The 72,089-nt window shown below is 40.9% G+C and overlaps 2 protein-coding genes across 5 annotated transcripts; one reads left to right on the top strand and one right to left on the bottom strand.

Moving 5' to 3' along the window:
* Window positions 1–38,788: 38,788 nt before the first annotated feature.
* klhl22 (kelch-like family member 22) lies at window positions 38,789–58,439 on the top strand. 4 transcript variants are annotated; one of them, XM_077223693.1, is made up of 8 exons: window positions 38,811–38,959; window positions 39,537–39,809; window positions 40,970–41,447; window positions 43,381–43,790; window positions 52,759–52,951; window positions 54,304–54,537; window positions 55,658–56,018; window positions 56,285–57,094. In XM_077223693.1, the coding sequence occupies exons 2-7, from the start codon at window positions 39,601–39,603 to the stop codon at window positions 55,997–55,999; spliced, it is 1,866 nt and encodes a 621-aa protein (XP_077079808.1). In that variant the 5' UTR covers window positions 38,811–38,959; window positions 39,537–39,600; the 3' UTR covers window positions 56,000–56,018; window positions 56,285–57,094. The 4 variants fall into 4 exon arrangements, with proteins under 4 accessions (XP_077079807.1, XP_077079806.1, XP_077079808.1 ...); XM_077223692.1 differs by having other exon boundaries at window positions 38,789–38,959; window positions 39,601–39,809; window positions 55,658–58,439; XM_077223691.1 differs by having other exon boundaries at window positions 38,789–38,959; window positions 39,540–39,809; window positions 55,658–58,439.
* Window positions 58,440–61,247: 2,808 nt separating this feature from the next.
* Window positions 61,248–65,372, bottom strand: tbx16 (T-box transcription factor 16). Its single transcript, XM_077223705.1, has 9 exons — window positions 65,246–65,372; window positions 64,929–65,085; window positions 64,652–64,754; window positions 64,060–64,224; window positions 63,831–63,977; window positions 63,418–63,488; window positions 63,068–63,147; window positions 62,713–62,926; window positions 61,248–61,844 (listed from the first exon to the last, which is right to left on the bottom strand). Exons 1-9 carry the CDS (start codon window positions 65,259–65,261, stop codon window positions 61,379–61,381), a joined length of 1,419 nt encoding a protein of 472 aa, XP_077079820.1. The 5' UTR covers window positions 65,262–65,372; the 3' UTR covers window positions 61,248–61,378.
* Between the last annotated feature and the right edge of the window lie 6,717 nt (window positions 65,373–72,089).

Genomic DNA, 72,089 nt, shown 5'->3' with positions numbered 1-72,089 from the left:
CAACCCTAACAAAACCTCTGCCAATTATCTGACTTATCCTCGTAAACGAAGAATTTATTATCTTTATATAGACATGTGACGGGTAAGTCCAGGAAGCGATATTTTTTTGCACAGGATGGTAGGGGAAGACTCATTAATATTCATTAGGGAACTCACCCGTCACTGGGGGTCTGATGACCTACCCCTAACCCCGCCCCTAAACCTACCAGTCACTGGGGTTAAGACCAATCAGGCATGAGTTCCCTAATGAATATTCATGAGTCTTCCCCTACCATCATGTGAAAAAAAATATCGCCCACCGGAGCCTCGCTTTCGATTTCAAAATAACGGCTGCGTGGAATAAGCGTATAGTTTTGATTAAATATAAAAATTTGATCTAATATTAACCGGAATATTTAACACAAAAAAACATTTATTTAAAGTAAAAAGATTATATATAATTAAGACCAAATGCCATACTTAATGAAAATATTAGGCACAAGCCAAAATGTTACTTAATGTAGGTCAGTTTAATAATTATTTGGCTGTTTACAACTTCATTTCCCCAAAAACAAAAGCTAAGTTAGCTAAATATGAAAGTAGAAATTTTACCTAAGAAAATATTTTATTAGTCAATATTTAATTTAGTGTATTTACTATAAATAACGACAACTTTAAAAGACTGTTTATTGTGCTGTTTGTTTAAAATATGCATCATATTTTCTGTTATGCACTAGCAAAAAAACAACAACATAAAAAGTAATAAAACCCACAATAAGTTCGGCAGTCAGTAAAACGATCCAGTATTGTCCTCGAGCAAAAAATGCTATTTAAACCAAAAAAATTTTTTTTTATTTTTTTCTGTGTTATTTGCTTTTAGACAAACTGACCAAACCAGGTTTGAACCGGACAACAGGATTTTCGATTAGTACAATATAAAATGCACTTTAAAAAAATAAAATGGTGGTTTCACTTTATTGCGGTGGTCCCTTTAACACGTTCTGTTGACTATAAGTTGCATGTCTACTAACTCTCATTAGAGTCATTAATGAATGCTTTAGTTTTTTTCCTCATGCACAGGTAGTTTGGGGATGCTTGTTTCCTGCAGTTTTGTTCAGATGAGTGAAAGACAGGGAGATATGAGTGTGTGAGGCAGCAGATGTTGGGCGGATGCTGGTGTAGAAAACTCATTACCCTACGGGCCGGAGAAAATGATCATCCATCTGCAATTATTACAAGGCTGTTAAAATGCCTTTGGAATTCATAAGTTTAATGTCAAAAAATGAAAAATGGTTCTTGTCTCATCACCTTCAGTTATGAATCGCATGAATTATGTAGGCCTATAATGATAGAATATTTTCAATTCACATTTTCAAAGTATTACTGTATCGTGTAACAGTTGTTGAATATTATATGTTTAGCTATTATTATCTTACCATGCTCTTCCACCGTTAAAACTAAGAACACAGAACACGTTTTCCCATTGCACTGCGCTACTTTTCCATTGTTTTTCAATATAAACACACACTAGACAGAAGTGTTTGACTTTTGCAGCTTCTCATGCTTGACGTGCAGCTCTCAAGTTAAAGGAAGTTAAAAAAAAATGAAAAAAAAATGTCTCTATAGACTTTGCTTTTTTCCATTCCACTGACCTGCATCTCGCTATAAAGTCTTTTGGAAGCGGATATCTATGATGATTTTTCATATATTTAATATTACTTGAAATAGATGACTCTATGATCCCCTTCTTGGATTGTTATACTGGTTCTCCTACAATTGGCAACACATTAATGTTAATAATTCTCCTTGGGAAGTTTCATTTACATAGGCTAAAGATGATGTCAATTAGCCCTCTTTTGAGATTTAAAAATATTCTACGACTCATTGAATGCAATTATAAGAAATGTATAAAAACGTCCCTTATTCTGGAAAAAGTTATTTGCAGAATATAATGCTTTACTTTAAGAAAAATGTGTAAGTGGATCAAGACCAAACAATTGTCTTTTGAAAAAGTTTATGAAATATTTGTTTCATGTATCCCAATGTCTATTGGTTGTAGAATGTTTTTTGTTAGTTCATTGAAATTATAATTGTGTGAATGGCCCCTGAAGCGTCGCACTGGAATATGCATTGTTGCAGATTTACACAGAAACAGTTAAAAACGTGAGACGCACAACATTTAAGTGAGGTCTAGAGACCACGTTTTTTTAAAGTTGAACTTCTTTTAAAGGTAGGATAGGCTACTTTTGAAGATGCTAGCATAAGAGAGCTATGGCTTTGAAAGCATGAGATCCTTCCCTCTCTTCAAGGCGTCTCCAAATTAGGAGTATGGAAAATAGAGTGCAACTGACAAACACATCTGTAAATGCGCGTTTACTTTAAAAAAAACATTGAAAAGTAGAGTAGTGGAATGGAAACGTGTTCTGTGTGAACAGGCCTGCCTTCTTTTATATGATTGGCCATCTCAATCATTTGGACACTGAGGACACTGAGGCAGAGCAGCCTAAAAATATAACTTTTACAACTTTTTGTCATCCTAACAACAAACATGCATAATAAAGTGAAGCAGTGTAGCATCAAGAATATCAGGGGAAATTTTTTCAATTTCTACTTGATGTCTATGGTGGTTACAGCTCTGAATTATTAGGTCACAATTTGTGAGTTTTCTGACATATAATTGACATACTGTGAGTGTGTCTTCTCGAAAGATTGTCATTTTGAGTGGCATAGTGTAGAGTTAATATAATTGCCATCACTACTGGTTTTGTACCTGGTTAGAAGTAAGTGGAATTTCTAATGCAATTTCACTAAGAGCCTTTTCTCAGTTAAAGTTCCACTAAACCAGACTGGTTTCTGTCACCAGGAATCAGTGGTCACTGTGAAGCACACGCAAGCGATTGAGAACACAGCCAGGATGAGAGGTCAGGAGAGTGAGGTGACTCCTCACATCAGCTGGACTGGACGTCATGCACATCTGCTGTGTGTGTGTGTGTGTGTGTGTGTGTGTGTGTGTGTGTGTGTGTGTGTGTGTGTGTGTGTGTGTGTGTGTGTGTGTGTGTGTGTGTGTGTGTGTGTGTGTGTGTGTGTGTGTGTGTGTCTTGAGCTTGAGTTGAGGAGTGAACAGACCTTCCATTGCTCACATCAGTTCCTGAGAGCCTGAATCACTGCAGGAAATAAAGAACACTGCACATTCAAGCACGAAGGATTCTCAGTCTCAGCAGAGTGACAAATGGAGCCAAAAATGACTAATCATTCCAAAGAGAATTGCATAAAAAACTGTTTTGGAAGACATAAGAAAATATGTTGTTGAGGTTCATTTGTTCACTCTTATTTTCTTTGTTTACTAGCTGTTAAACTGCTTAGATAAAATGTATTGAAGTATATGAAGCATTTCAAATGCATATCTGTAGGGATTTAAAAGCAAAAAGAAACATTAAAAAGTTATGTTAAGATTACAACATATTATGCTATATGATATTTTACTCGACAGATCATTAGTTAGTGTACATGGGTGATATAATGGTTGGATCTAATATTTTTTCATCATACAGACACATTTTAAACATATTTTTTTACATTTATATAATGCTTTTCTTCCACACAAAGGGATATACACGTTTGTGTTTGGACTTCCCCTATGTTCATTGTGTTCAGTTTCTAGCCACTCCTCCTTCATTAATTCATTTGGTTTAGCTGTGTCTCGTTTCCCTGATCTGTTCTCTGTGTATTTAAGCCCTCTGTTTCTCCCTGCTCGTTGTCTTGCATTCATTTTATTGTTATCTGTGATTTGTGGTTGTATGGTTTCTAATCTAAGTTTTGAATTAAAGTATCGTATTGTATCTCATTCGTCATCCACTTGATCTGAACCACCTCACCCGTGACAGAATGCAAGACCAATAACAGTTTATTATTTGCTGTGTTTTCTTTTGTTTGTTTTTCTCCATGGACATTCCCGCTGTTGCCCTGCCTGGAGAAGAAGGACCGCCGAGCTGCCGGCTCCGCCCTGGTCCCCCGAGCTGCCAGCTTCGCCCTGGTCCCCCTGAGCTGCCGGAACCCCCTTGCCTTACTGAACCAGCGCCACCCTGGTGGGTCCCTGAACTGGCAGCACCTCCCTTGCTCCTTGTATCACCGGTATCACCTGGAGGCATCCTGTCCTACCTATGCCTCTCCTAGTTAGCCTCCAGGGTGCCCACACTCCCTGCCCTCTTGATTGTTTATGGCGTGAGGATGCGCATTCCAGGAGGGGGAGGTAATGATAAAGGTAAAGATGATCGCCGCCTCACCTCCTGAACCGTCTCCAAAGATGGCCGCCGTCACGCCAACCGAGCCCTCAGCTACTCAGGTCTCAACCACATCGGAGCCTCTCCCTGAGCCTGTCCCTGATCCTAAGCCCATAACTCCGCCCAAGAAAATTTTTTGGGGGGGCTATAGGTCCCTTGACATAGTGGCCAGGCCGGACTCCCACAGAAGGCCATGAAGGCCGACAAACCATGGCTGCCTGAAGTGCCGGCTCCGCCCTGGTCCCCCGAGCTGCCGGCTCCGCCCTGGTCCCCCAAGCTGCCGGCTCCGCCCTAGTCCCCCGAGCTTGCGGCTCCGCCCTGGTCCCCTGAGCTGCCGGCCCCGCCCTAGCCCCCCGAGCTGCTGGCTCCGCCCTGGTACCCCTGAGCTGCCGACTCCTCCCTGGCCCCCCGAGCTGCCGACTCCTCCCTGGCCCCCCGAGCTGCCGGCTCCGCCCTGGTCCCCCGAGCTGCCGACTCCTCCCTGGCCCCCCGAGCTGCCGGCTCCGCCCTGGCCCCCCGAGCTGCCGGCTCCGCCCTGGTCCCCCGAGCTGCCGGCTCCGCCCTGGTCCCCCGAGTTGCCGGCTCCGCCCAGGTCCCCCGAGCTGCCCGAACCCCCTTGCCTTTCTGAGGCGGTCATCTTTGCTGGAGACGAGGGCTTAGGCGTGGCGGCGGCCATCTTGGCCAAATACACTGGCATGGCTGACCTGTCTCAGGCTTGGCATGGCTGACCTGTCTCAGGCTTGGCAGGACTGACATGAAGAAGCCCTGGAAGAGCGGTCTCGGCGGGAAGAGACTCTGGGTCCCTGAACTGGCAGGCACCTCCCTTGCTCCCTGTATCACCAGTACCACTCTGGAGGCCCACACTCCCTCCCCTCTTGATTGTTTATGGCGTGAGGATGCGCCTTCCGGGAAGGGGAGGTAATGTCACGCTTCTGTTTGTGTTTGGACTTCCCCTATGTTCATTGCGTTCAGTTTCTAGCCACTCCTCGTTCATTAGTTCAATTGGTTTAGCTGTGTCTTGTTAGTTAGTATGGTTACTGTCATTAAGTTAATTTGCCCCTGCTGTGTCTCGTTTCCCTGCTCTTTTCTCTGTGTATTTAAGCCCTCTGTTTCTCCCTGTTCGTTGTCTTGCATTATTTATATTGTTATCAGTGATTTGTGGTTGTTTGGTTTCTAGTCTAAGTATTGAATTAAATTTCCTATAAAGGTAATTCTAAAAAAAAAATCTAAACGCATTACAAATGTTAGAAATGTATTGCTAAAACATATTACAAAGACTGTGAACTGTGAAGTACTGAATTGTGGAGTTAGACCGTTAAACAGTTTTTCACCATTGCTGTGTTCCGGATGATTTTTTGGGCGGGGCTAAAACGGGGTCTTGATGATGCACTGGAGCCACTGAGCTCCTGGACACGCCAATAATTGATGACGCACTGGAGCCACTGAGGCCGGCCGCTCCACTAACAATATAAATAGAGCACATTCACATCAGTTTACCGCTCAATCGCGATTTACCGTCAGTACTATTAGTTACTACAGCCTACAGTTTGCTAGCTAGCTATGCCTTCGTCACGGAAATGCATACTACCTGGATGCGATCCCGTACAAAACAGATCGGTGTCCTTATTTAAATTTCCGAAAAACGATCACATCAAGACGTGGTGGATTCATTTTGTGAAGAGCCAGCTTGATGGAGAGCTCAGGATCACTGCCAGAACCTGCCTCTGTAGTGTTTATTTTACACAGGATAGTTTTATAAACTTTCGTCGGATACAGCTGGGATTCACTGATAATCCGCTGTTACTGGTGAATGGGGCCGAACCGACTATCTCCCGCCTCGGCCTTCAACCTCCCGTCGCGCCGACAACTGGTGCCATCATCGACAGTACGTGCCCACCGATGAGTGTAAGTTGCCTTGTGTGCTTAACTGCTTATGTTATAATTATAGTAGGTAGTCCACAGTAACTCCATGGCAGCTTTCCCACGAGTGGGCGTGGTTTCAGCGCAGCCAGCGGACAGGACCCCAGTGTTTGAGAGCAGTGACTACTGCTAATTTTTTCTACTGCTCAAGATTTTGATAGCTTATTTTATGTACTTGCCGGCTTTTTTATCATTCAAATTTGGCTGGGTGGCTAATATCTCACTTTACTGTGGTGTAACAAACTCAGACCACATACTTAATTTTGACTTTACAGGGACTTTAAAGTATCCTATTGTATCTCATTCGTCATCCGCTTGATCTGTACCTCCTCACCCGTGATATACTGAGAGTTTAGGGGGACATTTTTAATTATCTTTTAATATGTATTATATTTAAATTCTATGTTATGTAAATGACACATTTAATTACAAGTTATAAGGTGTTACCTAATTGCTATAAGTTATAATTACTTGCCTAATAAATATAAAAAGCTACTTAAACAAAATTCTGTCCTAAAGTATCCTCGGTTTGAATGCCTTGAATAAACTGCATCCACTCTGATAAATGGATATGTTTGAAAACCATGAATACAAAACCTGAATTAGATAATAATGCTTTATCAAGATTACATTTCATTAGGAGAGTGAAAAGTAAATGCAACTCTCCCAGGATTAGATTTTCTCTCTACTTCTCTGTTTCCCTTTCTCTCTCTCCTTTTCCTCCTGTATCAATCTTAATTCTTCCCCTCTGCTTTTGGTAAGAGTCACTTGGTAATGCATGCACATGTCTTCTAAATTTTAAATCTTGTTCATCCTTCATCATAATCGTACATTTCTAATGCCCAGACCACCTAGATTTGAGCACATCAGAGCTGGAGTCAAATTTATTTATAAAGCACATTTAAAAACAACCAAGGCTGACCAAAGTGCCGTACAGAACAGAAAAAATAAAAATTATAAATAAAAATATAACTTGATTTAAAGCCTATAGGGATAAAAGTCAAGTCAAGTCAAGTCACCTTTATTTATATAACGCTTTTTACAATACAGATTGTATCAAAGCAGCTTCACAGTGATAACATGAAAATAATATAACAGAGTTTGTTTCTAAAAGAAAATTGTGTCAACGTCCACCTTAAGTAAGGCAGATCAATAATATTATTGAATATTAAATGTCCCCAACTAAGCAAGCCAAAAGCCAAGGCAACAGTGGCAAGGAACCAAAACTCCATCAGGTGACAGAATGGAGAAAAAAACCTTGGGAGAAAGGGAAATTCTGTTTTTATTCATTCTGCCTCATGTTGTTTTTTGTACTTGTAGGGTAGTGTGAACATTCTGCTAAATTTCTCCTTTTGTTACAGAAAGTTTTATTTCTCAGTAAACTATTTCTTTAAATCTGAAGATATTTTCCTTTTTGTTCAGTTTCTTGCAGATGTTTAATATAAAGCACAGAAAATGAGCTTTCACTCTCATAACAACAGGCATGAGAGGACAGATTAGGGTGAATGAGTCCATAGTGAATCACTTAGCTGTTCTGTTATCAGCGTGTTTTGTGTTTAATATTATCTTTCATTCTGTCTGTGTGTGTTTGTGTGTGTAATTGATTTATATACTTTATTACCTAGAAATCGGACTGTGGACCTTTTACGCTGGCACAACAAAATGCTTAATATGGATCTTTGAAAAAAAAAAGTGTAATAGTCTAATTTAATGCACACTTTAATAACTAATGCCCTTTTGACCACTGTTAAAAGCAGTAATTTAGAAGTGCATCTCAATGGCTTGACTAATTAATTTGCTCCAAATAATTTATTTAGTAATTAATGAAAATCAATGGAAGAAGAAATAAAATATTTACTCTATAAACATAACAATAGGCCTATTGGACTCAAACCTGTTTTTGTAATACCCTTTATTTGCACATCCATCATTCTATAGATGCATGTGAAAATTCAATACCTTCCACAACATGTAATGATTCATTTGTAGGTTTCAGGTTGCCATCATGGTAATGCACTGAAAAAAAATATGTCAGGAAGTTAAAAATTGTGGTACAATAACTGATTTTATTTAATACGACTGAATTAACCTGACTATATTAGATTATCACAATGAAAGGATATTTAATGGTAGAAATTGCGCCTTAAGTTAAACATGCACTCTGTATTTTTTTTCTTGTACTGTTTGTAGGATCTAGGCAGAATGGCAGTGGGAGGAGCAGGGCAGGGACCCAGAACACAGCCAGGACGATGTCCCACGGCACAGTCGAGCGAGGGAGGAGGCATGGTGGAGGTTTGGCTGATGACACCGGGGGATGACTGAAGGAGATGTAGCCGATGGCAGTGGAGCCCTGGGCGCAGACGAAGAGCCAGTGAGACCCGCGACACGATGGTCCTGGAGGCAGAGCCGCAGTGACGAGTGTCCGAGGTGAAGCCAGAGGGCCGAGGCGGAGCCGGAAATAAGACGTAGCCCAAGGGCTGGAGAGATGGAGCGCAGCGAAAGGCTTGTAAGTCCGTGACCCAGGCAGGGTGATATCTGACCGAGGGACGAGGGAACCTGGTTGCACTGCAAGGACAATAGCTCCTGGTGGACCCAAGGCTGAGCCGATAGGTCGATAGGCCGAGGTGGAGTGACGGGATCAGTGGCTGTGATCCTCTTTACTGGACGGAGCTGGAGACCTGAAGACCCGAGGTAAACCCACGACATGGAGTGGTGTCAGAGGAGGAGCCGAGGGACTGAAGGGAACCAGTGGAGGCGGGCTGAGAAACTGGCAGTTGTTTGAAGAGGCGGGAGAAGGAAGCTGGGCGAGAACTCTGGAGACACAAGAGACTGAAGCCTCCTTTTCACTGCATACGACAAACGACAGCTGTTGGACCAGAAGTCATTCATTTCCAATGGAGGGTAGTACGGGAGCTGCGTGGAGTTCTGATCATGTGCATATGCGGAATAACACCTGGTTAGACTTCTCGTCGGGCTCCGGCTCTGGGGGATGGTTGGCTCAGTCCATTCTTCTGGCACATTCATCACGGCAGGCTCGGGCTCCACTTCTGCGGTAGGCTCAGGCATTATGTCCATGGGGGTTGTGGCTGATGGTTGGCAGGGCTCTCGGATGACCACTGGAGGATTTGGGGCAAGGGTGACTGGAATGGGCACCGAGATTGTGGAGCAGGCTTACTCTCTTTCTTCTTTCACAGTGAGAGGAGAACCAGTTATCCACAACGCATACTTGATGAACTGGGGCAGGGAACATCTGGACTCACATGAGGAGGAGGAGGTGGTCATCCAACCCGCTCCAAAAATACATCTTGAACATGCTCTCATTCCAGTTTACCTGGTGGCACAGTTCTAGAAAGTCTTCAACAAAATCCTCCAGTGGCCATCACAGTCTTCACAGGACTTCTGTCATGACAACTCACAGAGTGATTGGCATGGTAATGGGTATGACAGTGTTGTATGTTTGGTCTTGGCGGAATAGATCTGCCACGCTGCTGCTTGTATTGCTGCTGCTGCGGCAGAGCAAGTACAGGACTTGCTGTTGCCAATACAAACACGACACGGTGCTGTCATGAATTACCCATAGCAGATCTATATAGGTGGAGCTGGGGATGGTGGAGGGTATCTGAAAGCGTGCTGCAATGCAAAGCAAATGCTACCCAAGTATTTGAAGGTTGAGCAGCGAGCTCATTGGCTACTGATACGGCAGGAACCAATCAGCTGCGCCCTATAGATAACGATGTGATTATGAATAGGTGAGCAAAATGACCTATTAACCTGCACCATCTAGAGTTTCATGCCGGAACTTTGTATTTATCAAATCCATTGCTAATCATTACTGAAGCGTGTGCTGTTTTCCTCCAAAATTATATCACTTTTTATAGGATAATGTCATTGAGGAACTGGCTTTTGTTAAAAAGATAGATGGAGACATGAATGTGTTTTTGCATAGTAAGAATGACCTATAGATTAACTGAAGTTCAGCTCACATTCCCATCTTCAATTCAACTGCATAGCCATTTGCCCCTGACCTCACTGTTGGATGGGTCACCTCTGCACTACATTACTGTTTCAGCCTCCAACAACTCACACAATTACCAACGAGAGCTCATCAAGGGCATTGGATGAAACGTGCAGGGGACACAACAACAACAACAACAACAAAACACAGTAAACAATGGTTGACAAAGAATAGCACTGAGTAATGGTCAGAGAAGATATTGAGCTATTGACCAAATATTTCCATCAACACATCACTTTATGAAAGAATATAACTAAAATCTTGAATTACTTCTTTTATTGGTTGAGAAACAGTGCTTCATTTGCTGTTAGCCGAATCAACAATGACTGGTATTTACCCCTGCCCTTCTGCCTACCCTGTCTTTCCTAATATAGCTTCTGAAATGCCTTGGCCTTTCTGGAAAAGAACTACAAAATGTTCCACCTAACCTCAAGTCCAAACTTTCAGCAGGAATGGCATAGATTGAGAGAGACTGAAAAGACCTCGGGTGACATGCCGTGACCAACAAAACCAAGCCAAAACCACCAACACTGGAAGATTGTGTTGCATAAAAATGACAGGTGGATGCTCATGTCTTATTATTTCACATCATACTCATTGCATTACAACTACAAAGGAAAAGATGAATTGGCAAGTTGAACACAGCAGTTTATATTTCAGCACTTATATTCTAATTTTGTCTTATCTTCATCAGCATATATTCAGTTTTGGATGCTGGTGTTCAACATGAAATCCAAAAGTTTAATTTTCTTCTAGACCAGAGATGTCACTACATCTCATCTCAACACTTTTATTTGCACAGCTATGGGTTTATTAATTTTGATCTCAATATCGGCATTTTATTCTAACTGAATAGTTTTATTACAGTTAAATGGTCTATATAATTTTATATGTTGGAAATTAAAAATGTTTATGTATATTTGAAAATAGGGGATTCTTGAAGACTGATTCAAGAGATTTGTGTGGTAGGCCAATCGATTGGATACTTTAATCTTGAATTCATATATAATTCAATAAATTATATAATTATATTAAATTCAAAATAATTTATATTAAATTGTCAAAATGCATATACTGACACTGAATATTTGACTTTGTTGTATTTTATATTTAATGACATTTTAAATAATTATAGATGTATTTTCCATAATCTGCAAAAATCAAACGACATTTGGAATGCAATTGCCCCCGGGGTTAATCTATAATTATTCCATTTATTTCCCTTGCCATATTGGTTTTTGACCCACGTAAATAGGACTTAAGTACATATTTATAGGTCATTTCATAATTACTTGTATTGTCTTGGAAATGTGGTTAAAGTGCACTGCCAAAATCATTTAAAATGTTAACTTTAAATGTAATATTAAATTACATATAACACACCACAGTTAAAATTATAATCAAGTACTTTACATGTGCTATAGTATGTTCATCACATTCAAGTAAGTGTACTTCTTTAAAGCATGACAAAAGATTATTAAAACATTAAAGTGTACTTTTAGGTAAAATTATTATTATCATTACAAAATGTTTTAAATTATTAAAATAACTATAACTCTTCCTGCAAGCAGAGACACATGGAAAATGGCATTCAGTCCTGTGATATACACAGCCAGTGACTTTGACAAAAATAATTTATCACAGCAGTTTTTGTGGTCGGCACAACTGTCCCTTCATGACTTATCCATAAGGTCGGGGGAAGGTGGAGAAAAACAGCATAAAGTCTTCGATTTATTATTGTGAAGGGCGAGAGTTATGTCTCTCTATGAATGTGCCCGAGGAGACAGAGAATTGAGCTCAGACAAGCGTTGGTTGTAGCCTTATAGGATTTTTCTCTGTGGCTGAGAATTGATCACGCAGCACTGCTTGGTGAGAGGCAGAGACAAAATTGCTCTTGTCAGGGTCAGGCAGCTGTCAAGACACCATCCAGACCTGATTAATAGAGTCGAGGGGTAAGCCGGCTCGCAGGGGTGCTCTCCGGAGAACCAGAACTGTGCTTAGAAAGCTGCACTGCTGCAGCTAAATTCGATAATGTCTGAAAAACAGATCAACAAGATCTGGCAACATTTCTGGGCAGTTACAACATGCTAAATTAGATGCTTTTCTGTGAGAACACAATCCATACCACCCAGTGAAGTATTTGATCAGACGAGCTACTGTAGAGCACAGGCTAATTCAGTTCTTGTGCAAACTCAAGCAGATCAATAGAAAGGTTAACGACGTTGAACACATTAAGAACCGAAGATAAGGTAAGGAGTCTCCATTAAGATGAAACACAATGAGATAATAAGCTTGGGTTGACTAGAAGAGCTTTAGACTAGGGATGTTCCTAAAGATGAATAAATACCTCATTCTGCAAAATAGAAAAATATATATTAGACTATTTTCCAAAAAGAATAAAGTGTTATTTTGAACACACGGGTAAGGTTAGGACAGGTTTGCTGGTATGGATAGGTTTAAGGGTGGGTTAAGGTGTAAGGGAAGGGTCACAGGAATGGTCAACACATTAAAGGGTATTGTAAGCAAAATAAAACATGTTTGAAATGTCTATGTTAATGTTTTAAACCTTCCTAGCTAGATTGCTTGATCGCACTTGCTTGATGTGCAAGAACCAATGAGGTTTGTTCTTGTGTGTCATACAAGTCAATTGAGCTTCCACTTACCATATTCATTGTGCACTACGTTGATCAGTGTTTATATGTGAATAAAACCCTAAATTAAATCTGTTCATCGTATAAAACGATCATGTCTCTTCAAATGTCACGGGTTGTTGCAGGCAAACAAACGAAGATGAAGAATAAAGTTCCAATACGAGTTTCACTAGTTCACACTTACAAATAAGTTAGATAGAATAAATGGTATGCATATTTGACATGCTGTCCAGCGAGAGGGCTCCGAGCTTGGATATTTGGCCCCAACCCAGAGCGATACCCCCATATTCCTGGTTAAGGGATGCTGACTAACTGTCGAGGAACATTGGTGCGTCAAATGAGTATATATATATATATATATATATATATATATAGGTCTCCAACTCAAGCTGATTGGATAGACATGTTGATTACTGATTGTCGACAGCTGGTTGGAATGATGTGATGATTGGATAAATTATTTGAATGTGCTCCTCCCGAACTTTGTTAATAAACATAATTTATTGCAACATGACATCATGACTTTGCGTAAACATACACGCCACTTTCAAGTCAAGTGGCGTGTTATCTATACGCATTTTGAGTTATCCGCGTGTATGTCCACGCCGAAATCTTTTGCGTGTATGTCTACGCCATTAAATGTCCGAGTGATTCCGCGTGTATGTGTACGCCGTTAAATGTCCGAGCGAAACGAAGCAAAATCTATATCTACATCTGTGGAGCGATATTTCTTTTCCTAGGATGGTAGGAGAACACTCATAAATGGTATTAACCCCAGTGACGGGTAGGTTTAGGGACGGGGTTGGGGTAGGTCATATATTTATATATACATAATACATTAATATAACGTTAAGTCAAAGGCGTTGATAAACACGCTGAAAAGCGGTTATGCGTGTTGATAGCACGCCAAAAATGGAAATACGAATTGGCGTGTCATACATACGCCATTTCATGAGATCAGTCTGTTTATTGAGAATAATACAAATAGCAGCCAGACAGGCAGGGCAAAACACACTAAATGCAACAGTGACCAGACAAACACTGAATGGAGCCAAAGGTGGGAGGACAGGTTGACATTGAGCGAAGAGATCAAAGGCCGGAGTAAACCTTTTGGGTGAGCTTACACTTTAAGACACTGGAACTCCACTTTGCTGGTTTGAATCGTACCTCACAAGAAGATCGTTCAAGGTTGCCCGGGGAGGAAAGATATCCAGAACACATCTGGCACCGGGGTACCCCAGGGATCAGTTAGTGGACCTCTCCTCTTCTCCACTCCGATCTAGCGCCTCCTCGAGAGGCTCTACTTCAGCTGGTGGCCAGGGTGATCTGAGGGTGACTGTGTGGAACAAAGCGCCGAACTATTTGTCCGTGCCCCACAACACCTTCACCAGTGTTGCAGTGGCGCTCCAGAGGAAGACGTGATGTCAATCGCAGCATCACAAGGCGGGTCTGATTCATCTGGAAGTGACGACTCGTCACAGCTGCCACCTTCGGGTGTGAATACGGCTGTGGCTCAGTCTGATCCAGAGATGACGGCCATGCTTTCCCGGGCGGCTGGACGATTGGTTTTTGGGTGCAGCTGCAGCTTCCCGTCCTCAGCCTGCCCCAATACCTTTCTTCCCGGACGTGCATGATGAAATCTCGAAGTCCTGGAAGACTCCCATGTCTTCCCGCGACCGATCGCTGGTTTCATCCGCCTTTCCTCCCTTCGATGGGGCAGCTGCCCGTGGGTACACTGGGCTCCCCCCGGTTGAGCGCTCTGTTGCAATGCAGCTGTGTCCTCAGAGTGCTTCTTCTCGCGTCGAGCCTAAGCACCCATCCAAAGCCTGTAGGTTCTCGTCTACCCTAGTGGCGAAGTCCTACAGAGCAGCGGGACAGGCTGCGCGCCGCCACCGACCTCGCCCTCCGGGCGACGAAGGTGACCGCACGCTCCCTGGGTCTGGTGATGTCCACAGCTGTGGTCCAGGAGAGACATCTATGGCTGAACCTGGCTGACATGCAGGACGCTGAGCGTTCCCGCCTGCTCGACACCCCCATGTCCCAGGCCGGCCTATTCGGCGGTGCGGTGGAGGATTTCGCCCAACAGTTCTCCACCGCCCAGAAACAGACTGAGGCCATTAAGCATATTCTGCCCCGACGGCCCGCTGCTGCCTCCACCCAGCCGACCAGGCAGAACCCTCAGTCTGTTCGCCGCCGAGGGCGCCCTCCTGCCGCGCCTGCCCCTCCCGCCCGGCCCATGTAGCAGCCTCCACCCGGGCCCGGTCGCGGAGGAAGCCGTAAGAAGGCCCCCAGCCCTCTCCAGCCCCGCCCCCCGCTAAACGCCGGGCCAAGCGGCGCTCCTGAGACGGGCTGCTCAGGGATGTTGAAAGTTACTTCACAGGAGATGGTAGCAGGACCACTCCTTCCCCCGGTGGAGGGCCGAGGGAGAATCTTTTGTTCTCCACTCCCCGCTGCTCACCCACGGGTGGGCAGCACCCTAATGTGGTTAAAGAAAGTAGTGACATTTCAATCCCTGAGCATACAGAGTTCTCGGACGACACGGTGCGCCGCCCCGAGCCATGCACCCCTCGTCCCCCTCTGCCGGTTGACATGCTGAACCGTTCCCTTCACAGGCTGCCGTTCAAGATGCTCACTGCCAAACGCATTTTGGAATGTGTGCGGCCCCAGGATTGGTTTGCAGCAATCGACCTGAAGGACGCCTACTTCCATGTCTCCATTCTCCCTCGACACAGACCGTTCCTACGGTTTGCTTTCGAGGGGCAGGCATACCAGTTCGCGGTTCTCCCTTTCGGGCTAGCCCTGTCTCCTCGCGTCTTCACGAAGGTCGTCGAGGCAGCCCTTGTTCCCCTTCGGGAACACGGGGTTTGCATCCTGAACTATATCAACGACTGGCTGATCCTAGCTCACTCTCGAGACCAGGTGTGCGAACACAGGGACCTAGTGCTCCAGCACCTAGCTCGTCCGGGCCTTTGGGTCAACCGGGAAAAGAGCAAACTTTGCCCCGTATAGAGGATCCCTTTTCTCGGTATGGATATCGACTCGGTCGCCATGTCCGCGCAGCTTACGAGCGAGCGCGCGCAGTCACTGCTGACTTGCCTGAGACAGTTCGAGGGCAAGAGTGCGGTTCCACTGAAACTTTTTCAGAGGCTCCTGGGGCATATGGCTTCTGCAGCCGCGGCAACGCCGCTCGGATTGCTTCATATGAGACCGCTTCAGCTTTGGCTTCGCGACCGAGTCCCGAGGTGGGCATGGCAACACGGCACCCTCCGAGTAACAGTTACTCCGACCTGCCGACAGGACCCCGACGCCTCTGGCATGTCAATTGCCTCGAGTTGCTGGCCGTACGTCTTGCTTTGCGCCGCTTCCGGGCCGTGCTCAAGAACCAACACGTACTAGTCCGTTCAGACAATATCGCCACTGTAGCGTACATCAACCATCAAGGTGGTCTACGCTCCCGCCGCTATGTGAATGCACTTTGGTGGTGGTCACTTTGGAGGTGGTCTACGATCTTTGGAGCCTCCACGTGTGGCTCCTGGACGGGACGAGGCAGGTTTGAGTACCCTACCACCAGCGGTGGCGGCTACCATCACTTCCGCTAGAGCGTCATCCACTAGACACGTCTATGCATTGAAGTGGAACCTCTTCGTCAACTGGTGCTCTTCTCACCGAGAAAACCCCCGGAGATGTTCGATTAGTGTCGTGCTTTCCTTCCTTCAAGATGGGTTGGAGCGAAGGCTGTCTCCCTCCACCCTGAGAGTCTATGTTGCCGCTATTGCTGCACACCATGACGTTGTCGAAGGTAAGTCTGTTGGGAAGCACGACCTGATCGTCAGGTTCCTGAGAGGAGCGAGGAGACTGAATCCTCCTCGCCCTCCTCTCGTTCCCTCTTGGGACCTCTCAGTGGTTCTATCTGCCCTGCAGAGTGCTCCCTTTGAGCCTTTGCAATCAGTGGAGCTTAAGTTCCTGTCTATGAAGACAGTGCTCCTGGCTGCATTGGCCTCCATCAAGAGGGTAGGGGACCTGCACGCATTCTCCATTGACGAAGCGTGCCTGGAATTCGGGCCGGCTTACTCTCACGTGATCCTGAGACCCCGGCTCGGATATGTGCCCAAGGTTCCTACCGCTCCCTTCCGGACCAGGTGGTGAACCTGCAAGCGCGCTGGAGGAGGCAGACCCAGCCTTGGCACTGCTCTGTCCAGTACGCGCTCTCCGCGCCTATGTAGACAGGACGCAGTGTTTCAGGACCTCAGACCAGCTCTTTGTCTGTTATGGTGGGAAGCTGAAGGGAAAGGCTCTCTCCAAGCAAAGGTTGTCTCACTGGATAGTGGACGCCATTGCCTTGGCATACCAGCAGCAAGGTCGACCGTGCCCCCTTGGTGTGACTGCCCACTCCACCCGGAGTGGGGCGTCCTCTTGGGCTCTAGCGCATGGCGCCTCGCTAACAGACATCTGCAGAGCTCCAGGCTGGGCGACACCTAACACATTCGCCAGATTCTACAATCTCCGAGTGGAGCCAGTGTCCGCTCATGTACTCGCTTCAACCAGCTAGTACTGGATCCGCTCAGGTGTCTTCGCTTGCTCGCCATTCCACTCCATGGACTGGATACGTGCGATATTCTCCTCAGGTGAGCTTCTCCGAAAGCCCTGAGTTCATCCAGCACTCCTGACGTCAGCGCCAGTGTCTATTGCCTGCGCGTCGGCTAGGTGCCTCCCGTGTGCATGGTCCCTCCTCTGAGCGACCCCCACATGTGTATTTCCACTGTAAGCCTCTCTGAGCATGTGTCTTTCCCTTGGCAAGCGACCTTGCCACCCCTGGGGTTGAAATATTCCACCTGCGGCTGGACACCCCAGTGTTCTCCATATGCATCCTCCGGGTCATATGTGTATTCTCTAAGTCCCCCACGTTGGGCTGGCAATATTTTGCATATTTCCTCTAAACTATGGGATATGCTCCCCAGCGTACCCTCGTATTCCTTAGCTAGATAGGAGTCCTCCGTCCGTGCCAATCTCACTACAAGGATCTCAGATTTACGCAGGGCACTGGAAGACAGCCGAGAAGGTGGCGTGATTAGACTGGTAACCCCATTCGTCGTCATCCGGCGTAACTCGGAGTGACAACAAAAGGGAACGTCTTGGTTACGTATGTAACCCTCGTTCCCTGAGTAAGGAACGGAGACGTTACGTCTGCCTGCCACTTTCCGTTGTACCGCGGGGATCGCCTGAGCTCAGTCTTGGCTCCTCAGCGAAGAAACATATCTGCATGTTGCCGGCTTCCTCGTTTTATACCCACGAGGTGGGGCGGAGTTACGCTATGCAAATTCTGCAGACCCATGGCATTTCTTTGCCATTGGCTCGTTTTGTAATACTCGAAGTTGATAGGCTTTCTAAGCGAAACCCCATTCGCCGTCATCCGACGTAACGTCTCCGTTCCCTACTCAGGGAACGAGGGTTACATACGTAACCGAGACGTTTTTCCTCTGAATGTCTTCAGTGAGTTCAACACTGACTGATCATGCTCGTTCGTGAGAAGCGCTGACAAAGCGACTGAATCAACTCCTTCTCAAGAAAAGAGATGCTCTGCACTGGGGAGAGCTTGCTCTTTACCCAGTTGACCTGAAGCCCCTATCCGACTAAGGTGTCTGAGCACCAGGTCCCTATATACACACAAGTCTCGAGAGTGAGCTAGGATCAGCCAGTCGTCGAGGTAGTTAGGAATATGAATGCCCAAGTGCTAACCAGACCTCCAAACTCCTCCTAAGTGGTACTAGAGGAACAATAATTTTTGTCGTACGTGTGGTGGGGCGTCGAAATGGAATTTTGGAGCGAAATGGAGCGTCCATCGCCATGTTGGCGAACACTTATCTTGCTCCGTTATCCCCAACTTGAACTGAATGGTGAAGGGTGTGGAAGCTGTTGTGACCTGTGCAGGGCTTTGTGTGAGTCGCATCTGGAGATGAGGAGATGGCCAGTTTCTGTCCATCATGTCCAGGCTGCGAACGGTTGGACCCAGAGAATGAGAAAACGTCTCTTTCTTTGAAAATGTGGGTACCGCTGCCACTTGGGCAAGCACAAGAACAAAAACAAAATGAAACAAAGGATTCTCCACCCGTCCTTCCACCGAGGCTGAGCTGTAGGCTCGGATGCCCTCTGTGAAGAGCAGACAGGGGCGTCCTTAGCGTCCTGAACCTGACAGAGGAATTAAGCGAGGCAAGATGAAAGTCCTCCAAAATTTGGCCTCAAACATTCTATTAAGTGAACTCCATGTAGGATTGAAAATAATCAAAGCTATTTGAAAATGAACAAAGACATTTGCTCCGCTTCAACCCCCTCTTTCTTACCACAAGGGGCCTTTCCTAATTCCTAAAGACAAAGAGGTGTTGATAGTGATAGAGACCCGTAGGTCAAGATGTGTTTACCTCAGGGGTATAATTGTCACATCTTTAATATGGTGGGGGAAGTTTGAATGTCTCACATTTGAGTTTCAGTCTCATGGTCAATGAAGGGATAAAAGAGGATTGTAACAGTTGCTCTGTCTCTTCTTTTCCTCTGGGTCCCTTTCTTAGGGCACTCTTTCTTCGCCTCCTCTTTTCTTTGTCTCTTTTGTGTGTGTCTCTCTGTCTCTCTCTCTTTCTATCTCTTAGGGAACATTTTACATATATGCTGGGTACAATTAATGGTATAAGTTTTTATCATCTCATGCATCTATTTTGTAACTATTTTAAGTGTAACCATAACCATATACTGCCATTAAACCCTTTCAATTACAAATGAGGTGCTTTTGATTCAGTATTAACTTTGAAGTGCTACCTCTAGCAATACAATATCGTCACAATATACCAATGTTCTCCCAGATATTTTGCTATTTAACTGCACTTATTTCCGTCGTTGGTATAAGTAGCAGTGGGTGGGACAAGAAATTTACAGTTTTCTACCATCTTGCTGAAAACTTGCTGTTTCTTTAGTCATTCGGCAATCCTGCATCCATCGGTTTTTGCTCTTTTTATGAAAAAGAGGGATGACATGAATTTTTACTGGTAATCAACATTAATGCACAAATGTTGCTAAGTTTAACTTGAATTGATTATATAAGTTTAACCAGAATATTCCTTTAAGAAAGCAAATAGGCTCTTGTATAGTGCATGCTTTAAGCAAATACATCTACAAACTGCTGTGCATTCCCTACAGCTGAAAACACTGAAAGATGCATGGACTAACACATAATTCAGAAATCCACCAAAAAAAAACACACCATATGGGATCCTATATAATATTTAACACACTGTGATATGGCATGTACTAATCAGTACAGATAGTATATGAATTAACATGCAACCAGAGAAAACACATTATCCAGTTCCTTCCTGAGTGGAGCTGCGGACTGACCTCTACCAGACCAACAAGTCGGCATGGAAACCAACCACCTCAGCTGTGCACTAATTACAGTCATTGTGTGCAGTTCAGCCACTCCCTGGTACAAGCTTCCGCTCCAGAGAACATTTCATGACACCATTCTCTGCTCATACACCTGTTGGACTTATTAGCAAAATAACAGTCACCAAGTGTTTGCTGAGCGCATATCTCATATTCACGTTCACACCAAAATCTCTGGAGAGCAAGAGTGGGAGACTTGGCGGCTCTGTAAATGGAGTCATTGAATGTGTGCACAAAGTCAAATTGTTTCTTCTCTCTGGAGCAACGAACAAGCTTTCCATATAAGTCCAATTAAAGTTCCAGTGTTTTGGAACAATGCTTTATGTCATGGACTGACTCCATCAAAAACAAATTACACCTCGCAATGTGATGTATTACCCTGGCAGGCGACTCAAGGGAAAGAGAGGAATGAACCGACAACAGTCTGGAAAAGACATTTATCACACAATGGGTGACGGGGAAAAATCATTTATTTGTTCAGCTTTTCTTGGCATCCCAATTCACATACAACTACAAAAGTATGTAATTGGTGGTGGGTGGGAAAGTATACATACTTTTAAGTATCTAGTACAACAGTATGACAGTTTTGGGACATATATTTCATAAGTATGTCTTAATTATTTTCCTTTATTTAATAAAAATGTCTCTGGAAGTGTTTCATTCCTGGATATTTTTTGTACAAAGTAAAAAAAAAACATCACAAACTCTTTCCTACAGCGCAAGGGATTGTGGGAAATTTTAGCCTAACCTTGTGAACAATCAGTAGCCTACACTTTAGCTTACTTTTAAACTTATTACGGAAATGAGGTACATTAATAAAAAAAAATCCTTCTATAAAGCACAACAAAAGATGATTAAAACGATGATTTAAAATGCACTTTAAAGTAAAACTTTTAACTTGACAACATTCCAAAGTGCATTTTTAAAAAGTCTACTTAAATGTGTTAAGAAACAGTCATAAAAGTGTACTTTAAGCACACTTAAGTGGCCTTTTATTTAATTAATATTATGTCATCTGCTAGTAGCCTATATTTTTTTTTAAATATAATTTTAAATATTTCTAAAATAAAGTTAGGCGCCCCTGTGGTGAAAATCAAACTTGTAATGTTGTTTATATGTCTAGGTGGTGTTTTTAATAATCTTTAAGACAAATCATGTGTAAATTCATAAGTCGACAGCATTGCTGAGTATTTTCTCCTTAAAGGGGACATATCATGCTAAATCAACTTTTTTAGCCCATAAATGTATTTAGTTGTATATTTGGAGTGTTTATAAGTACAGAAAAGTTGAAATTAGTCTCTTCAGGTGCATCGTTGATATCTTTATATTCTGTTTTGGTCATATTTTGCAACCTGTTCCGATTTTTCTGTTATCTATGACGTTTTTTGAACAATTACGTCACAGTATTTGCAGCGGAACTGCCAAATAAGGACATCGAGTCCCGGCCCAACAATTCGAGCAATCCACCATTTTAATTTCTCGCTGCCATTTTGTAGTACAAGCTCAAGGATGCAGAAGTTACGAGAGGGTAAGTCAAAATGTTCGGTTGTTGGATGTAGTAACCCACACGCTTCATTACGCCGTCTCCCAGCATCAGAACCTCTTCGGAGTGCCTGGTCGAGTTTTATTTTTCATGGAAATGTACCCACATCTGTGGATAAAGTCATTTTTGTGTGCACGAACGAAGCACTTCAAGGATAACTACTACAGCAACCTCCGTCTGTATAAAGAAGGATTTGCCGATAGACTTCGTCTGATTGAGGGGTCAACTCTTCTATCTTTGGAGACGACTAACAGAGCACTTCGGTAAGCTGTAAATAACGTTTTTATGTGAAATAATAACATGCTTTTCTTTAATTGTTTATAATATAACTTATATTTTGTTTTCTGAGTGTTAAATAGTAGTTTTAAAACATGCAGTATTGTAGTAGTGGGCATGGATGGAGAAGTTACTGTAAATACAGTAACATACCATTGCGATACATCCATATGAAGACGTTGTTCTGCAGGTTCGTCGTCTTCATTTTCATCTCGCTCCGGGTCCGGCTCTGGCTCGAACATGTAAGTGTCACGATTCCTGCCTTATGTTTTCCTTGTCTTGTCTGGACTTTTGTTTATTCCTGTTCTGTGCTATGTTTTGTAGTCCTTTGTAGTTTTTCTTGTTTATTAGTCTCTCCAGGTGTTTCTAATTAGCCCCGCCCCCTTGTTATCTTGTTTAGCTTGTTTGCCTGTGTATTTAAACCCCTGTGCTTCAGTTGTTGTTTGTCGGTCGTTGTTTTGATGTTGCTGGTAGCTGTTCCGTGTTCCTGTCCTGAGTCCATTGGATTACCTGTTTGTTTTATTAAAGTGATTGCATTTGGATTCTCTCTCCGCTTCTTCCTTGCTGCATCGTAACAGAACGACCGACCAACAATATGAATCCAGTAGCACAAATTATGCGCCTCCGTCAAGGAGATCGACCCATTAAGGACTTTGTAATGGACTTTTTGGAGCTGGATGGATGAGGTATGTCTCATGATATTTTTTCGTGGCGGACTATCTGAGCCGCTCAGCTCCTTAATGCCATTACATGACCCTAGCTGGACTCTTGAGTTTTACATTGACTTGGCCCTGCAACTGAGCGGCTCAGCTTTTACTGTGGGTTTGGTGGACAAGGCTGAGGAGCTTCACCACGACATGCCTGAGCTTCACCACGACATGCCTGAGCTTCACCACGACATGCCTGAGCTTCACCACGACATGCCTGAGCTTCACCACGACATGCCTGAGCTTTCAGAGCCTCGTCACGTCTCAGCAGAGCTTTCAGAGCCTCGTCACGTCTCAGCAGAGCCCTCACCGCTGGTCCCGTCCAGCCCAGAGCCCTTACCGCTGGTCCCGTCCAGCCCAGAGCCCTCACCGCTGGTCCGGTCCAGCCCAGAGCCCTCACCGCTGGTCCCGTCCAGCCCAGAGCCCTCACCGCTGGTCCCGTCCAGCCCAGAGCCCTCACCGCTGGTCCCGTCCAGCCCAGAGCCCTCACCGCTGGTCCCGTCCAGTCCAGCGCCCTCTCGCTCTCGAAGACGGAGGACGAGGAAGAGGACTTCCTGCGTCCCACAGTGCCCGGAGGTCATTTCTGAGCCTCTTGTCAGCCCAGAGGCCGTCTCCATATTCCTGGCCCTGCCGGCGCCGCCCAAGCTCCTGGCCCTGCCGGCGTTGCCTATGCTACCTATCAATCCAGAGACTGTTCAAGTCACGTCTGCCGATCCAGAGACTGTTCAAGTCACGTCTGCCGATCCAGAGACTGTTCAAGTCACGTCTGCCGATCCAGAGACGGTTCAAGTCACGTCTGCCGATCCAGAGACGGTTCAAGTCACGTCTGCCGATCCAGAGACGGTTCAAGTCACGTCTGCCGATCCAGAGACGGTTCAAGTCACGCCTGAACCTGAGTGCTCAGCAGAGCCGGTGTCTGTTCCTGAGCCTGAGCAAGTCACGTCTGCCGATCCAGAGACTGTTCAAGTAACGTCTGCCGATCCAGAGACTGTTCAAGTCACGTCTGCCGATCCAGAGACTGTTCAAGTCACGTCTGCCGATCCAGAGACTGTTCAAGTCACGTCTGAACCTGAGTCCTCAGCAGAGCCGGTGTCTGTTCCTGAGCTGGTGACTGCTCCTGCTTATGACCCCGTAACTACCCTTAAGAATTTTTTGGGGGGGGGGCAGTAGGTCCTCGCCATGGCAACTTAGGGGCCCACGGCCACCAGAAAGAGCCTCACCGCAATGGCCACCCGAAGGGTCTTCACCGCCCTGGCCGCCTGAGGGGTCGTCTCCGCCCGGGCCGCCCGAGCGGTCGTCTTCGCCCTGGTCTTCACCGCCCTGGCCACCCGAAGGGTCTTCACCGCCCTGGCCACCCGAAGGGTCTTCACCGCCCTGGCCGCCCGAGGTGTCTTCACCGCCCTGGCCGCCCGATGGGTCGTCTGCTTCGCCCTGGCCGCCCGATGGGTCGTCTGCTTCGCCCTGGCCGCCCGATGGGGCGTCTGCTTCGCCCTGGCCGCCCGATGGGTCGTCTGCTTCGCCCTGGCCGCCCGATGGGTCGTCTGCTTCACCCTGGCCACCTGAACTGCCTGCTCCACCCTGGTCGCCTGCACATCCTGCTCCATCCTGGCCTTCCGTCCTGCCGCAGTCTCCAGGTCCTCTTCCGCTCCATGGGCCTGGCCCTCCATCCCACCCCCGGGTCCGCCTCTGCTCCACCTCCCCTCTGGACTGTTCATGAGGAGCGTCTGGAATCCGCTCCTTAAGTGGGGGGCTATGTCACGATTCCTGCCTTATGTTTTCCTTGTCTTGTCTGGACTTTTGTTTATTCCTGTTCTGTGCTATGTTTTGTAGTCCTTTGTAATTTTTCTTGTTTATTAGTCTCTCCAGGTGTTTCTAATTAGCCCCGCCCCCTTGTTATCTTGTTTAGCTTGTTTGCCTGTGTATTTAAACCCCTGTGCTTCAGTTGTTGTTTGTCAGTCGTTGTTTTGATGTTGCTGGTAGCTGTTCCGTGTTCCTGTCCTGAGTCCATTGGATTACCTGTTTGTTTTATTAAAGTGCTTGCATTTGGATTCTCTCTCCGCTTCTTCCTTGCTGCATCGTAACAGTAAGGCTTGATGGACAAGTCTTCCGTTGTTGACATTTTGTTAATGACGTGTGAATAAAAAGTTTATGTGCCGCTAGATAATCGTATCTCTGCTATCAAACTACAAAAATGGCCGAACGGGGTGGAGTTGAACCGAGTGTCACCTCTGGGAGCTGGAGAGAGGGCGGGGTATGAAGTGTCCTTTTTGCATTTAAAGAGACTGCACCAAAACGAGTTGCTCTCAGACGCACATCAGAAAAGGGCCCTGTGGAGCGGTAATAATGAGGAATTCAGACCCAAGCATTGCAGTTCTGCTTTATATAGACCACAAATGTATGATTTATATGTAAAAAGGAACGATTTAAAAGCATGATATGTCCCCTTTGAAACTGCAGTGAACCAAAGAAGACAGTCTTATAAACTTGGTTTGAAATCGCTGGTGTTTCTGACGTCACAAACTACCTTGTAACCAATCAGATCAACGTGTGATTGTCAACTTCTGGATCTCTGAGCTGAGTGAGTGAGTGGAGGCGGGGCTCATTTGCATATTCATAGAATGTGAATTACATACTGAATGAGGCAAGGGTGTAGAGAATCATTCAAGCTATTTTAAGGCATCAAATATATTTTTTTTTATTTTGGTGATCAAAGATGAGTTTTTTTAGGGGATAAAATGATTGACTACAGGGAGACTTTAAGAGTTGAAATGGACCACAAGTACACATTCAATACAATTAAGCACACTTCGTTTTCACAAGGTTAATCATGTACAGATCAATACTTCTAAAATCTTCACTGGACAAAGAGACATCTGGTCACTTCAGGATTTTTTTTTTCAAAGCACTATGACACCATCAGTTGTGTCAAAAACTCAAAGCACATGATTTTAGACTTTCGCACAAAGATATTGTGTAGAAAAATGTGTCCAACTGTAAAGTCTTGCAAGCACATTTATGTATGTAATTGCAAAGTTCCTTTTTGTGGAAATCGATTAGTGCACCTGGCATTATGTAACATGTTTTCCCTTAATAACTTTCCACAAAGTGCCCATGGGAAATCTAGTAAAAGCCAGAAGCAGAAATACACAACAAGGTCTTGAACAAATCTGTATATCAAGAGGACATTGATCCAGTGCCAGTCAGTTTAATTGAATATTCAGCTGGAGACAGCAGCCATGATGCTCATATCAAGTATGTACTAAAGTCGCTCTCTAAAATGTCAGAGTGATGGGAGAATCAGCTTTGACATGTGCAATCTCCTTGATCTTGGCTGAACGAAAATGTATTTAGCATGCGGAAAGAAAAATGACAAGTGAGATTATTTCAATGTCTCAGCTGTTTCTCAAACAGCAATGAGATTACAGGAGCCTCAATAATATCATGTGTGTGTCTCCTGTACCGTTTCAGAGCGTTCTCAACAGTCTCTCAAACTGTGCTCAGGATGTCAATATACCAAAATATGATCTAAAAAAATTATCTGAGAAATACTATCCACATTAATTTATATATATATATATATATATATATATATATATATATATATATATATATATATATATATATATATATATATATATATATATATATATATATTCTTATTGTATGTCTCTTTTACATCTATTTCTGATAAGGGAATTTTAAGAAAAAGCTGATATTTAATCAAATCCAATTTTCCTATAGGTACAGACTTTGGTACAGTGCCTTTGTGGTGTAAGACAAAAAAGGATAACGGAGGATATAAGTAGACAATGCTCAATTAACATAAATTAATAGCTACTACATTTAAGCTTTTTTACTACATTTAAAGCAATGTACTTTTTTACATTGTTTAGTACTTTTTGAATGTGTAAGCAATGCTGTCTCTCTTAAGCGATGGTGAAATAAAACTTAGCATGATGGGACACTTGACTGTAACCTGCATTTCATTCCCTTCCTGCCCTTCCTGTTAACCAGACAATGATGTAACTGCATCTTATCTGCATCAGTGCCCTGGCCAAGAGGTCTTCAGACACTAACCGAAGGAGACAGGATGATCCTCGACGCAAGTCTCGCTCCACAGTAGTGCACACGTACACCAGCAACCAACACAGTTGTTCAGCCAAACTAGCATAATGTTTCATTGAGTACTGTGACAGACATGAGTTAAGTACAAGTAAATAAACATGAAAAACAATGTAGATTAACTGAGATACACTAAATTGTTTTGACTCTTTTCTATCTTTTATTGACCCCAGAATAGTATATATTTTTTTGTATATATTTTCAAATAATGCATTCAAAAAGAATGTTTTTATTTCCCGATTAAAAAAAAAAAATAGAGAGTGAAAAATGAAAAGTCAATGAAGAAAAAAAAGATAACAATTAAATTTGTGGAAAAAGTAGTTTGACATAATGTTTTATAAAAAATTCTTTAAAAAAATAACTTTTTTAACAAAAAAATGTTTCACTGCTTATTATTTGAAATGTTTTTTGTCCATCAAAGCAGTGTCATGTGGTGTGACCAGTCATCATGCAGAAAACACAAAACAGGACATTATACCATAAAGAACCCCTTTACTGAGGCCAGTAAGACTCATAAAATATATATAAAAATATTTACCCATTTATAACATGGCAACATTTTAACTTGATCGTGACATGAACATTTTTAGTCATTAAATTTAAACTAATTAAAAATAATTACATTTTTAAAACCAACATGAAAACAAAAATAAGAACGTATGGTATTTTAAAACAGTAAAAATAACATTTAAAAAAAAGAAATGAAATATTAGCTGAAATAAAATAAAATTATATATATATACAGGTCCTTCTCAAAAAATTAGCATATTGTGATAAAGCTCATTATTTTCCATAATGTAATGATAAAAATTAAACTTTCATATATTTTAGATTCATTGCACACCAACTGAAATATTTCAGGTCTTTTATTGTTTTAATACTGATGATTTTTGCATACAGCTCATGAAAACCCAAAATTCCTATCTCAAAAAATTAGCAGATTTCATCCGACCAATGAAAGAAGTGTTTTTAATACAAAAAAAAGTCAACCTTCAAATAATTATGTTCAGTTATGCACTCAATACTTGGTCGGGAATCCTTTTGCAGAAATGACTGCTTCAATGCGGCGTGGCATGGAGCCAATCAGCCTGTGGCACTGCTGAGGTGTTATGGAGGCCCAGGATGCTTCGATAGCGGCCTTAAGCTCATCCAGAGTGTTGGGTCTTGCGTCTCTCAACTTTCTCTTCACAATATCCCACAGATTCTCTATGGGGTTCAGGTCAGGAGAGTTGGCAGGCCAATTGAGCACAGTAATACCATGGTCAGTAAACCATTTACCAGTGGTTTTACCAGTGGTTTTTGTGAGCAGGTGCCAGGTCGTGCTGAAAAATGAAATCAGATGGAATCATGAAGTGCCCCGAAATCTCCTGATAGCTAGCTGCATTAACCCTGCCCTTGATAAAACACAGTGGACCAACACCAGCAGCTGACATGGCACCACAGACCATCACTGACTGTGGGTACTTGACACTGGACTTCAGGCATTTTGGCATTTCCTTCTCCCCAGTCTTCCTCCAGACTCTGGCACCTTGATTTCCGAATGACATGCAAAACTGAGCAACAGTCCAGTGCTGCTTCTCTGTAGTCCAGGTCAGGCGCTTCTGCCGCTGTTTCTGGTTCAAAAGTGGCTTGACCTGGGGAATGCGGCACCTGTAGCCCATTTCCTGCACACGTCTGTGCACGGTGGCTCTGGATGTTTCTACTCCAGACTCAGTCCACTGCTTACGCAGGTCCCCCAAGGTCTGGAATCGGTCCTTCTCCACAATCTTCCTCAGGGTCCCGTCACCTCTTCTTGTTGTGCAGCGTTTTTTGCCACACTTTTTCCTTCCCACAGACTTCCCACTGAGGTGCCTTGATACAGCACTCTGGGAACAGCCTATTTGTTCAGAAGTTTCTTTCTGTGTCTTACCCTCTTGCTTGAGGGTGTCAATGATGGCCTTCTGGACAGCAGTCAGGTCGGCAGTCTTACCCATGATTGCGGTTTTGAGTAATGAAACAGGCTGGGAGTTTTTAAAAGACTCAGGAATCTTTTGCAGGTGTTTAGAGTTAATTAGTTGATTCAGATGATTAGGTTAATAGCTCGTTTAGAGACCCTTTTCATGATATGCTAATTTTTTGAGATAGGAATTTTGGGTTTTCATGACCTGTATGCCAAAATCATCAGTATTAAAACAATAAAAGACCTGAAATATTTCAGTTGGTGTGCAATGAATCTAAAATATATGAAAGTAAAATTTTTATCTTTAAATTATGGAAAATAATAAACTTTTTCACAATATGCTAATTTTTTGAGAAGGACCTGTATATATATATATATATATATATATATATCCTAGTGCGTACCAGTGTGTTCCCTTGATTAATGATTTTGTTCACCTGTTCACCACGGTCTGTGAATTACTCCCTGGACAAATTCCAAATGGCACTTTAGTGCCCTTGAAGGGCACTTCAGGTAAGGGTGTTTGTAGGGGTGTTCCAAATGAATGTGTACAACTGGATCCCTTCACGAAGGTCCCTTCCACATGGCCGTAGGCGAAGGGTACATCCCATAGTCATTTATGGTCATGTGATCCAGCGAATACTCGTGATTCATTTTAAAGCTATGGCGGGAGAGTTTGAGTTAACTTACAAACAGAGCAATTCAAATTGTTTTGTTTTGTTCGTGATATTTCACACATTTTTGTCAATAAGTTTAAGAAATGTGTTAGGTAATGCAGGTGTAAAGTCCAGGGGTCAGAAAGTAAAAGTCCTGCCATATGTTTATTCCACTCATGAACTCATCCAGCTGATTTCACTCATTAGTTCTATGTCCTGGCTGAAAAACTGTGCTAATTAGCAAATCCAGTTGATTGGAACAAAATACTGAGGAGGACTTTTACTTTCTGAACCTGGACTTTACACCTCTGTGAAGGGTCCAAAGATGAGACAGCAAGTTTCAAAGTTGAAAGCAGAGAAATACACTCACACACACATATAATGTTTCCTGAGTTTCTTTAATTATTCTTGTTGTGTGCTTCATTGTACCACAGCCACACGTGACAGAATACTGGACCTTAACAGATGTTATATTTGCTGCTTTTTCTTTATCCCTTTTTGTGATATGGAACTGCTCTCTGTCCAACTTCTCTGCTTGGAGCAGAAGGACCGTCCCCTGAGGACCATACCCGGGACTTTATCAATCTGGCTTGCCAAACTTGTTACCAGGACACCAGCCTTAGCAAGCAGTCCAAGGCACGCCTCCTAGTGGATGGTCCACGGAAAGATTTTTCTATGTTTGTGGAGTGGGTACTGGTGTGTAACGGATCGCCTTTTACCATCTGCCCAGCCGAGGATGTCATCGCCAATCCCAATCCGCACCCGAGACCTGCCACGATCTGGACTGAGATTACGGATGAGCCCACCACTGACGGAGAGCCCAGGCCTGAGCTTCCCAGAGACATTGACCAGGTGTGTGTGCCGGCTACATCAGCGGTTCCCGTGGGACTGCTTGTGGAGTTCGAGGGCATGAGTGGAGCTATGCCCACACCCCCGCAGTCGAGGCAATGCTATATCTGGTCTCTGTGGACATTCATGGCATGGATGAGTTTAAAAAGGATGTCTCCCTTTTCCACCCGTCTCCACTGGTCCTGCCCAGCTCAGAGTTTCCTATGGCCCCATTTGGTTATGTCCAGCTCTAATGACGATTTTCCACTGCATGCTACGGTCTGGTACGGCTCACTATTAGGCGTTTTTCCACTGCATGCTACGGTCTGGTACGGCTCACTTTTTGGCGCTTTGCCACTACAGGCTTCGGCTCAGTACGGCTTACTTTTTGGTGCTTTTCCACTGCATGCTACGGCTCAGTACGGCTTACTTTTTGGTGCTCTTCCACTGCATGGTACGGTTCGGTACTGCTCGGTACGGCTCACTTTTTGGTGCTTTTCCATTGCATTGTTCGGTTCAGTACGGCTCGGTACGGCTCACTTTTTGGCGCTTTTCCACTGCATGGTACGGCTCGGTACGGCTCACTTTTTGGTGCTTTTCCACTGCATGGTATGGTTCGGTACGGCTCACTTTTTGGTGCTTTTCCACTGCATGGTACGGTTCGGTACTGCTCACTTTTTGGTGCTTTTCCACTGCATGGTACTGTTCGGTACGGCTCACTTTTTGGCGCTTTTCCACTGCATGGTACGGCTCGGTACGGCTCACTTTTTGGTGCTTTTCCACTGCATGGTATGGTTCGGTACGGCTCACTTTTTGGTGCTTTTCCACTGCATGGTACGGTTCGGTACTGCTCACTTTTTGGTGCTTTTCCACTGCATGGTACTGTTCGGTACGGCTCACTTTTTGGTGCTTTTCCACTGCATGGTACGCTCGGTACGGCCCACTTTTTGGTGCTTTTCCACTGCATGGTACAGTTTGGTACGGCCCACTTTTTGGTGCTTTTCCACTGCATGGTACAGTTCGGTACGGCCCACTTTTTGGCACTTTTCCACTGCATGGTACGGTTTGGTATGGCTCAGTACGGCTCACTTTTTGGAGCTTTTCCACTGCATGGTACGGTTCAGTATGGCTTGGTACGGTTCACTTTTTGGCGCTTTTCCACTGCATGGTACGGTTCGGTACGGCTCACTTTTTGGTGCTTTTCCACTGCATGGTATGGTTCGGTGCGGCTCACTTTTTGGAGCTTTTCCACTGCATGGTACGGTTCAGTACGGCTTGGTACGGTTCACTTTTTGGTGCTTTTCCACTGCATGGTACGGTTCGGTACGGCTCACTTTTTGGTGCTTTTCCACTGCATGGTATGGTTCGGTACGGCTCACTTTTTGGCGCTTTTCCACTGCATGGTACGGTTCGGTACGGCTCACTTTTTGGTGCTTTTCCACTGCATGGTACGGTTCGGTACGGCTCACTTTTTGGTGCTTTTCCACTGCATGGTACTGTTCGGTACGGCTCACTTTTTGGTGCTTTTCCACTGCATGGTACAGTTCGGTACGGCCCACTTTTTGGTGCTTTTCCACTGCATGGTACGGCTCGGTACGGCTCACTTTTTGGCGCTTTGCCACTGCATGGTACGGTTCGGTACGGCTCGATAAGGCTCACTTTTTGGCGCTTTTCCACTGCATAGTACAGCTCGGTACGGCTCACTTAAATAGTACCACCTCTGTTGAGGTTCCAAGCGTGCCGTATCGATACTAAAATGTGACGTGTAAACACTGTAGATCACTTTTTTGGGCAGAGAGAACCGTCACTACCAGCGTCATTGGATTTGCAACACGAGACACCAAACCTGCTAGATGTAAATAGTCAGCAACAGCCACCGCAGTATCATTTGTTCGAACAATTCTTTTTAAACGACTTGATTGAAAAAAAAACTTGAAAAAGAAATGGCTGAATCGTGGTCGTCAATAGACGAGGTACAGACGTTCTTCTCATTTGTGGCTGAGGAGCGCGCGACCAGGAAAGGAAACGTTTTCCAGCAACTATAACGATCAGTCTATAATCCCAGCCACTTTGAAGCTGTACTAAACTGCAAACTGAGTCAAAGCGATCCGAGCGGTGTATGAATGCGCAGTCTAGCTTCCAGGCAACAGCTCTGTCATGGCAAGAGGATCCACTGGCTCCATGTCAGTCCTCAGAGCCTTTGAATCATCCTCTGACCCTTTAGCGTCTCCTGGGCTCCACGTTCCCACACTCCACTGGGGTTCATCAGTCATCGGACTCTACCGGGCTCTCTGGTACATCCGGCCCGGCCTCGGTCAGGCATTGACTCTACTACACCACGGTCTTCCACTCCTCTGGTTCCGCCTCATCCCTCCTTCCCTCTGGCTTCACCAGTCTCCCTTCAACGCTTCCCTTCAGCGTTGCTTTGGTCCTCGATCCCACTGACTCTGCCCTGGCCTGTTGAGCCCCGGTCTCCACCTCGGTCCCGTGAGTCTTTAGTTCTGCCTCGGCCCTCCGGATCTCTGGTGTCACCTCGGGTCTCGTCTCCATTCACACCTGGGACTCCTCCACTGTCATCTCTGTCTCCATTAGTCGTCACCATAGTGTCGTTTAGGGCTTCTTCACCATGGCACCTCTCTCCTCCTTCCTGGTTGGACTCCCTCTGCTCCTCTCATTTTACATTTAATCATTTAGCAGACGCTTTTATCCAAAGTGACATACAAATGAGGAGAACAATAGAAGCAGTTAAACTAACAATAGGACAACAATATGTAAGTGCTATGACCCTTCCCAGTTTAGTCTAACGCAGTACCTTTTTGATCTCTCCTTCCATTCCCCCATGGACTGTTTGCCTGCCCCTAACTATGCTAATCTCTGTCCTGTTCTTCGTCCTCCTCTGGAGCCCCCGCCTGATAATCAACTGATTAGTTTATTAATGATTCTGTTCACCTGTTGTTCAATTAACTCATTAAGGGTACAGTTACACCACAAAGATATACTTAAAACAGAGTTTTAGTTTTTCCTTTGAGTTTTCCGCGTACAGACGACACCATTGTCAAAACGATCCCCATTCACACGGATCCAGGAAAACGACTAAACACTGTATTCTGCTGCCAGGCCATTAGATGGCGATGAAACACTATAGATTGAACACATAATACGCATGTACATGATGTCATCGTCTTCAGAGACTCGTGTTTTTGTTGTTTACACAGAGACCGTTTTCAAAATTGCACTTTGAAACCCGTTTTCAAAAGTTTGCGTTTTCAGGCACCCAAAACACTGTTGACGTGTAAACTAATGGCCAAAAAGCATAAAAAGTCTTCCGTTTTTAGTTGAAAACGGTGTTGTGTAAACAGCCCTTAAGTCTGTGTATATATAGTCCCTGTTTTGTTCAGTTCTTTGTCCGGTCATGTCTTGGTTAAGTGGAGTTTTTCTGTGGATATTTAGATTAAAGACAGTTTCCTTGAATTATTCTTTTCATACGTTTCACCACAGCCACACGTGACATGTCACATATACGTATATATATACAGTATATATGTATATGTGTGTATATATATATATATATATATATATATATATATACACACATTACAGACATGTATAAAAAATGGAAAAAAACAAATCATACTAGTCTAAGCTAGTTAATGGAAATGTGATGCATCTGTTTTTATTAAGCTACAGAAATTGGCCTAAAGGAATAACCTATTTGCAATAAACACCACTTTAAAACAACATTACGCATACTAGCCAAGTTTGAGTGAGGCCCAGGAGCGACAACAAAACAACTTTTGCATATTAATAATTTGCTGCCACGATTAGCCATGAATAATTATACTGTGAAAGCTGTTTAGCATATTGAACTAGAGAGACATGCGCTACGTGCTCGAGTCTCCTGGTACTCTTAAACCAACCCGTTCGGGAGACATATCATCATTTGTTTTTATGAACCTCGCTGTACGGTCTCCATGGACAAAACTAATTCAATGAACCATCAGGTCATTAGCACAGAGCAGAATAGCAGGCTTATCTTGGTAAAAACTCATTACTAGACGTACCACCATCTTTGTGTGATATGCTGACATCGTTTCCATTTAAAAGGGCTAATTTGGCAGATAGAGATGTATGAAATGATTGCATTTTGCAGGTGGTTTGCAATTGTTTGCTGTCATTGGTAATGAAAACAGCTTCATGCTCCACTTGCTAATCTTTGTCCCCCGGTAAACACATCATATATTACACCTCACTGATACTAGGAGGTTTTCCAAATGCAGATAAGCTTTTTGTGAAAGTGGGGATGTTGAAAGATAATTAACAGCCTAATTAATCATGTGTAGACAAGACATCCTACACGCTAGCTGAACGCTTTGTGCCAGTGTGACACTGCATGGTGTATGACATGCTAGTGTGGCAGCTTTGAATATTTTAAGTTAGAACAGGGTGTCTTTAAAATTAGCACATTAAAGAGAAACCATGTTTGAAAGGAGCTGTTTATTCAGGTGTTTGTGTGTGTGTGTGTGTGTGTGTGTGTGTGTGTGTGTGTGTGTGTGTGTGTGTGTGTGTGTGTGTGTGTGTGTGTGTGTGTGTGTGTGTGTGTGTGTGTGTGTGTGTGTGTGTGTGTGTGTGTGTATGCTGCTTTAATTACAATTCATTTTGCACAGGAATTTAAAAAAAAAGAGTTGAACACGTTTTTCCATTCCAGTGCTCTACTTTTCCATTATTTTTCAATGTAAATGCGAGACGGACATCTTTAGTCGTTGTGCTCGCCACACAACATTCTGGCCTTGTTTACAGCTGGTATTTTGATGTGTTTTGGTCGATCGGATCGCAAGTAGACGAGGGAAACATATTCCCGTTTACAGCTGGTGTTTTAATCCGTCTCTTTTGTCCACTTTTACGGAGCCCCTAAAGGGACGTGGTGGTGGAAAAAAAATTAGGATGGGAGATTTTTTTTTTTAATCTTTTAAATCTTTTATCCCTCGCAAAACTTTTGCGTTCCCCCGAGAAACTTTGCGTTCCCTCGCAAAACTTTTGCTTTCCCCCGAGAAACTTTGCGTTCCCTCGCAAAAGTTTTGCGTTCCCTCGCAAAGATATTTGAGTTCCCACGCTAAAGTTTTGCGTTCCCTCGCAAAGATATTTGACAAACGACACCTACAAGCACAGTAACCTAGACAACGAGCTAATTCTCCTCATAATATAAATGTATCTCTAAACAGCCGATTGAGGGACAAGTCCAAATAAGGGGCCGTCTGCAAAGTTCAAATCCCAAACACATCTGCACATTTTATATTATTAAACATATTCTATAGCTTCACTATGACATCAGTTCACACATCACCGCTCTCCTGCTGGTTATACTACAATACTTAGTTTGATTAAAAAAAACATAGTTGTTGTGATTTTTTATGAAATAAAATCAATAACTTCACACTGTTATACAGTGTAATGCCATCGAAATTCAGTAAGCAAATATAATGCATAAGCTATGATTGTAACTAGCTGCACACAGTACCAATATAATTTTGTGTAAATAATAGGCCTAGTTATTTTTTATGTGCAATTACTTCCCATAGCTTTCCTGTAGCTCAAACAGAAGAGCGTTGGTGCATGTAATGCTAAGGTCATATAGCTTCGATTCCCAGGGAAGAGCAAGAACTCATAAGAATGTAAATGTATACCTTTGGATAAAAGAGTTACATTTACAGTTATGCATTTGGAAGACAAAGTGTTGTATAACCAATATTAGAGCAGTGATGTGTGAACTAAATTTGGTGTGTTACAGTGAAGTTATTGAATAATTTTCATAAAATAAAATGTGCAAAAGCAGTGTAGTATGACCAGTGGGTCACCATTGATGTGTAAGCTGAATTGGGTGGCACTACAGTTTGTAACATTGAAGTTAATGACTATTTTTGAATATGAGTTGATGCTATAGTCGTTTGTTGGGTTATATTGCACTTTGCAGATGGTCCCTTGACTTGTCTCTCAGCCGCCTGCACATAAAGATCCATTTAGCCTATATTATAAAGTTCGTTTTGAGAGAAAATTGGGTTGTAGCTCGTTGTCTAGGTTACTGTGCTTGTAAATGGGTGTCGTTTGTGTTTTTACAACGTTTAGCTCAAGAATATTGATCCGGGAAGTTCCTTGAGTTAAACACTGACCGCATTTCTTTATGAAACGCTCCATTAACGTACGGAGCTCTGAAGCACTGCCAGCGGGACATTAAACAGGAAGTGTGTGTCCGAGCTCACAACAGGTTTTGCGTGGGAACGCAAATAACTTTGCGAGGGAACGCAAAACTTTTGCGTGGGAACGCAAATATCTTTGCGAGGGAACGCAAAGTTTCTCGGGGGAACGCAAAAGTTTTGCGAGGGAACGCAAAATATATATATATATATAAAAAAAAAGAAACCATGGTGACATTCTTATATTAGATATTAATTTATACATACAGGATCTATATACACATGCATGTATAACTGTATGTGTTACAGAATAATGTGTTATATATATTTTGTTTATAATGTGTGTATTTCACTAAAATGTATATAATGTGGAAATGAAAATCTAAACAGCAAGGTATAGTTTTAGATTTTGATTAGTTGTTTTATAATCCAATAAAACCTATAGAAATTATGAGTGTATACATAACATGTTGTCACTAGTCAGTCTGTTTGTTTAATATTAATGACACACGCACACACACATGGAAAAGTTGGGTTTCTATGGTTTATGGGAACTTTCCATATAATGATTTTTATATTGTATACAGTATATTCTCTCCCCTAAACCTAAACCCATCACAGAAAACTTTCTGCATTTTTACATTTTCAAAAAACGTCATTTCGTATGATTTATAAAGCTGTTTTTCACATGGGGATCAAAAAAAGGTAAAAAAAAAACAACTAAATGCTCGTATTAATATATATAGGGAATACCAGGCACAAAAACACACACACGCGCGGTTTTAATGTGAGTTAAAAATCAGTTATGTCAGGTTTGTCTTTAAACATGCTGATGGTGGTGTAGGTGTACATCATCGTGAGACATAAGCCTGAAAAACATCCTAATCGTCCTGAGATGCTCTGAGAAAAAGAGCACTAGCGTCCTCTGCTGATCATGAGCGATTATGATATTATAATAAAAGTAATAGCACAATAAACATATGTATGATTACGAGAATAAATTAAATATACCAGTTTACACCATCAAGCAGCATAGATTGTTTATGTACAGATCAAATAATTGAAAGCAGCTGATACTACAGTGTGGGAACTGAACTTTATTTGTGCACTTTATTTACTGAATATTTTATTACTGAATATTTGTGAAATGACAATACTTTTAAGAGATTCCTTTTTGCTAAACTAATTACAACTGAAATTACACACAAACACAAAGACACACACATTTTTGTGTGTGTCCTTCCACACAGTGTGCAAATTGAACAAAGAAAAACTCACAACTCTTTTAGCTGTGATATAGTCTCAGTCTACATTGCACTACATAATAATAGTTATAATATTAATCCCATGCCATATATTGTAAAGCAAATGCACTGAAAAATAAAAGCAACTTTCATAATTAGTTTTGTTCTAATTTCTATGCTTGAAAGAGATAAACACATGATATTTTATTTTGACGGAAACTGCATCAAGCTTTTATTTTGGCGGAAAACATGGTTTACAAACGCGTCTCATTACAATTCTAGTAAAATGCGTAATCATCAAATAGGCAAAAGTGGAAATAATGCGTAACTGGGTAATGGGTTCCTACACTCATCGCCTCAGTGTTCTGAAAGTAGCCTAGTTCTGCTTACCACAGTTCTCTACACTCACTCATTCTCTCCTGATACTCCTCAATATCCTCATCAGACACAAGTGCCTGTTCCCTTTTTCACGCTATTTCTCTGCACAATCTTTGCGTTTCTTCTCCATCTCTGACTATTTTGACAGATACACACTGACACTGCATGCTCGCTCAGAGCCCAGAGGGGGAGGTGTTTAAAGATGTGATTGGACCAGCCCAGTGTCAATCAAGAAAATAACCAATGATAACGCTTCTCTACGCGTTTCATTGGCCGGTCTGTGAGAAGGAAAAAATAACCTACGCTGACTTTTTTGGTCCAATTTATTTGCTCAAAGATCCCAGCGCCGCCAATTTAGCAAAACTAAACGAATAAGCCGCTGATGTACGAGTTTTATGGGCCGTTCAGACAAAAAAAACTATATATATATATATATATATATATATATATATATATATATATATATATATATATATATATATATATATATATATATATATTTATTTTTTTTATTTATTTTTTTTAAAGTATGAGATGTATCGACCCAAAAAGCACGTCGGCCCACCGAGAAAGTGCCCGGTATGCCCGAAAGACAGTCCAGCCCTGCTGCTGATGTCATTTGTTTTGCTCTGTACCGGAAGCGCTTCTCTGACATCACAGGGAAACTCAACTGGTCGATCAGAAAACAAACAAACTGAAGCGTCCTCATCATAGTCATAGTCATAATCATCATCATCATCATCATCGAGTGACTGGTGTCATACGACAGCAACAGACTTCTTTGAAACATCCAATCATTTCGGTAAGTGCAACGACAGCTGAAGTGTTGCAAATCTCACACAAACTCAACATTTGCTGTACTATAAGTTTATATAACGATCACACAATGCTGTCAGCTGAATAAATCACATCCAGCCTTTGATCCCATCATTTTTGTTATCGTTAGGTTGGGTTTAGTGGCACTTGCTGCGAATAGGAATAAACAGGCCACTCTTTACAGCTAAATGATGTTAAAACTTTGAAAATAAAAATGTTAAAGTGAAAGTAAAGGGTGTCAACCTGAAGCTTGACACTCTTTTTTGAGTACAAAGCCAATCTTCCCCCTTAAGATGCTTTGTATTTTTTTGATTATGTATTCTCATTTCTAATTAAAATATTGTTTTGACCTGTTTCTTGTTTCTCTGTGGATATGCAGCGATACAAGACAGGTCTTTGTTTCCTGTAAATGAGACTATATCTTCTTCCTATTTACATGATGGTGTGATAACATTACTTTTACTTTCTATTCCATAGTAATTAATAACAATGGTTGACATACACAGGATGAGGGTCAATTTTTATGTGTATTTACTCATATCTCTCCCTGTTCTTTCATTTAGCAGCAGTGTGGAACTGCACACAAACATGTGAGCTGGTTCACTTTGTTTGCATTTTTGTGTCAAGATGGCTGATGATTCGGTCTCCTGCACGGCTCGCTCCGCTCATCCCTGTGCAAAGCAGAAGTACCGCAGTAATGGCCATTCACAGGGGCTGTTAGACGGGCTCCTGATGCTGCGACAGGGGGGTATTCTGTTCGATGTGGTGCTCTTAGTGGAAGGAAAACCCATCCAGGCCCACCGTATTCTCCTCGCGGCCTCCTGTGACTATTTCAGGTTTGTATGACACTCCCTTAAAAATTACAGAATATTTAAAGGTTATTCTCACCAAGGTTGCAAATGTAATTTATTCCTGTGATCAAAGCTGAATTTCTGCATCATTACTCCAGTCTTCAGTGTCACATGATCCCCTCAGAAACGATTCTAATATGCTGATTTGCAGCTCAAGAAACATTTCTGATTATTATCAATGTTGAAAACAGTTGTGCTGCTTCATATTTTTGGGGAAACCGTGATGCATTATTTTTTCAGGATTCTGTAATGAATAATAAGGCCAAAAGAAGCATTTTTTCAATTTCATTTTCAAAACCCCTCACCATTTTTAATATTCATTTAGCGGTTTTGCAGTTCACTAGCAGTGTGGCAAATACTTTTCTAAAAGTAACAAATATACAAACTATATGTCTAATAATTATACATTGATTGTTGAAAAAAAAAAACGTTAAAAAATAATTCACACCAATATTACACCAATCACATAAACTACCCAATACTTACTGAGAAGTGCACATCAATTAAGTTACTAATCATGTCAGCGATCAACAGCCACTTTTTGTGACATAATTTATGTATATTTATTTATTTATGTGGGTCAATGACACATAAAAATGTCCATGATAAAAATGAAATTAAAAGAATTCTAGAATTCAGATGTTATTATAGAAGAGATGCATTTAAGTCATTGTATGTATTAAATGCATTTAGAAGTAATTCATGGAGTTAATACTATTAGTGGTTTATGACCAATAATTATTTTGTATATTTACAGAATATTGTAAAGCTACTATGTTCTTGTGAAAAAAATTGATTAGCTGAACTTAATCATCTTTATTGTTCGACCTGACTCTCAGTTGTGTATCTAACACAAACACATTCCTTCTTTCCTTTTCTTAAGTTATATGTTTGGGCTTTTTCGCCTTTATTTAGATAGGACAGTAGGAGGACAGACAGGAAATCATGGGAGAGGAGAGAAGGAAATTGGACCGGGAAAAGACCTTGAGCTGGGATTGGAACTCGGGTCACCCGAAGTGCAACATGTCGGAGCACTTGCCCAGACGGCTATGGCTCCGTATAGCATGCGTGTTTTTTCAAAAGATTGAGCTACATGGTTATTGTTTCCCTGTACAGTGTTTCATTCCTCTGTGTGTTTTTTTTAGGGGTATGTTTGCTGGCGGTTTGCGGGAGATGCAGCAAACTGAGATCCCGGTTCACGGAGTCACATACACAGCGATGATGAAACTGCTGGACTTCATCTACACCTCAGAGCTGGAACTAGACCTGGACTCGGTTCAAGAAGTGCTGTGTGCCGCCACTCTTCTGCAGGTGCAAGATGTGATCGGCTTCTGCTGCGACTTCTTGTTCTCCTGGCTGGATGATGAAAACATCCTGGAGGTGGAAAAGCTCGCCGACATATACGGGCTGAACCAGCTCGGGGAGAAAATCCGCTCATATCTGCTCAAGAACATCCAGACTTTCTCGCGTACGCCCGTGTATCGAAAGCTTCCTGCGGAAAAGATCTTGAGTGTTCTTTCCAGCAACGAGCTGGAGGTGAGCTCAGAGAACGAGGTGTTTGAAGCAGCCCTGCACTACCATTACACCCCTGAACAGGTGGAGAAGGATGAGGTGTGCTTACAGGTGAGAAACAGATGCGATAGTGATATCCAGTAGTGGACAGTACACAATAATGCATGTGTAGTTCAGCAGTGGCGTGTAACGCAGTCACTCCTACTAGCCACTTTGGGGGTTGAATTCAGTTTATATGCAATATAAAAGTTTTTCAGTATACATGTTGTCAAAAATATCGATTTTTCCGATTTATATGGATGTTGGAATATCTGAAACGCTTCCAATACTCATTTTTCTGCAGAATAGACACATGATACCAGCTGCTCTTTCTCTCACTCTCATCTCTCCGACAGAGAGTGACACACAAACCTGCCTCTCCTCACTCCTTTAATAAGCTCTGGATGAATATTTTTGGAATATTGAATAATGAATATTGTTACAGGGCTTGAATTTTGGCGTGGGATTGCGAGCATAATGCATAATTTTATAATTCACACCCAAAGTGCAGCACATAAAACTGCCTCTCAGTATTAAATTGAGTTATTTTTCGCTTAACAGTCAAAAACACACAAAGTAATGTCAAAATGCAGGTCTTTGCGAGTATTCACGTAAACACAGTCAGTTATGTTTTAAGTGAAAGTAAACAGTTGAGAAAGAAAACGCATGTGTAACAGTATGCGTCAAGTGACAGCAGCCTAATATTCCTGCTGCCAAATTATGAGATAATATTAAAAATATCTATATGGCAGTTTTTCTCCATGGTATCGATGTCAAAATTGTAGCCAGTGCTACAATTGCTGAGTTGCTAGCAACTTTGGAAAACCCACTAGCCACAGCGGCTGCTGAGCAAAAAAGTTAATGTCAAACCCTGGTAACAAAGTATTTCTAAGTATTTTTATATTGGAAAACTTTTACTTCACTACATTCCATAAAAACATATAATTTCTCATTATTTCTAAGTGAAGAAATCGCCACCCCCTCTGAGACGATGTCCGATTCATGAACGAGTTGATTCATTGATTTGAGTTGATCCTGCTGAATTGGTTCACAAATAACACTGAACGATTCATTCACGAATCTGACTGATCCACAGCTGTTTTTGAGTCAACACTGATTCAATTATCCGGTCAAAATGAGCCAAGGTATATCGCCCTCTGAACTTGAATGTGCTTGTGACTGATGTTGCAAGAATTTACTAATGAATTTAAGCATTGATTATTTTAAATGAAATCATATTTAGGTCTGCATAAGTAAATCTGCTCTAAAAGAGCGAGCTGTTTAAGCTGAAAAGCATAAATGTGGACATGTTAGCATTTGGAAGCATGTCTCTGTATGTTTAGGTGATTGTAGGTAAAATAACGCAAATGAATGCCCATGCATCTTCCCCGCTTCCTATAATGTCCCAAATGATAATGAAAATGAGCTAGTATGTTTGCACAGTGTTCCACTTAAAATTTGAATACATTTTGTAATACATCAATGTGTAAAACTGGGCAGAATATGTGTCCTTTTAAGAGGAAAGCCCCGTTTGGGGGATTTATTATATTAACATCTGGCTCCACTAAAAAGATAGTGGAGGCTTGTTACCCATGCAAGAAAATGGAAATATCAGGAAAAACGATTATTTGTAATTAATCAAGAGAAGCGAAAATCATTACCACAATCAAAACACGATTAATCATGCGACCCTAATTTGTCGTCACAGATTTACACAGATTTTCAATACAGTTGTATGTACTAGTCTTTCTAATTAGTGTTGACTACTGACTAGTCTGACTAGAGCTGGCAAGAATAAATATGGTTCATCAAACAGAACTTGTTACTTTTAATACTTAAGTACATTAAAAAACAAATGCTTTTTATACTCAAGTAAAACTGAAAATGAGTACATTGTCCTATACTTTTACTGGAGTAAGATTTTAATATGGTATCTGTACTTTTACTCAAGTTTGCTACTTGTCCACCACCGGCCATATCTAAATCAAATGAACTCTTCCTTTAGGATCCGTTGCGGATGTTGGAAGCGGTGCGGTTCTGTCTGATGGAGAAGCATGTGTTGCAGCGCTTGCACAGCCGGTTAAAACAGTGTCCGCTACGAGACTCTGTGGCCGCTGCTCTACGTTACCACAGTCAGGAGCTGTGGCAGCCGGTCATGCAAACCCCACTCACTCAGCCTCGCTGCAGCTCCCAGTGCATTCTGGGATTTGGTGGCATGTATTCGTCTAGCGCACTGGTGGACAATGAAGAGCGGTTCCAGGTGTTCCACCCCTCCTGGGGTGAGTGGCGGAGTCTGGGTGCAGAACGCGCTCCTCGCATGTCCAACATGGGCATCGCGGTGCTCAATAACTTTGTGTACTTGGTTGGCGGCGACAAGAACACCAGCGGCTTCCGCGCTGAATCTCGATGCTGGCGGTAAGTGGCGCTGCATTACTGTCTAATATATTTTTTATTTTTTTTAAGATGGTGAAATGCACCTATGCATCTAGAACAATTGTTAGAAGAACAGTGATGGTATTTAGTGTTGTTAAAACAGTCAGGATTATGCTGTCAACATAAGTATTCAATCCTCATATTTTAATACTTTGTAGAGCCACCTTTTCCAGCAATGACATCTTTGTTGGGACAGGAATGAATGCTCTCTGATTGTAGTCTGTCCAGGAGTGACTTTGATCCATTCTTGAGGCCTATTCGGACTGAACTAGTTTTACATGGAGAGGTATGGTGAAGTATTTATTACCAGAGCTTCTCAGTGATTTTAGTCCCGTCCGAATGTGCCATCTCAGATATCATTACGGACAATGTCAGTAAAGATTGCAGCGACTTTTACCTTTTTTTTTATTTTTTTTTTTATTCTTTATTTATTAAACATTTTGTGTGTAAAACTATTTACAACAGAGCCCAAGATCCGCCCATAACCATCAGATCAGACTAAATAAAAATAAATAAATATGACAAGAAATTAAAATAGAGTTTGACCAAAACTATATATAGAATGGTCTCAAAACCTTTTTGATAAAGTCTCAATTAGGTCCAACCAAAATTGTATTGTCTTTCTATGGGCACCGAGCACTTTAGCTGTGGTACACTTCACAAGGGCAATGTCCAGCAAATAGGTCATCCAAATAGACATAGCTGGAGTAGTTGGTTCCAACCACAGTTTTAGGATAGTCTTTTTAGCAGCAGTAAGGGGAGCGGACAGAATCCTCCTTTGATTGACAGACAGTGACAGCGAGGAATCATCCAGCAAAAGAAAAACCAGAGGTTCCTTTTAGATCGGAGTCCTCAGAAGATCTGTCCTGGACTGAAGACCAGACCGGCTCAATTCGGGTGCAGTCCCAGAACATATGCATATACGTACCCAAATTTGCTTTGTTACACAAGTGACAAAAAGGATCCAACTTTCTTTTCATTTCATATAGTAAACAGGGTGTGGCGTAAGTAAGCCTTAAAGTGAACTTATAATGTATCATTTGGTGAGCTGGATTTTTTGAGGTAGCAAAACAGTTTCCCCAGGCAGTGTCCCAGTCAATCACAGAGTTAAGTCTCTCCCAGAAGCCCTCAGGCGGAATGTTTGAGTTCTGTCGAACCACGAGCGATTTATAAATTATGCTAACAATACCTCTAGAAACTGGAATCTATCCAGTCTATCATTGGATGACAGGATATTTTAGTCGACCAGGGTACTCTGTATGCTTTCAGCGCAGATCTCAATCTTAGATACAAAAAGAAGGAAAATCCCGTGACTTTTACCTTTTGTAGAAATTGTGTAGAAGGTCCGATTACACTAATCCCGTGCGAATAGACCTGCTGTTATATGTACGTAACTATTCCATCATTTCCTGTTTAAAAGTAGTTTTCCGCGTTTTTTTCAAGTTTGGAGGCGCTTGAAAAAGCATTCAGTTCTAGATTCATTCTAGATGCTGGGACAAGTCTTTGGCAAAACTCAAGTGTTTCCCACATACCATTCAGATCAGAAAGAAGGTCGAAAGCACTTATTAGAGGTACGAAACTTCTTTTAGCGTTAGGTAAGTGCCTATTACCAACACAATCCAGTCTGAATTTAATTAATACATCGTTTGACCGGACATAATAACTGTTTTATATATATAAATATAGGTTATACTGTATGTTTGCACACATGATATCAGGAAACAACGTAATACGCACATGACGACAGGTTGATGGCGTTGCGTAAATCGAGTTACCTCTCCTACTTCTGTTCCTGTGCGAACTGGCCATTATTATTACAGACGTCCTGTGGTTAAAATACATTACTACATCTACCCTTGTAAAACTAATCCCATCCAAATGGGCCCTGACACACCAAGCCAATGTCTGGCCGTCGTTGTACGTCTGTCAGCGTATTTTTAGCGACATCTGGGACACTTTGGCCGATTGAATCGCCGTCCAGCGCACCGTCGGCTCTGATTGGCGGTTCAGTTTAGCAAAGAAGTTCACGAGAATGAAAACGAGCAAAGAATTTAAAGGACAAGTTCGGTATTTTACACTTAAAGCCCTGTTTTAAGATCTTTTCTGATGAGATCGAACTGTTCAGATTGAAATTTGGACAAATGCTGCTGTCCCGAAAATTTTCGGTTTCTGTGTTAGCACCCCCCACCTATACAATGGTTGCATTGTACTGCAACTGGTGCACTGGAACAACCATTCATAAAACGCATTAAACTTTAGTTTACAAAGACGTGAAACTCACCGAGTGGTCTGGGGTGTTCACTGATATGCTCACACAAAAATCGCTGCAAAAGAAGCTTTCCAACAGGTTTTATCGTAGTTTTTGTCCAACTCCATTGACTTGTATTGGATGTATTGTGAGGTACGGTATTACTCCACCGCCGGAAACGGATATGGGGTTGTTTGTATTCTTTCTGTAGTCTTCCAGTCGCGGTATCGTAGGTTACGCTAACCAAGCATTGGCAAAGGTGCATTATCGCCACCAACTGGGCTGGAGTGTCTATTATTCAAGCTCTCGACGGAAGAATGTCCGGTCGTGAGGCGTTTGGAAAAATAGGTCCACAGTTTTACAACGAATGGTAAAACACCTGTTGGAATTAAGCATCTTTTGCAGCGACCTTTGGGTGAGCATATCAGTGAACACCCCAGACCACTCGTGAGTTTCACGTCTTTGTAAACTAAAGTTTAATGCTAGGTTTAAAGTGCTAACACAGAAACCTAAAATTCTCGGGACAGCAGCATTTGTCCAAATTTTCAATCTTAACCGTTCTATTTCATCAGAAACATGTAATTTTATGTCATCTTAACAGTGTTCATTCCAATATGTGAATATTTTCATCACGACAAGAGCCGTCTGGAATTAAGAGAGTCATCAACATTATTCATATTCAAAATGGTAAGCGTACGCTGCTTTGTTAATGGTTTATATAGGCAGTCCTAGTTTCGGTTTCTCTTTTTGAATGACGAATATAGACAATTGATACCTGATATCTGACAGTTATTTCCTTACACACAGATGCAGAATGCACATGCTAGTTGGCCTTTAGCTGTTTGTGGTGTTCAAGCGCAGCTTTTTTCGCCCAGACACACTTTAAAGCGAAGTGACAACACAGTCGGTTTGAACCTTGTTGTCGGTTTGGTGTGTCACGTACATTACAGTCAGATTAGCTTGACATTATTCATTTTGGAGATCAGGTGACTTGCCGGATATTAATAATAATAATAATAATAATAAGTTTTATTTATATAGCGCCTTTCCAGGGCTCCAGGACGCTTTACAATAAACAAGCAACAATAAAGGCAATGGACAAAGACAGCAGACAAAACAACAGTAGGTAGATGAAAGTACAGTAAATGAGAAATTAGGTAGATGGGGCGGCACCCAGCAGAATACATTCAGATATATATATTAAAAAAATGCAATACGACTTAAGAATTATGACATTCAAAAAATAAGTGAGTTTTGAGCATGGATTTGAATTCAGAAATAGTGTTAACAGAACAGAGTGATCGGGGGAGAGAGTTCCACATTTTGGGTGCAACAACACTGAATGATCTGCCCCCCATTGAAGCAAGGCGATGCCGAGGGACGACTAGAAGGCTAGAGTCAGTCAGAGGATCGTAAAGTGCGAGTCGGGGTGTAGGAGTGGAGCAGGTTACAGAGATAGGGGGAGCCAAGCCGTGCAGAGATTTAAAAGTGAGAAGGAGAATTTTGGATTTAATACGGTCAGCCACAGGAAGCCAGTGAAGATCATGCAAAATTGGGGTGATATGTGCAGAGCGCTTGGTACAGGTGAGTATTCTAGCAGCAGAGTTTTAAATGTATTGCAATTTGGAAATGGAGCTAGCAGGTAGGCCAATGAAAAGTGCATTGCAGTAATCAAGACGTGATGTGACAAATGCATGGATGACAGTTTCAGCGTCTGAGATACTGATGAAGGGACGGAGCTGAGCGATACGACGTAGATGAAAGAATGCTGATTTAGTGATAGAATTAATGTGAGAGTGGGAAGATAGAGAGGAGTCAAAGATTACAGCAAGATTTTTAACAGTACTAGATGGTTTGATATGAGAGCCAGCGAACTCACAGGTGAAGTTGGAAGGGATTCACTTTGAGCTTTAGCTACTCCCATATGGCCTTGTGTTTGGGATTATTGGATTTGTATTATATCCAAATCAGAGGCCAATATAATCCAATAAGTGTGGATTGGATTATTGGACTTGTATATCCAAATCGAAGATCAGATTGGAAGACCACTCATAGTTGGAAATAAGTTCCAAGATTCTCAAATGAAGTCAAATTAGAGTCCAGTGAACTCAGCATAAAGAAACTGACAATTATAGACATGCACATCATCAGTTATATCTGCTTGCACATGATGGGCTAAAGGTTAGATACATTCTAGAAACTTAAAAAAAATGTACTTCTGGTTTGCATATGATAAATTAAACTATATAGGCACTTTATCAAAGCAACTTGCACAAGCAATTTCTCATAACAGCGCCAAAAATGATCACAATATTGGAGTGCCCAATTCCAAAAGGTTAGTGCAGAAGTAATTGAAGGAAGTGAAATAGAGATCAAGAAGAGTTCTATTTCTATTTCAAGGAAGTGCCTTTGATTGTGGTTTTAGTTAACTGCTGATGGAACTGCTATATTGTCTCATCTTACCACAAAATATTCCCTCATTTCTATCATGCCTTTTAGACAGAATTTGCTTTCTCACGGTTCTTTTTGAGTATTTACATCTCATCACAGTGTTATGCAGAGCTCTTGATCGGTGTTGATGTTGTTAAACAAAACTATTAAAACTGTGCTTAATTGAAATAAAGCTGAAATAAAATATAAATATTAGATGAAAAACTTAAACGTAAAAAAAGCATTACACCCAACACTAATTACAAGTAAAGTAAAAGTTTCATGTAACTAGTAAAGTAACACCATTAATTTTAAATTTACAACAAAATATATGAGTTAATTTTTTAACGAGTAACCCAAGTTACTTTTTTTTCCCATGTTTTGACTGACAGCTCTCCTGTGCCACGTACATCGTGGTATTAATAATATGCATGACGCAGGAAGTCCAAAGAGACACTTCTAATAATAATCGCAGAGAATGCTTGCAAGGAAAATAACACACCACATGAAGTACACGACGAGAACTGTCAAAGGAATGAACAAAACAGGAAGTACTTACAGTTGTGGTCAGAATTGTTATTGGCACCCCTGGTAAATATGATCAAATCAAAATAAATCTGCATCGTTTATCCTTTTGATCTTTCAGTCAAAAGATTTGCAAAAATCTAACATTTTTATTGAAGCAAAAGAATTGAAAGTGGGAGGAAAATCACATTATTAAATACTTTTTGCAACCTCCTTTTGCCAAGATGACAGCTCTGAGTTTTCTTCTATAATGCCTGATGAGTTTGGAGAACAACTGACAACAGATCAGAGACCATTCCTCCATACAGAATCTCTCCAGATCCTGCAGATTCACAAGTTCATGTTGGTGCTTCTTCTCTTCAGTTCACTCCACTCATGTTCTACAGGGCTCAGTTTAGGGGACTGGGACGGTCATGGCAGAAGCTTCATTTTTTGCTCAGTGAGACATTTTTGGATTGATTTTTGGATTGTTGTCCAGATGGAAGGCCCAACAACGGCCCATTATAAGATTTCTAGAAGAAGCTGTCAGGTTTTGATTTTTTTATCTGTATTTGATAGAATCCATAATACCATGTGTGTATCTGAACAAGATGTCCAGGACCTCCAGCAGAAAAATATGCCCACAACATTAAAGATCCAGAAGTATATTTAACCGCAGGCATGGGGTACTTTTTATCCCTGTTTGCACCAAACACAACTGATGCTATTTTTTTTATTTTTGTTATTTTCATCTGACCATCTAATCCAGTCCCTTTTGAAGTTCCAGTCGTGTCTGATAACTGAATATGCTGGAGTTTGTTTTTGGACGAGCGAGGAGGATTTTTCTTGAACATGTGGTGATGTAGGGGTTGTTTGATATATATTTTTTAGGCTTTCTGACCCCAAGAATCAAGTAATCTCTACAATTCTCCATCTGCGATCCTTGGAGAGTCTTTGGCCACTCAAACTTATAGACACACGTATAGACACACGTCCTCTTCCTGGCAGATTCATTGATTGGAACTTCTTAATTATTGTCCTGAAGGTCAAAATGGGGATTTTCAATTCTTTAGCTATTTTCTTACAGCCATTTTCTTTTTTGTGAAGCTCAACCATCTTTTGCTGCACATCAGAACTATATTCTTTGGTTTTACTCATTGTGATGGATGATTAAGGGAATTTGACCTTTGTGATTCCTAATATTTAAACTCCTGTGAAACAAGAAATCATAGCTAGACAATTTCTGGTTAAAAAAAGTAAATATGAATGGGAATATTTTACTCATAAAAAATTGGCCAATAATTGCTGCCAACGTGATATGGAGTATTTCATAATGTGAATTCCCCCCCCACTTTCAATATAAATATATATATATTTTAAGATTTTTGTGAATTTTTTTAATGAAAGATCAAAAGGATAAACAATGAAATATATTTTTACAGGCATCTTTGATCATATTTACCAGGGGTGCCAATAATTCTGACCATAACTATACACAGATAAGATACAGGAGGGATTAATTAGAAACCAATGTAACAAACAAGGAGAACTTGTTAATACAGGAACATGAACAACAACATAATGATACATAACACAATCCTGACAACCTGTCCTCATATTGAGAGAAATCTTGAGTAAGTGCAGAGGCGTTGTGTGTGCGCTGTGTGAACATGATGCTTATTGTATTTCTAGACTGAATGTGAGCAGGCATTACTCATCTCACTTGCACAAAAATAGATACAGTATTCCTCAAAATGAATATAAACAGTGTAATGCAAACTCTATCTGCAAATACTATGCAAACCTGCATTATTTGAATGTTAAATAACACAAATATACTTTGTATTTAATCTCACTTTATTAACCAATCTCTTTGCTGCCTACCTACAATAATCCAGTTCAACTATACGAATAAGCAAAAATGACTTTAGTTAAACATCACGTTTGTTTCATTGTTGTTTTTATTGCTGAAGTAACTTCTGCAATTCAGAATGGCGGCAGAGCGGAAAGGTTTGTTTGAGCAGCGCCCTCTACTGTACACGCGTGAACTTATATTTCCTTCAGCGCTTATTCATTTCACTTTGGTGTGAAAGGGCCTATACATTTGCCAAAAGCAGAACTTTTCTGTTTATTAAAAACCAAACAAGCAAGAGCCCACTGAGCCCAGGTGAGAAAATGTAATGCAAAAGTAACGTAACACATCACTTTTCGTAAAAAAAAGTAATGCAATTAGTTTCTTTTTTTAGGCAGTAACACAATATTGTGACACATTACTTTTAAAAGTAACTTTCTCCAACTGAAATTGTATCCAAAAACTTGTTGGTTTGCTTTTTTTTTGCATTTATTTTATTGTATCTCACAGAATGCCCTTGAGTATAATTTTCAAAGATTTACTATTTTAATAATAATCCCTTAACTGAAGGTTTCTTAAAATGTTGTGGATATTTTAATAATTCGCATGCAGATTAAATTTTTTGGGCAGCTGTAACCTGGTTAGGGCAGTAGTTTTTATTAATCTACAAATGTAACAGTGTAATTGAAACTAAATGCTAATACAGGCAGTAAAAATATACAATAAATTAAATATATAATAGATAATACCTTTAAAAATTGATAAAATGTAATTAATGTAGAGTGCTTTTGAATTATATAGTTTATAAATGTATAGTTTTATTTAATTCATCTCATATTACAGCAACACTTTAAATAAAGAAATATACTAGAACATAGTTATGCCAAAGTGTTGACTGAACTGATATTGTTGCTTGAGTTATAAACAATGGTCCGTTCATGAACTACTGAATGACTTCTGTCAGCTAGATCGAGACAGAGCAGCATTTCAATGAGGTCTTTTGTTCTAAACAGAGAGATTCTCAGTGCAAATTATTATTCCATTTGTCCCGTATTAATATAGCACAGACAGCCGAAAAAGAAATTATTTAAAGTGCTGCTTCAAATGAAATGATTCTAGTAATAAAGCATGAAATAATAATGAAATGAAAAGTAATACATAGCTCAAAAACAGGACATAAAAATATATAATAACAATTAACATAACATGAAACAAATGATATATATTATATACTACATTTTTTATCGTTTTCTAATTATTATTGTATAAGTAAGGGATAATGTACATCCAGCTGGTTGTTATCTCAGAATAAACAGGGTGACTTGATCAGCCTGAAGGGGGTTTATTCTGAGATAACAACAGGCTGGATGTACATTATCCCGCTTATTACACGGCTACTTGGCACATACGTAAATAATTAGACACGAAATATTGATCTAAAATATTTTATCAGCTCTTTAAGCGCAAAGCTTCTGTGGAGGGAGCAGTTTCTAGCGTAATGTAATACCACTTATTACACAGCATTTCACCACTTAAATAATTATGGAGATAATAGATATTGATTTCAGATTAAACTGTTTTAAAATTGTACCTGTTTGTATCTTATAATCCAACAGTGTAAAAAACAAGAATCACAAAATGGCAGCAGCCGTGTTTGTATGAAACAAGAGAGAGCGAGTCCAAGATACTGGATGGCATCATTAAATAACTATACACAAAATATTGATTTGACTGAGTTTTAATATTTTATTAGCTCACCAAATGCAAAACTTCCACAAAGAAAAACCGTTCCTAGCAGGCGGTTGTTATCTGGGAATAACATACCACTCGATGCCTTGATTGACCAATCAGAATCAAGTATTCCACAGAGCCGTGTAATAACAGTATTTCATTTATTCCATTGCCTTCTCATCAAGGTACGATCCCCGCCACAACAGCTGGTGTACTATCGAGCCTTTACGGCAACCACATGCAGATCATTGCATCTGTGTGGTTGATAAATATATCTACACCATTGGAGGACGAGACTACACCACTGAACTGGACTGTGTGGAGCGCTACAACCCACAAACCAACACCTGGGAATATGTGGCGCCGCTGAAACGAGAGGTGAACGTTTTTTTTATAAGCCGATTTAAAGACTTCTAAATCGAAAATTACATCCATTGTTGCTGATTGTGAACTATGTCGGTTATCTGTCGGTATACTAACATTATAAATATTACTATTACAGTCTCTCATATAATTGAAGAGTGCATCAGTTCAGGCAGGTCACGTGATCTAGTCTGGCAGTCAGCTGATTCATGGCATTTACAAATGCAAATCAGATACTTTAAATATCACTTTCCTATTAATACAACATTGTACACAATTGTTCCTGAAACGTGAACTGTTGTGTGCTTTAACACTGTACACGACCAGTCAAACTTTGGAATAATTAAGAATTTTTTATATTTTTGAAAGAAGTCTCTATGCTCGGCAAGCCTGCATTTATTTGATCAAAATACAGTAAAAACAGTAATATTATAAATAGGCTGTAATACTCAATTACATTACATTACATTGCCTCTATTATGCTATTTTAAAGGTTTGTTTTGGAGTCTGTTATGAATATGTTTACATGCATCCAAGGTCAGAAAACACTTTAATTTTCTCATAATATACGTTAAAGCATCATCTCTTTTCTCATTGTCTGAAACAGTTCAATAAAGGATTTGATGTCTCTCTAAGCCCCTCCTTTCCGAGAGCCTGCTCTGCTCTGATTGGTCAGATGGTCCAGTCTGTTGTGATTGGTCGAATGCTTACAGTGTGTTTCGTAAACCAAACGCCCATTACCAATTTCAGCTCTGGATCTTCCTCAGCACTTCCTCAGTACAATGGAGTCGGTCTTACCGTTTCAAATCAACTAGTGTCTGAGGGTCAAAGTAGATGTTGTTCACGAGCAGCCAATGAAGACCATAGCCTGGCATTATGCAAATTTTTTAACGTTCATAAGTGCATGCAGAAAGTAAGACTGGAATTACGGACGACTCATTTCAGTTCAGAATCGCTTCTTTCTTTTGGGAGATGATAAACCCATTTATCCTGCATTTTGATCTTTAAAACTTTAGACCTTTTACATTCAGAAAACAGCTATAATACACACTGCATAAAAGGTCAAATCCGAAAAAAGCATGATAGGGACACTTTAAGGATCATGTGACACTGCAGACTGGCATAATGCCTGCTAAAAAATCCAGCTTAGTCATCACAGGAATAAATTACATTTGAAACTATATTCAAATAGAAAACAGTTACAATAATATTTCAATAGTATTCGTGAGCCTTGATGATCATATGAGACTTCATTTAAACATAATTATTCCTAAAAAGTGTAACAAACTGCAACTACCACAAGAATGTGACCTGCGTTTATGAACTTTCAGCTTGATGTCGATGGCGTGTGTTTACACTGTCTGCAGGTATACGCTCACACCGGGGCAGTGATTGATGGGAAGATCTACATAGCATGTGGTCGGCGGGGAATGGCTTATCTAAAGGAGACGTACTGTTACGATCCCAGCGGGAATCACTGGAGCGTGTGTGCCGAGGGCCCGGTGGAGCGCGCGTGGCACGGCATGGCAGCTCTCAAGGGCCGCGCTTACGTCATCGGAGGCAGCAACGATGGTTGCGGTTACAGACGAGACGTCCTCAAGGTACTGAACTTCTGAAACACCTGCCCTGCTTCTGCACAGTTTACAATGACTTCAACATTGTATAAATTAAAGAGAAAGCAAGACTTAGTGAGCTCCCAAACATTATAAGGCATCATAGACTTTCCTCTTGATGTGATTGCTGTTCCAAAAGTCAGTGTGTGTCAAGGTAAATAAGTCTTTTAAAATGAAAGATAATTTTACTATTTATGACTATTAAAGCAAAAGTTAGTTAAAAAGTAAAATTCTCTGAATTTCATCAGCATTGTACAGTTTCATTAAAGAAAAACTATCGTCAAATCATTAACACACGGAAACTCAAAGGTCTTCACCACAACCCGTCAAAATAAAAGTTTGGTTTAACTTGATAATATAGTACTGTTGTACAGTAGAATTTAGATATCTCCATTTTAATAATAACTAATAACAATTAATTATCAAAATATTATTTTTTAAGGAATAATCACACTTTTTCTTCTATGTTGTATTTTTAACAGTATAAAGCTCAGTTCTGCTGCATGTTGTTTGACAAAAATATTTAATTTCATATAAAAGATCAATTAAATTAATATTTGATGTCTTCATTTGATTACTAGAAAACATTTCATAGATTTTTTTTATTATTACTAAATGGTTGTTTTTATTAATATTCAAGCATCACAGACAATTGCAGACAGCGACCAAGGCAGCTCTGGCATAATATCAATAACATTTCTATTAATGACCAACAGTTTCTTTACAGTTATTGAGGTAAACATGCCTAAACTACAGAAAAAAGGTACCGTTGGGTACCGGCACCGAATTTCGGGCACCGGTTAAAATGTGAAGAGTACCCAACCCTAGTAATCACGTGATCTCCATAAGAATTTTGATTGGCCCAAAGCAGACTTTTTTCATGCTCATACCAGTTATCTTCATTCTGCATTCACACAGAACCAATTTTCCTGTATTTTTGAAAAGGCCCGTTTGACACATCGTTAGCCTCATAGCATAATTGCCTAAGTCATATTTCAATGTTTTTATGCTAGGCAATTATGCTATGAGGCTAAAGAAATGATCTCTCACCAGTAAAGACTGTATATGTGTGAAAGGGGCTCTTGACAGGTCTCGTCTGTGTGTATAGGTGGCGTGCTACAACCCAACAGCAGATGTGTGGTCTGTGGTGAGCCCGTTGCCAGCTGGTCACGGAGAGCCAGGGATGGCCGTCCTCGATGGAAGCATCTACATCATGGGCGGAAGGTCTCATGATAAAGGCAGTCGGATGAAGTACGTTCACATTTATAACGCAGAGGAGGACCGATGGGAGAGCGGGACAGCCCTCGAGGACCGTGTATCCGGGATTTCAGCGTGTGTCTTGCTTTTGCCACAAGCAGCCATGGCCCAGGCGCGCAGCTGGGAGCAAAGGGCTAAAGCATCATGGGAAGAGGTAGACTGGGACGACTCGGACAACTCAAGCGAGGACTGATGGTGTTAACGCTGCTCAGGTAGGCTGTGAAGTTGCAAAGTGAGGGAATTGTGTGCTTTATTAAACTGACAAGTCGTACAAAACCAAGTCAACTTTTTGGGGTGTTGTAATCCGATTTTTTAGATTGAACCGTATGTGTAACCCATCAATGTGGAATCGGTGAAGTCAATGTTTGTTGCCTGTCCATTAACTCAAGATAGTTTCTGGGTTAGATCATCTCCGAATCCAAGTCTTTCCTGTTTTACTGACTCTTTTAGATTGTTTTTCTTTCTGTTTTATGTCCAGATCTATGGGAAACTGTTGGAGATGCTAACAATGTACGTGCACTTTACAAATACAGAGGATTTGATTTGGTTTATAATGATGGTGCCTTTATTTTACTGATGTGTAGTCCAATGCCTTTTTTATGAATAGATTTGAATTAAGTGCAATAAGATTGAGATTAAAGGAAATGAATGCTCTAGTGCAAGGGTCGGCAACCTTACGCACACAAACTACCATTGAAGGGGTAAACTTTAGGGTAACACTTTATTTTACATGTGTCCTTTATGCATATGTTACATGTAAATACCATAGTAATAACAAAAGTAAATTATGCATTATTACATGCTTCTAACCCTCAACCATATCCTAATCCTACCCTAACCAAATAGTAAGTACATGTTGTTAATTAATATTTCTCAGTACTTAAATGTATAATTACACTGTAACAATGACACCTTAAAATAAAGTGTAACCAACTTTAGCTATTTTTCCATGCCCCGTTTTTTGGGATATCGAATTAAAAACTGCTGGATGGAAATTCCAAGATGAGTCTGGAAAAAAAGTATCCGATAAGAAAACATGCGCATAATGGAAACACATTTATCGAATAAATTCTTTAACTGCGTGATGGGACGTAATACCTGTCCTGGACAAACCAGCTGACCGATCTCGTGGCACAGAATCTGAAATACGGTTTTGGTTGTTCTGAAATGCCTGAGCAAAAGTCGTCAAAGTGTCAAACTGTCTGACATGACTGTGTTTGTTCCCAAACAGCAGCATCTTCTTCCGAAAGCAATACACAATACACTGCTTGTACACAAAAAACAAAAACACATTTTATTCTAGCTTCATGCATTCTTTTTTTATCAACACTTGAATGTGGGTAAGTTTCATAAAAAAGCAAAATTTTGAGCAAAAAGCTGCGAAAATCATGTTTTTATCAAAGAAACCAGATGGGATTCAGAACGATGATCAAAACACATATGGAGTAGATCGAGTCCATCAACACCCCTAAAGCTTCACAGTCCTACAGATCGTCCTGGGTCGACATTTCATTCAGTAACATAAGGCAGTTTTGATTTATATGCTGTTTAATGTTGATGATCGCGTTATTTTACATAAGCATATGATTACATATCCTATCGCTTATTTCTGCTGCTTCTTCGCCTGTGTTTTGATCTGGAGATTCTGTATTCTTTCACAAGATGTTTAATAGCGCCCCCTACCGTATAACAGTGAAAACGTGGAAAGCCGGAAAGTTCCATCAATGGCGGGGAAAGAGTTAAAAGCCACAAAGGCAACATAATGAGCAACAAGCTCAAACCCAAATCATCATATTAGAATGATTTCTGAAGGATCATGTGACACTGAAGACTGGAGTAATGATGCTGAAAATGCAGTTTTGATCACAGGAATAAAGTACATTTTAAAATGTAGAAAAACAGTTCTTTTTAATTCAAATGTTATTTCTCAATATTACCCTTGGTTAGCAGAAGAGACTTCTAAACTTATGAATGGTTGTGTATATACAAATGGAGAAGGAAATCTGTCATAGTGGTTTCTAATATAAATTTAAAGTTGTCCTTCATGTCAGAAAGGTTGCCGACTTCTTCCCTAATGAATGCTGGATTACTGTTGGGTCACTCCAAAGAGAAACCAAAAGAAATTGTAAAAGTTGGGCTAGTTTAACGTGAACTGTTATTCAAGTGTTCCTCTGGTGTCTTTTCCAATGTAAAAAGCGATTCTGTTCAGAATTCCTTTTAATATTATGCACTGATATAAAACGCACTATTCTTACTGTTTGCTTTTTGTTTTATTTATTTTCTATCTTCAATATATCAGACTTATTGCCTCTTTAAACCGTCGACTCTAAATTTCCAACTGTCGACTTTTAAATTGATCTGAAAATCAGTGATTTCTTATTTTTAATAAATGATTCGTGGAATATTTGATTTTTTGCACCAAATATCCCTTATGTATGACATAAAATGATATAAATATACATTCGCTCTACCTTCATGGTACTATACTTTATTTAGAAAATAGGTAGTGGGATTGCTGCAATTGCTAAGACTAATTGTATTTCTTCTAATATTTTGGAAATGCATTTCACATTTTAACTGTATTATTACCAGCTTGCAATGTGGATGAATTGACAATAAAGAGCAAAGGATTGTACTGTAGTTGTTTGGATGGCTTTAAAGGTTTATTAATAAATGTGACGATGTTTAGAGCAGCTGAGAAGGGGAGAGGGAAGTAATAAAGAGGGAATATTTTCTATCATTGATGTGAAATTGATTGAGTGACAGATGCAGGAGCGTACGCTGGTCTTTTAACGGCCTCCACTGCATTAGCACATGCTTCTCTTTTTAAAGTTACCCAGGGGAGCTCTTTTAGAGCCTCACTTAAATGGGGTTTACGGGGTTTTACACCTTGAATTTTTATGCTCTCTGTCTGTCTTGCACACTCCTCTCATGCGCTCACTTAAACATAAAAACCCTTTCAGCGTCCTGTTTGGGTGATTTCTCCTCTCTCTGACTACAATCTCATTGGGAGTATCATGTATTTCCAGCACATAACAGTCGAGTTTGTATGACATGCATCATGCAACATATTTGACATATTATCTTTATGCTAAATATATGCATCAATCAGATACTAGAAGTATCTAATGTTAAAATCATTTATTTCATGCTGTATAATTGATAAATTGTGAAATCCTATGATAAAGCAAATGCATCATATAACAAATACAGTGACACATTTTAAATGTATAACATTGGTGAAATACAATGAAAACTCCCTGACAAATGGATTGCAATCTAATCTGTTCATGTGCTGTTTAGACGTCTTTCTGATGGCCTACATGAACTGCAAACCTGGATATGTTCTACATGAAATGTTATTATATATTTGACCAGAGATATGAACAAAAGATGTGAGCTACTAAAGAACAATGACCAAAAAACCCAAACTATAGAGTAAACAAAAGTCGGCACACTGACACTGCTGCTTCCAAAAATCAATTTATTAAAAATGTGCAACGTTTCGACCCGAAGGTCTTCGCCAGGCAAACAACTTCCGTTTACTCTGTAGTGAAGTGCTTTATTTGATCGCACACCTGCATAAAGTTTTTTTTGGATGTGCGCATACTATTACTTTGAAGAAAAAAATCTTAGACATGACTGTTAGACCACCATAAACAGAATACTGAACTATGTGAAGGTTTTCTTAGAGCCAACCAGGAAAAAGGTTCCTGTCCATCACATGTATTTTACTTTATAATATTTTTTCAAATTCTTCAATACTTTTCTCTCTCTCTCTTCTTGCAGCATTTTATTATTAGATTTAGACCCAACTGTGGCCCTTGTATGCATGTTTAATGTAAGTAAAATGCACCAGTGTTTACCTCGTTCCTGACGCATATTTTTATTGAGCTTCAGCCCTTAAAAAGTGTCTTTCTCATGAGTATAAATAGAACATAGACAAAAGCATATTCTAATTACTATTGTCAGCAGTATATGGAGTTAAAATCATTTATTTCAGATATTGTTCAAGTTTGAGGTTTGTTTCCACAAAAGTAGCTTATTAAATTCAAACATGGTAATGCTTGTCTGTAGTCTGTGTGAGTGCCAGATAACTGCGAAGCTTGTCTAAAAGATGCTAAAGAGCTCTGTAATGAATTGAGCTCGGCTAATTCTCCCACCCAGGACATCCAAACACACAGATCCACCTCCTCCCCCCTTTACGACGGTCATTAGCGCCTGACATCCGTGACGGCAGCCATCAGCGCCCGTCTGCATTGAGTGCTGAATACAGCTCTGACATCCCCCCCATTTTCACGCCTTTTAAGACTCTTTCATGGGCACAGAGGGGCCTATGACATGCTTTGTTATGTAAGGTATTACCTTAAGTGTCCCAAGGATGCAACATCAAATAATGTGTGTGTAGACAGACAGAGATAGGTGGGGTTCCAATTAGAGCCAACAAAAGGCGGGGAAAGTGAAAGAAAAACAAAAATATGCAAAGCTACACTGAGAGCGAGATAAAAACTTGACAGAAATGAACCATCAAAAAGCAAATGTGGAGATGAAAATTAAAAACTAAAAGAGATTCTTGTGCATTATTTGTTACAGAAAATATTGAAATGAAATACTATTTGTTGAACTGATAGTTTAGTTTTTTTTTTTGTGATTTGGCAAGATTGTGTGCAAATATATTTCTATAAAGTTAAAAAGATCTTCTCAAATTAATGATGCTACTTAGATACTTGGTTTGGCTTATATTTGAATATATCTGTACTTTCCAATCATGAACCAATGAACTACTGAGATTATGCCAAATTGCGATTAGGATCTCGCACAGACCTTCAAAGTGCTCTCATTAACTCTCACAGCAGATGTTTGTCTACTTCACGTCCCCTTCAACTCAACTTCTTTATGACCTGATGAACATATCAATATATGAGCTTATTAGCTGCTTATTTCTTTTTTTGAAAAAGAAAAAGACCACAACCACAACATCTTTACTGAAGATATTTACTGACCATTCTGTATTTCAGACATACAATATTGTAATTTCCAAATAGCATTTTTACACTACATTTCTCTTTTTAACAAAAATAATATTAAGTAGCAGCAAAAGCAAACACAGCATAAATAGACATCTTAACAACAAAGCCAAGAAAACCAAAGCCAAAAAGTCCTTTCTAGGTCCTCAATTCGCAGGCATTTGAGGTTTCAAGTCAAAATGAATCAAAAGTCTTAAGAAATGCACATCCTTTGGCACAATTTAATGGCACATCCTTTGGCACAATCGACAAGCACACCGTCTTTTCACACAATGGAAAGAATACAAAGACCCTCAGATCAGCACACAGACTTTTCTTCAATTAAACTGAAGCAGGTTCTTTATTTTCTATTTGAACTTTTGCATTCAAGTTAACTCACAAACAACATTTCAGTTTAGTGCCACTTCCTCACTACATTCACTCACTGTTCTAGAGTTTATCTGGTACTCACAGGTACCGGTCGACGTGCGCCATCTTTTGGGTCAGGGCATGAAGAACCAGACCTCATTGTGCAGACTTTAGAAAGCATCTCGCCCGTCTCTTGTTCACCAGCACGAGTAAGAGAACAATGGGTATTGGCTCCAGTCCCCTACATTTCCATGGTGGTACCCATGATGTACGGCCTGGGTGCTGTATTCGCTTGGTAGGTGATGATGGGGGGGTGGTGGAGGGGGGTATTGAGCGGACGCTGCCCCGCTCCACTGTCCCAGAGACTGTTCTGCGCTGTAGGGGGTGTAGAGAGGATGGTGGCCCAGTATACCAGGCTTGGTCTGGGCTATGGCCATGTTCAGGACCCCTGTGTAGTCCTGGTGTCCCGCGGAGGGGTGTGGGGGGCAGGGGGGCGGGGGACCGAACTCCGGGGCGGAGGGTTTGCTGGAGGATTCGTGATCGGGCACGGTGGCAACATCCGGCACGCGGGACTCGAGGCTGGAGCGGCCGGTGCTCCCACATCCACTGGCACTGCCGGCACTGGAGGAGGACGGCGAGGGGGACTTGCCGTACTCATGAAATCTGTGGAAAAGACCCAATTTTAGCACTGAGACATTGACAAGGCAGAAACATTGGGGGCTGGTGGGTTTTAAGTCAGGTCACCTTCATTTATATAGCGCTTTTAACAATATAGATCTAGAATAAAGTTACTGTCCTGCTAAAGTTAGTTTTGATCGATTCACTTCTGTTGCAAAGATCATTAGTTATTAACTTAGGGGCTGCTTACATGACACCTTTCTAACAGAAAACCCTCAATGCGCTCCGCTCATTTGCACAAAACAGTGTTTGGCGGCTCGAGAACGCAAACCTTGAAATAGATTCCAAGGTCCTGCACCTTTTGTAAAGAAAGACTACGCCTAGCCTGCGCACATACATATTCAAACGCGCTTATCTATAGACTAAACACGGAATATGCATGTGACGTTGCAAACATCAGCGTTTTCACAGATTCACGTTTTTGAAGTTTACACGTAGTTATTAAAGTTAGATCTTTCACCTTGGAACCTGTTTCAAAGTTTGCGTTCTTGAACCACCAAACACTGTTGTCGTGCAAATGAATGGCAATAGCACATTAAAAGTTTTCTGTTTTCAGTTAAAGCGGTGTCGTGTAAGTGGCTCCTAAGTTAATAACTAATGATCTTTGTCCAGCTAAAGTAAGTTTTTGATTGATTCACTTCCGTTTCAATAACTTTTTTCAAGAGCTGCTGTGAAGCCAAAACAATCTCTGTTACATTAATTACATTAATTTGTTACATTAAATACATTAATTTCCTATTATCACTGTAAAGCTGCTTTGAAACAATCTATATTGTTAAAAGTGCTATTTAAATGAAGGTGACTCGACTTGACAAGGCAGATTAAGGTCTTGTTTGAGGTCAGTGCTGGGTACCTGTACGGCTGATACGTGCTCTGTCCAGGTACGAGCTGTTCAGAGCTGTACATGTCTCGCGGGTCCGAGCCCAGCGGGGACTCTGCGCGGAGAGCGTGGCTGTTGTCCCGGTCGCACGCACCTCCCCATGGGGAGTACCGCTCGGCCTTCACCTCCGACTCCTTACGGGACACGTGTTCATCATCCAGAGCTTCACATGAGGACTGTTGGATATCTGAGGAGATAAATATCAAAGAGACTTGAATCAATTACAAATACAACAACTACTTGAGAATTCGTACTGAAAACTTTCATACTCGTTAACCCAGATCTGAACAATAAAGAGAGACATAAATTTAAAGGTGAAGACAATTACCTCGTGGGCTTCCATGTTCAGAGTCTTTTGACATTTTCTTTGCAACTCTCTCAGGATCAGCCAGACTTCTATTTGCTCGTCTGTGAAAGGAAAGTTCAATGAAGTAAAATGGCTAACAATTTAAACTAATTTACTGAACATTTTAAAAATATTAATTTGTTGTATTTTACTTTACTTTTGGTATGGTTACTCGTTTTGGTATGGTTATTCAAGTCTCTTATCAGCTATAATTCATGAGGTAATATTTTATGATGAATTGTTTTCTGCATTTTAGAAAGTTGTTGGAATAGAAAAATCTATTATAAGAGCAACCTGTGATGAAAATAAACATAGCCTCAAGATGATATTACCTTTTAGAATTTGTACCCTCATCTCTGAATCCTTTGGCAAATGGATTGTGGTCAATTTTCAGCTTTGTAATCTGTGAGAGAAATAATGGAACCATCAATCTCAGTTCTGATTAACTCCAATTAAAAAATGCAATTATTCAACCTCAAAATATGTGCATAAAAACATATAGTCAACATTTGAAGTGTATCAAAACCTTTCATCAAAGTTATACATGAATTCTGAACAATACCCGTTCTTGTCTTAGGCCAACTTTGATGAAAATGTTGACTACTGTAGATGCTTGACAATGAGGGGGACATGTTCTCCTCAATATTCAGAATAGCGGCCAAATCAATGCGTTTTCGTCTGCTGATTATTAAACTTTTATGTTTAAGTATATTTAATATTTTATGTATGTATTCAATAGTCTTACCTTTGTGTTCTGGTACGCTGTGACCGCAGTAAAGGTGGTCTCGGGGAAGGTAAAGGTCTGGAAGACGCTCCAGCGTACACTGTACAAATCATCGGCCTGGACGATATGGAAACGCGGGTGATAGCGGTGCATGGAGTGAAGGATAATCTGATTCAAAAGAAGAGACATGGGTTTAAATCAAAGTCAAATAACTGTTGAACAAATGTAAGATTCAGAGTGGGACACTCACATGTCCATGCTGGTCCAGGGCATTGTTGGTAAGCTTGAGTTTGAGGAAAGACACGGACTGTTTCATCCAGTGGCTGCCGGGCGCTGGCGAATCCGGGTGTAGGTAAGTCCTATAGGGCGGCTGAGGCTCAGCCTTCCCTGCGACTTCCCACTTGTCCTTGTTCCACTACGGAAAAAGATGCATTTCATTGAATCATTGACCACAGAATAGCAACTACAGCTTCTACATTGGCCATGACATAAGGCGCCGGGGGTGCTGGGGTGCGAGAGTATGTGTGAACGAGAGTGTGTGTTGAGGTAAAACCCCCCATTGGGTTCTGTAAAAACAGGAAGAGTTGGGGCTCTTTGAAGTTGAGGAGCGCAATCAGTGGTGGGAACGTTCTGGGGAGACACATGTAACAACGTCCCCTCAACGCTCCAGCCGTTCACGATTGACTCCCAATTCAACAGCTCTTCATTTCAATTGGAGTAACAGTCTAGACAGGGTCCATTCAAATGGATAAGACCTTAAAATTGGCAATCACTACAATGAAAGTCAGTATGTGATCTATCAACTTAATTAGAGAAATACTAGATGAGTTTGAGGTTCTAACCTTATATCTGAGACCGTCTTCAGGCACCATGTCCACCAGTAAGATGTACTTTGCATACGGCACCAATCCAGACAAGCTGATCTTGCAGTGTGGAAACATCCTCCTGTAATATAAGCATACAAAAGTACAGTTTATCTTAATGTCTATTCTAAGAATTAAGGTCTCACACAAACATTGAGGTCAGTTGATCCAAAACATGAGTCGGCAGATTACGTTTTAATGGAGTAACTTGGTTTTAATTGAAGAGTTTTGTATTAATTGAGGAACTTGGACGTACCTGCCAGGTTTGGTGATGATCATCTCAGTGCCGATCTCATGGAAGGATCTCCACAGATCCGGATCCTCTATAGTCATTCGGATGTTGCCTTGGTGGTAGGAATCACCGGCTCCAGCCATGGAAGGCGGAGGAGGGAGGCTGAAATTGTGCTTGAGGTCTGAGAAAAGACGAAATATTTGAGATGTTTTGTCAATGGCATCCCACGGAAAAAGTTTCCCAGTGAAAATGCAATCACCAAGTCCAAAAGCGAATTAACAATGAAGATAGAGTAAGAGTGAGAGCACTGTAGGTGAATTGAGCTTAAGACAAACACTCACCTCTGATAGCCTGCATTATTTAGGCTTCCAAAAGATCCAGAAGAAAAGGAGATAAATGAGCAATACTTAGAGGTTTCAGTTAAAACACAAGTTTTCCATAAGAACTTAAAGGGCTTGAGTTAAATCCAATGTTCGTTAAGTCCAAGGATGAAGGTCTTCAGTGCGTTGTGTCTGTCTGTTCCTTCTGCCACAGATGCAGAGGAGGCGTCCCACACTTTTAAGTGGGTTCTGGATGTGGGCGGGGCTTGAACCCCCATTCCCTGCCTTTGAAGTGACACGGTGATGAGTCAATGTCATGATCCTATTGGTTGATGTGCAGAATCAAAGAGAGTTAGCAGAGCCTTGATAGAGTCCCAACAGGAAGGGGACAAGCAGAGGAAACATGTCTTTATGAACTGCTAAAGGACTTTTAAACAAATACGTACAGGCCCAAAGAATACAGGATGGCAAATCAAGCACAAAACTCGCTTCATTAATCCAGCTAATGTGAGGAAGAGCAAAGACTTCACTTTCTAATTGACAGCATTGACCCCCTCACGCAAACATAATCTGACACACTCGGCACTCGTGTTTGCTAATTCACACACACATATCAGACACCTACAGACACCAGGTCCTGATTTTTACAACTGTGGTAAATAATTTAAAATGCAATTGTTGTCACTTGAGTTCTTCAGAACTTTCTTTGCTCTTCATATGTTCTAAGCCCAATCATTTTGATGGCCATGCTTTCACAACACATCTGCTGCGTCTTAAACCATGAAGAAAAAACAAAACCAACTTAACCTTCCTAAACTTTGGGTTTGGATTATGGTCTTTTGTCAATGGCAGTTTTGAGACAAATATTGACATACAGTTTTAAAAGTAAAGCTTCTTTGAAGCACCAAGAAACACTTTTCTCATTGATAACCATTATTTGCAGTTCTTGGAGTGGCTATATGGTTCTGTGGAGATTAAAATGTTCCAGATGAATAACAAATATATCATCAATTAAAATACAAAGTAAAGCGGTTCTCTAAAAAATTGTTTTTTGAGAACTGTGGAACTTCAAAATTTATGCCTTGGCATCATGCTTTAAAATCCTTTTTGGTACTGATTTCAGCCTTTTTTTTAGTAGATTGATTTTAAAGTATTAAAGTATTTTGAAGTGATGCCATAGAAGAACCATTTTGGATTCCCAAAAGAACAGTTCTTTAAAAAACTGTTTTTCTTAGTGTGAAGAACGTTTTAAGAACTTTTGTGCAATGGAAAGGTTCTATGAATATTAAAGCTTATGGTCATGAAACCATAGATGCCAATATGGAAAAGTTATTTGAAAACAAAAAAGTGTATGTTTAATGTTTAATGCTACAAAAACAAACTGTTTGAGTGAACCAATGTTCCAAATGAATCATGGAACATAAACTATATTATTTTGACCGAATCATGTCACTGATTGCCTCAGTGAAGGTGCAGATATAATCGTGACATAAAGCCATTATAGAGTTATGGCAGAGAGCAAACCCTGGGGTAAATCTACAGGTGAGCTTTACCTGAGAAGGAGCTTGTGTATGTGTGTGTGTGTGTGTTTGGTGGGAGGGAGGGTGTTGCGTATTCAGGGTGTCTAGACATGATCGTTCCTTGATGGTTAATCTCATTAGGAAGAAATGCTCTCTGAAGGACACAGGCTTTCTATTCATGCAGAGACACAGGCAGAGATACATAGAGAGGGACAGATAGATAGGGAACAGTCCCAGAAGAATTGATGCTACTTTAGTAGTTCACAGCCTGTTAGCACCACTGATCTGCAGTTTTCATGTAACATGAATAGAGAGAGTTTACTTGTATGAACGCCAGTCATTGTTATGCATCTGTGACTATGGACTGAAATGAGTGCTTGACTGACTCTGGTCACAAATGGAGGAACGTAAATTTGATCTAAATTTACGTTTAGATTTGATCGTAACGCAGATGTGTTTTTTTACGTTTAGATTTGATCAATGTTTTTTTCCTGTGTGTTTCTTTGGTTAAGTCAATAGAAAAAAGGGCTTAATTGATATTTTTATATCAATAATAGATAGAGGAAGTGATGGGGAAATTGGAGAAAGTAATGGCTTAAACATTATGCAGGCAAAGGTCCCAACAGAGACTTTATGGAAAACCTGTGATTCTTTCCAATTTAATTTTTCTTTTAAAAATTGAAGTTGTTAAATAAGAAAACTAATTAAATGAGTTAGAAATATTAAAGATTCTGCACAATTTCCAGGGAAATTTGTGACACTGATCATGTGGCTCAAGTACTGCTGCCATTACTGTAACATTGGGGCAAACCAAATAAGACATTTGGAAAGTTATCAGATGTTTTTTTCTAAGTAGGACCAAATATGATTCATAGTGGATTCCAATCCAAACTGGACCCAAATATCATACTTTAGGATTAATTCAAAAAAAGGTTTTATTTGCAATTCTGTACATATTCCTTTGGGATGTTTTAAAAAAGGAATTGAAAGATGAAATTGACCCGTTCTGATGATTTAACCCTCAGAAAACACAATCCACAGTTTGTTCTGTTTCTCCACCCTGGTTTAGAGCACTGTTAGCACAACTCTTTCTTATGCTAAACAACTCCAGCAAAACAGACTCCTAATCACCACCATTTCCTACATTTGCTGAGCTTTTGAGAACAAATACTGCCACACATAAAAAAAAACCAAAACGATTGCTATACTTGACGGCATGTTGTTGTATTGTTGATACAATTGTCTTTTCTTGCCGTTATTCATCTGAAAAATTGAAAAGTTTCATTTTTTTTGAACAGCTACAATTGATGAACATATTTATCCAAAAAGTCCAATGATATTACAATGGTTTCCTGGACATATACCAGGGTAAAATTGACCATAGCATGATATTATTTGCAGTACCTTGGAAAACCCATGTACATTTTATGGTGTGTGAATATGGTAATGATTTAGTGCAGTGATATATATCAAATTACCACGGCATTATCATCTCATACCTTCACTGAACCATGTAATAGAACAGTATGGCTGAATTATTATAATTATATTATAGATGCGATATAAATCAAGTCACATAATAATAATGCTCAGTTTCTTTCTGTTCATGAAAACATTTATAAATGAGTGATTAATGTATAATAAATGTGTTATAACACACTTTATCAGTACTCTAGCACAAAGTGCAGTCCTGTCCTCATCTTTAATGCATTTCTCCCTATTGATCAACAGCAAATGAACCTAAAGTGTGTCTGAACTGTTATTTTTAGTGGATATAATAAAGCAGATTAAAATGTTTGCTCTTGAATGGGCAGTTAAATCAGAGTTGCTTTTTTACGAGCTAAAAGCCCTCAATAGCCGTGAATGTATTGATTGAGAATATAAGGAAGTCTAAAAGGACTTGTACTCCGATTCCTCTATACCAAGTAAAAAAAAGGCCATCTAAAATCCTCACACCTCACGGCCACTCTGGAGATTAACATGGAGAGGCCTAGACCTGGAGAAAACAGCATCTTTCCATCATGAAGGTGTGATCCCAGGTTTCATTTCCTTCACCTGAAGCGGGTCAGTATGCTTCACACATGACGCGTGGCTCTCCTCACTCCGCTGAAGTTATACACACATTTCTGAGGGACATATCGTTCTCCTAGACCTAATCCACCAGTAGCACACTTATATTAGCACCCGTGACAATTAACATGTCGTTTTAGTGCAATTTTTACACTGGATTAGATATTATGGTTGGACCGGGGTGAAAATGACTTCTTATAGCCTTATAATAACTATTATAGAAGTCAAATAAAGTACAATTTCATTTCCAAGTCAAAATCACACTTTCACCCTTTACATTTACTTGGACTTCCGAAGTACAAAGTAATTTTTTGGCAGATTATCATAAATATTTCCCTTTTTTTTTGGGAGTTTACAAGATTACACTCCAGGTTGAATGTGAATAGCCACATCCATTTCAGTCTAAACTATTAAACTATAGTCATTTGTTCTTGTGAGGAAACACCTCATCTGTCACCACAACATAATCGTTGATCGAAATTAATATGTTCAAAGATGGATCAACTATCTATAAACAGCTATATTTAAATGTAAAACAACTAAATCAGTTGCATTTGCCATTTGATAAATGCAGGTACATGTTTCAGGACAGTGGATTCAGTTTAACATCTACAGTGTCTTACACTGGAAAAATGATTTTACAAAAAAGTTGTACAAAGATGTTTTACAGTTCAGTCTTTCTAGTGTTCTACGTTACTTGCCATTTCTTTGTAATTATTTGTGAAATTTACTAGCAACTTCTTTGTGAAAACTGTTTCAAAGTAAATACAACACTTTTTCTCAGTGTAGTAAGAATACATTGACTTTGAGAAAATTGTGATTAAAGAGTTGATTCTACACTATTACAAGAAAAGGATATAGAATCTTAAAGGTTCCGTCAGGCGCTTCATATTTAGAACCTTCCATCATAGGATCATTTTATGGATTAGTTTTTATCAATTTAGTTCTAATTTATTTTAAATTGTAATTACATTTTATGAATCAAGCAGCTCACAAACATACTTTATCTCTAGAAAAGAAAATGAAATAGCCCATTAAACATAAGAGTATTATGCAATTATTGAAGACATTTTTCCTCATATACAAACATTTTTGGAATAAAGGCTCTTTAAAATTGAGTCAAGAACTCTAAAGTTCTATATCGAACCCATTTAAACCTTTTTGAGAGTGTATTCGCAAATTTACACAAAAGCTATGAAAACTTGATCTGTACATTTTAAAAAGATATTTTGAAATGCCCCAAACGTTTAGGTCAGGATAGTGCCGGCAAAGCCAAGGTCACGGGTTTGATTTGCAGAGAACACACCGGAATAAAATGTATAGCTTTAGAGGCAATGCCAAACGCATTGATATAAACTCACTTGATCTGTTCGCACTCATGGGCTCACAACCACAGACTTAAGATGATACGTGTGTGGAAGGAAATGTGAAGGTGTTCATATATAGTTTTGATGTCCAAAGTTAATGAGTCACAGACGAGAAAAGAAACTATCCTTTGAGGCCCAAAAACTAGAGTTAGCTGAAAAAAAACGATGTTTTGTGTTATACAAAAATATAGTGGCTAATTCATATGAAATCAATTTTTAGGATTAGGATGGATCTTCAGGCCTGTTTTTTCCTAAAATCACTGGTTTTCATGTGTAGGAAGATGCATGTGTTCCTCAGGAGCTCCGGCTGATGTCGTGTGTGAAGCGCTAATGTCTTCTGCTGTCAGTCGTTGAATCGGACACCAGCCTCAGGCGCGTGACACGTGGACTCGCCAGCTTCTTAACACCTGCGAGTGCTTCTACGCTCTGAAATCACACACATTAAATGGGGTTCATTATGATAAGAACCGTTGAGCTAGGAATGGCGTTTCTCAAAGATTGTGCTAGGAGTCATTTCTGCATTACATGCTCTTTTTCCTCCACCCTTTACATCATTTGAAAGCCACGTGAGACTAGCTTTCGAGAATCCCATATGCAGACTTGAGGTCAAACTTTACCTCACGGACTTTCCCCTAACCCTCCGAATCTGTGAAATGCATCATAACATGATCCATATCCCCTTTGATCAGGTTAAAACATCATTAATGTGTAGCTGAAAACACATGGCTGCTCTGTAGAGGAAACGTACGTGTCGTATCTAAACGTTCCAGGAGGTTTCCTACTGTAGACCCCACAGGGATCAAGAGTGTCCCGCGGAGACTCCCGCTGGGACCGATGGCTTTGCTTTGGGACTCCAGCAGCTGATCTCTAACCAGTTTGGCTGCCGCTTTTTCCAGGACGGGGTGACAGTGACGAACTGGAGGAAGTGACAAAGTCATGGCCAAGACCGACACACTGCTCTTTTCTCAACTCTTTCCGATGCACGAGAAAGAGTTTCATCATGACGATAAATCCCAGGATTGCAACTTTCTCCGAGAGTGTTTCAATTCAAAAGAACAGGAAATGTTGACGAGAACAGACTTTTATCATGTCTTTAAACCTGGATCCATCATCCCGTATGGCAGACTGGAGTCAGGAGGTGTTAGCCATCGCCTCTGCCATTTGCTGCTTGTGTGTGTGTGTGTGTGTGTGTGTGTGTGGACGTATCGTCACTCAATAGTTTAACAGCTGCCAATACACAGGGTCTCTGTGCTGGGATCAGACGGCTGTGGGGTCTATAAAGAGCCCCCCCGCCATGACCCGACGAGAAATCTCACACCTTTCCCTGGCATTAACCATGCAATCTTCTCTTTTGATGCTCTAACTGGCCACTTTAAGAGCTCAGGTACGGGCCGTCCCGGGGGACGCTGGGGCACAGGAGTCCTGAGCGACACGTACACAGTGACACCAGTCAGCATGAACACTTTCAGAGCGGGCAGTAAAGCTAATAAAGAGTTAATCAATGCCACGAAAATACTACGCTCTTAAAAAATGCAGGGTGGTTTTAACCCAAATTTGGGACAAATATGGACGAACCCAGCCATTGGGTTACATTTTTAAATTACATTTTTTAACCCAACAGTTGGGTTTGTCTATATTTGGGTTAAAAGAGTGTAGTTTGAAGCATTTCCTTAAAATCAGAATAATTTTATAGCTAGTTAAAGATTTTAAGAAAGAAACAATTAGGAAAATGAATATTAAGGAGTTGTTTGGATTGAATTATGTCCCATTTTAATTAATCAATTTATGCATCTGACTTTTCTGGTCTGAAAAAATTTAAATGTTAAATTCCCCCTTCTTTCCAGGGTTTTCATGACTGTGGGAATGTAATATTTTAAAATGGTATGAATTTGCATTTAATAATTCAAG

Source organism: Siphateles boraxobius, unplaced genomic scaffold (assembly GCF_051911475.1).
Source record: "Siphateles boraxobius isolate OS27281-9 unplaced genomic scaffold, OSU_SipBor_1 9, whole genome shotgun sequence".
Lineage (NCBI taxonomy): Eukaryota > Metazoa > Chordata > Actinopteri > Cypriniformes > Leuciscidae > Siphateles > Siphateles boraxobius.
Note: the sequence above shows the minus strand (reverse complement) of the source record. Positions and strands in the feature narration are given on the sequence as shown.

Bases quoted from the DNA above. Each gene is read 5' to 3' on its own strand.
- tbx16 (XM_077223705.1), bottom strand. The intron at 64,755-64,928 runs GTACGTCCAAGT...CTTATATTACAG, and splicing joins ATCATCACCAAACCTGGCAG to GAGGATGTTTCCACACTGCA. The intron at 64,225-64,651 runs GTTAGAACCTCA...CTTTTTCCGTAG, and splicing joins AAGACGGTCTCAGATATAAG to TGGAACAAGGACAAGTGGGA.
- klhl22 (XM_077223692.1), top strand. From the start codon at position 39,601: ATGGCTGATGATTCGGTCTCCTGCACGGCTCGCTCCGCTCATCCCTGT. The intron at 41,448-43,380 runs GTGAGAAACAGA...CTCTTCCTTTAG, and splicing joins AGGATGAGGTGTGCTTACAG to GATCCGTTGCGGATGTTGGA. The intron at 54,538-55,657 runs GTACTGAACTTC...CTGTGTGTATAG, and splicing joins ACAGACGAGACGTCCTCAAG to GTGGCGTGCTACAACCCAAC.